Source organism: Delphinus delphis, chromosome 8, assembly GCF_949987515.2.
Source record: "Delphinus delphis chromosome 8, mDelDel1.2, whole genome shotgun sequence".
Taxonomy (NCBI): Eukaryota; Metazoa; Chordata; class Mammalia; order Artiodactyla; family Delphinidae; genus Delphinus; species Delphinus delphis.
In genome coordinates this window covers 98,888,206-98,960,294 of record NC_082690.1, presented here as the reverse complement: position 1 = coordinate 98,960,294, position 72,089 = coordinate 98,888,206, and the positions used below count along the sequence as shown (strand labels likewise).

Sequence of the window (72,089 nt, the reverse complement as noted above, 5' to 3'; positions counted from 1 at the left end):
TACCAAATGTAAAATAGATAGCTAGTGGGAAGCAGCCGCATAGAACAGGGAGATCAGCTCGGTGCTTTGTGACGACCCAGAGGGGTGGGATAGGGAGGGTGGGAGGGAGGCTCAAGAGGTAGGGGATATGGGGATATATGTATACATATAGCTGATTCACTTTGTTATACAGCAGAAATTAACAAAGCATTGTAAAGCAATTATACTCCAATAAAGATGTAAAAATAAATTAATTAATTAATTAAAAATAGGACACTAAGCAGAGAACATGTTCAAAAGAGAAACAAAGGCAGTGAACATGATTCCTTCCACCCCTTAAATGAGTTGGTTTAGGGCTTCCCTGGTGGCGCACTGGTTGAGAGTCCGCCTGCCGATGCAGGGGACACGGGATCGTGCCCCGGTCCGGGAAGATCCCACATGCCGCGGAGCGGCTGGGCCCGTGAGCCATGGTCACTGAGCCTGCGCGTCCGGAGCCTGTGCTCCGCAACACGAGAGGCCACAGCAGTGAGAGGCCCGCGTACCGCAAAAAAAAAAAAAAAAAAAAAAAAAAAAAAAAGACTCAGTTTATAAGTAACTCATAAGTTCCCATCAAAATGGGATTTAAAATTTTCCAACGCTACTAATAAAGTGAGCCACATAATGCAGAACTCTTGAAAAAAAGAGGGTTGGGGTTTTTTTTCAGTTAGAAGGAATAACCAAATATTTGTATGCTATTTGCATGTTTGTTTATCCTTAAATCTATAGTGAAAAACTCGATGTCCATTTCCAACCCTTGGTTCCCAGACCTTCTATTCCCTCAGAGAGGAAAAGAACATGATAAGCTCATGATGGCTTCAAAGAAGATACCACTCCACATGACTAAGCTGCAAGGATGCCGCTGTCTCCCAGCCCTCACTGTGAACACCACACCAAGAGACCAATAGATTACAGACGAGGTGGTATGCAGCACATCACCCCGTTAGCATACTGCTTTCAATTATTTTTTGTTATCAAAGGACTTCATTGTGCAGTTTAAAGCGTCAATCAGTACCATGACGCTTATAACAGAAAAAGCTTCCCTGCTCTAAATCCTCCCTATGACCAGTCTCCACACCCCAAAGCAATCGCTTTCAACTCCCTTTGTTTCTTATCCTGTTTACTGTCATATTTCTAGATCACATGCCTATGGGGTTTTTTTAATATTTTCATTTCAAGACTTAACTTTTGACTTCATAAGATGGAATACAAGGATTTCGTTCTTTTAAACCACACACCGCACCCATATCCCTATATCCCTTCTACATTATTCTCTCAATAAAGTTATGTCAAGATTTTTTGTTAAATTAATATTGAAGGCTTACATTGTTGATTATAAAAATGTAACTCTTAGCTGAGTCATTTGACATGTTATGATCACATACCCTTTCTTATATGACTTTTTGTTTTTCCTGAGTTCATATTGCCTTAATTTTTCATTTGTTTAGTTTTTTATATACCTACAGTTGACACAAACTATCCCCAAACTATTTCCAAACCAAACTAAAAATCTATCTCCATACAAATACATAAGGCAAACCATGAGTTCAGTGTATTTCTCAGAGACACATCGGTTGGGGCCCTGCACACTCCTGCTCCTCTCTGGACTGGTTGTCCTTTCGATCTGATGAATAGCTGTCATCCTAAGATTACCTTCGGAATGGCTGTTTCTCCCCCTCCTCTCTGGATGCTCTGTTTGCTATATCTGGGATCTTCTTCTCTCTTGGTTTATTTCTTAATTGTGCCACTTTCTCTGTAGCTTCCTGAGACAGGTTGCATGAGAGGTATATTTTTATGACCTGGCATATCTGAGCAATTCTTTACTTTACCACCACTTTAGTTTAATACTTGTCTAAGTGTAGAAGTGGAGGTTGGAGATCACCTTCTCTTAGTCTTCGAACGTGTTACCCCACTGTCTTCTGGTTTCCAGTTTTGCTGTTGAGAAGTCCAGTGCCATTCTGATACTCGTTTTTTATTTGTGGCTTCTTTTACTCTCTGGAAACTTTCTAAGATCTTATTATGATCCCTGCAATATGAAATTTCATGATTGTGTGCCTTGAGACTACCCTGCTGCATTTACTTTCCTGGACTCAGTGAACTTGAATTCTAAAAACATCTTCTGGTTCTGGCAAATTTTTCTATATCATTTTTGTGCCAACCTTTACCCTTCCAATCTTTCTGTTCTTTCTTTTTGGGATGTCTATCAGTCAGATGTTAAAACTCTTTGCCTCATCTTCCAATTTTACTCTGGTTTTTTAATTATTTTTCATTGGTTTATTCTATATTGGAGAATATGTTCTCCATTTTATTTTTCAAATCTCCTATTGAACTTTTAAATTTTCTTATCATGCTATTAATATTCCAGTATCTTTTTTGCTCTTCACTGCTCCTTTTCTTACAGTATCCTGTTCTTGTTTATGAATACAGTTTTTATCCATTCAGTCAACGGTATTGGTTGAGCACCAACCTTGTGCCGGTCATGAGCACTGATGATAGACAAATGAACAAGACAGAGTTCCTGCTCTCATAGAGCTTACTATTCAACTAGGAGTAACAGAGAGTAAATGACTAATAGATATATGATATCAGGAGGTACTGGAGCTATTTTTTAAAAAGATTTAAACAAGAAATGGAAATAGAAAGTGGTGGCGAGTAGCATCCTCTTGCATCTCTCATATGATATTAATTATAATGTTTTGAAACTGACGTCTAACCTCTGTATTCTGTTTCCCCCGGGTTCCTTTTCTGTTTGTTGACTTTTGTCTTTTACTCTAGTGTCTTTTTCCCAAAATCTTTGGCTGTCCACTCACATTGAACAGTGAGGCACAGCTCGGCATCCTTGGGCTTCCTGGCTTATAGGCAGTAGCAAAGGGCAGTTTAGAGGGGTGCTGGCCTTTGGGGTTGCCCTCTTCCCCTAGTTGGTGGTCTCCCCAGAGAGGACTTCCCTATGTCCCTGCTGAGCCTGGCCTCCAGCATTCTGGGAGCCAAATGGGTATGAGCAAGCTAGGAAACCCTCCTGTAGATTTTCATTAATCCCCGTTTGCAATCTGGTACTCGACTACTGCCCTCAATTCTACAGAGTATCCCCCAATCCAAAAGCTCTGGGGTTCAACATCTACAGAGAAAAAACTTGCTCCCAATCTTTTGGGGGCAAGGTAAGGAATCTGGGGTACAACCCCTCTTCTTTCAGACTTTCCATTGTCTTCCAGTTTTTAGTCCCAGCCTACCCCTGCCTCTAGAAATACCTAGGCCCCCAGCTCCTGGGTCTTTAAGGACTTCTGCAGTGAGACTCAACTAATGTCTTGTTAGCTTCTCCCTGACCCTTTGTAGGGGCTTAAGAATTAGCTTTTTTGGGCTTCCCTGGTGGCGCGGTGGTTGAGAGTCCGCCTGCCGATGCAGGGGACACGGGTTCCTGCCCCGGTCCAGGAAGATCCCACATGCCGCCGAGCAGCTGGGCCCGTGAGCCACGGCCGCTGAGCCTGCGCGTCCGGAGCCTGTGCTCCACAACGGGAGAGGCCACAACAGTGAGAGGCCCGCGTACCAGAAAAAAACAAACCAAAAAAAGAATTAGCTTTCTTTATCTCTCAACTGCTCTGCTCACCTCCCGTGCTCTCTTTATCCTTATGGATTCATACCGTTTATTTTTCTTTTGCTGACATTTTAGTGGAGTCATGGAAGGAAACATACATAAAATTGTATTCTCAATCCCCCATTTTTAATTAGAATAATTCCTTTGTGGCAACCACTCCAAAACTACTGCTGATAAAATAAAAAATAACAATTTCTGATTTATTGTGAGTGTGTGTGAGTCTGAGCTCACTGCCAGGCAAAGCAGGGAAAATCTGATCCAACCCAGAGGCATTCGACCCTGTGGGATGGAGTCTTCTGATTCACCGTCAAAAATAACTCAGAGACGACTGGCCTAAGCCTTGAGGGTTTCATCATATGTAAGTATCCAGCAAACCAGCTTCATGAGCACGTGCCACCACATTCTGCACTGATAAGACAGGACCCCGTGCTCAGAGCACCCCATGCTTGGTTTAAAATTCCACGGTCATCATCTTGAAACCCAAAAACAAGAGGCCCCGCATTTTCATCTTGCCTGGGCCCCACAAATCACGTAGAGAGTCCTGGATATGCTTGGGATATAGGAACCTCGTGAAGACAGTCTTGCCAACCAAAGGCAGCAGCAAGATGTGTAAAGGCAAAAGTCACAAAGTTCACAGGAAAGAAGATTGTCTGATTTAAGCAATTCACAGCCTTGTCAGTTCAGGACCGACCAGTAGTGGAGCTCAGCTCAGGCCAATTATTAAACCTTTAAGTCCATTTTTAGCATTTTAGGAACTGGGCTAACTCATCAGTTCATTAGGTTGGACATAAATCAGACATCTGGGTCCCACACAGACAGAAAACAATCACAAATTCACCATCAAGGCTGTTTCTCTGCTGATTCTGATCAGTTTTCTGAGAAGCAGTTGCTCTGATTTCTTTTTCTGTGGCCTGACCCCTTGTTATCTATCTGTCTAGTGATTTCTCACACTCTCTAGACTCCGGGTCTCACAAGGACACACCCATATGCACACGCCCAAGGCCCAGCAAAAATTTTCTCTATCGCTGCTCAATATTGATTCCCCTCTTCCTTACTTACAGAAAACTAATAGGTGTGCGTGTGTGTGTGTGTGTGTGTGTGTGTGTGTGTGTGTGGCAGCAATAAGCCCAACTCGAAACTTTGTGTCCCAGCCTCTCTATGGGTAGCCCTGAGCTCCAGCCAATGCATCTCAAGTAGATATATCTATGGATTTCAATCCCTTGGCTATGGAATTCCCAGGAATGTTTTATTTTCTTAGCATAAGGGTTATCCTTTCTTTTGCATCTTGTCCTCTTTTCTTCTGCCTGCAGCTCTTAAGTGATAGTTGGAGCCACAAAAAACCACTCCACACGGTATTTCTTTTTCTCTTTCTGACTTACTTCACTCTCTATGACAGTCTCTAGGTCCATCCACCTCACTACAAATAACTCAGTTTCGTTCCTTTTTATGGCTGAGTAATATTCCATTGTATATATGTGCCACATCTTCTTTATCCATTCATCTGTTGATGGACAGAAATACTGTATGCTAACACATGTATATGGAATCTAAGAAGAAAAAAAAAGGTCATGAAGAACGTAGGGGCAAGATGGGAATAAAGATGCAGACCTACTAGAGAATGGACTTGAGGATATGGGGAGGGGGAAGGGTAAGCTGTGACAAAGTGAGAGAGTGGCATGGACATATATACACTACCAAACGTGAAATAGATAGCTAGTGGGAAGCAGCCGCGTAGCACAGGGAGATCAGCTCGGTGCTTTGTGACCACCTAGAGGGGTGGGATAGGGAGGGTGGGAGGGAGGGAGACGCAAGAGGGAAGAGATATGGGAACATAAGTATATGTATAACTGATTCACTTTGTTATACAGCAGAAACTAACACACCATTGTAAAGCAATTATACTCCAATAAAGATGTTAAAAAAAAAAAAAAAAAACACTCCACAAACATTTAGTTACTGAGTACTTGCTATGTGCCAGGCGCTCTTCCGAGCTTCAGAGAACCAGCAATAACAAAACCAATATACCTGCCCTTGTGATGTATACACTCTAGTAGACCATCCTGCAACTCAGAGGAAAGCAAAGAGACTCATGGGGGCCTCAGCTCTGACAGTCTAAGCAGCTGAACTAAAGACAGGAACTTACTGGAGAAAAATGAATTTTATTCAACCCCTTAGAGCAAGCTAGTTGGTAAAGGAATATTAGAGATAGCTTTGACCGGAAAAATTAGAGTTGTGATGTATTTTGGATATGTAATGTGTGATTTATTTTAGAACCACATGCATATATGTTTATAATTTATACATGTATGTGTGCATATATATGTGTGTGTGTATATATGTGTGTGTGTGTGTGTGTGTGTGTGTGTGTCTGTGTGTCTGTGTGTGTTTTAGAAAGAAAGAAAGAAAAATAGACAAAGCAAATGTGGAAAAATGTTATCATAAATTGGAGTGAAAGGGAATTCCCTGGCAGTCCAGTGGTTAGGACTCCATGCTTTCATTGCCAAGGGCACAGGTTGGATTCCTGGTCAGGGAGCTAAGATCCCACATGCTGCGCAGTGCGGCCAAAAAAAAAAAAAAATTGAGTGAAGGATATGAGGGTGTTTCTTTTATTATTCTCTCAATTTTTCTACCTAAGAAGGGGAAGGGAGGTCTTCCCTGGTGGTGCGGTGGTTGAGAGTCCGCCTGCCGATGCAGGGGACACGGGTTCGTGCCCCGGTCCGGGAAGATCCCACATGCCGCGGAGCGGCTGGGCCCGTGAGCCATGGCCGCTGGGCCTGTGCGTCCGGAGCCTGTTCTCCGCAACGGGAGAGGCCACAACAGTGAGAGGCCCGCGTACCAGAAAAAATAATAATAAAATTTAAAAAATAAATAAATAAAAGAAAGAAGGGGAAGGGAATCTGTGATTTCCTTGGATCATGTAGGAAGCTTCCTGGCATTCCTATGAATAATGTTTGTTTGTTTTTTTTAATGAAGGCAAGCCCATCAGTCCACGTGGGAAGGGGCTGCTTGAACTCCCAGGCCCCTTGGGTCCATTTCTCTCCATTTTGTAGAGGAGTTTGCCAATCCTGTGGTGAGAAGTACCTGCCTCGGAGCAAGCCTTTCAAGCCAGTGTTGGCCAGTCTGCCTGACCAACAAGACAGAGCCCCCTTCCGAACTCCAGACCAGCTGTCTGCGCCTGCTCACAAGGAGAGGGCTGTACAACTGCTGGCATTTGGTCTGAGATGCTCGCAGCTCCATCCACCCAAAGGAATTGGACGCTCACGTCACGTTTGCTGGCAACAACAAGCCACCGACTGTGGAATGTGTGCCTCTCCAATCCAAAGAGGCGTACCACGATGTAATGTAGGGTGAAAGAAGCAAGTTGTCGGACAGTATTTCAGGACGATCCCCCATGCGCTAGAAAGCAAAGAAGGACGGACAGGGAGAGGGAAGGGGAGGGAAAGAGAGGAGAGGAAAGGACAGGAAAGGGAAGGGAAGGGAAGGAAAGAGAAAAGAAAAAAGCTAAAAGAAAAGCTTTTCTTTGGATGTATATCCTCATTATGTCTATACACATACATAGAAAAACCTGAAAATAAATACACTAACAGTGGTAACCCATAGACTGTATGTGTGGGTAAAGGTGAAAACTAACTTTTTTTCCTAGCTTTTCTTGTCTATTGTATAAATTTTCTGAATTAATCTATCTTTTTTTTTTTTGAATTAATCTATCTTAATTTGTATTTTTTTTCTAATGAGAAAAAATTAAGGAAAGGACTATTCAATGGGGAGGGGCTCTCCCCCCGAAGAAAAAGGGCTGCTGCTGCCCTTTTCATTTGCTTTGAAGTAAATAAAAACAAAGTGCAGTTGAGAGCAAAGGTCAGCAAATTATTGGCCAAGGGGTGCCGCGGGGGAGGGCAGGCAGCTAAGGCCTGACTCCTGTTTTTGTAAGTAAAGTATCAGAACACAGCCTCCTCCATACATTTACATATTGTCAGGGCCGCCTTTGTGCTACAAACACGAGAGCTGCATCCACAGAGATTCCACGGCCCACGAGGTCCAAAATATTTACTATCCGGAACTTTACAGAAGTTTACCAATCCCTGGTCTAGATTCATATTTCCTCTGAAATGGCAGAATACATTAGAACACTGACCCAAAAATTCAGACTCTGAAAGGGAAGGGTAAATTGAAAATTATTTTGTGAACTTGAAGGTTTAAATCAGCAAGTGTCACCTCATCGTAAAGGCCTTCCTCATTCACTCAATGTCGGTATCCCCTAACACAGCCCTGTCTGGCATTCATGTCCATTTTCTTCAAAGAATTTGTCACTGTCCGATATTTTTTTTGTTTGTGTTCTCCTTTCTCATCATAATATAAGAGCCACGAGACCAGCAATCTTCTCAGCTTTGTTTGTCGCTATATCCCCAGTGCCTAGAACCTAGAACACTGCCTGGCACATAGTAAGTGCTCAATAAACATGGAGTGAATGAATGAGTGGTGAATGAGTGAGTGAATCACAATTCAGTGGCAAAATTTTCATATCAGAATGAAGAGAGATAAAGCCACAGTCAGTGGCAACAAAAACTAGAGTCCAACAAATAAAAAGAAAGAGCAGTCAATCTTTGAACCATCCATGAATATACGTTAAAGATATGAACACTAATGCTTAGCAATGATGTCTGTGTGACTCTTCTCTCTTTCAGTTGAATTCAAGACTAATATTGAGAAGAACGTCTGCCTGAGAGGAAAAACTGCAATGAAAGGCAACAGCGTCAGGGTGGAGCAGGGTTGCATTATTATGGTTTCTGTGTCTGAGGCAAGGCCAAGGTGAAAAGGTAAGAAGATACGGGATAAACACCCAAGGATGTACCCTTTGGGGTTTGGGAGCAGTCAGCGACTCAGAAGACAAAGGAAGTAGCAGAGGGTCCGAAATGGAATTTCCACACTTTCTATTATTTGTTTTGAACCATAAAGCTATCATGTGGGACCCAGAAAATCCCCAAGCACAATCCTCTCCCCTAAATACACACAGTGCACAGAGGCGGGTGAACAAAACAGTGTCCAAGAGGGGCCATGGAACCCCCAGTCCTGGGGAGGTAGGTGGCTCTCTTTTGCTTTATTCCATTTATCCCTCTGAGCCAAGTACATACTCAGAGGCCTGGAGGTAGTTTACCAGTTAAACCCTTCCCCACACCTTATCTCCCTTCTAAGAGGAATGGACCCTAAAGAGTTTCCTCCGTTTGCCAGGCAGAGGAATAGATGGGAGGATGAGAGACTGGGGAGTTTGAAAGGGACTAGATTGTCTTGCTTAAGAACACGAAGAAAAGAGATGAAAGAAATGTGAAAACCTTTCCCCCTTGGAAGGAAAACATATATGACTAACGGGGATTGTTATTGAGTTTTGTCATAGATCATAACTACTTCCCCAGGATTCACAGAGCTTTTCAGTCTCCCCAAGGCATTTTCAGTAGAATTGACATTATTCATTAATCCTTTGTCACATTGGATCTGCTTTCTGGGAAACAATAGCAAAGTTCCCGAGTCAAGGTGGATGTAGGGTCAAGAGCAGAGGCTACGGCCGGTGCCCAGCATAGTTACAAGAATAGCCTATTGTATTCTGCCGCCCTGGGGTTCTTATCTCTGCCTAGACAAAATGCAGAAAAATGTGCAACCTTGAAAGACAGAGGCTCATTCACTCTCCCAGGTGAAACCAAAAAACTTTGTACTGTTTTAGAAACAAATTAATTCCCAGCTGGCTTGCAGACATGGAAGGAAGACAATAATCCTTTCAAAGGTAAATTACTCCTTTGTACAAATAACACAACTTGAATACCAAGACTAGTGTGGACCCACATAGCCATTTAAAGTTCCTCCAAACTTTGTACAACATGCCCCTATTCTCTCAGTTGCACAGTCTAATTATTTGTCTAAAACAACCTGCACCTCTAATCCCAGGATCCTGTATTTTTCATTAACCATTTCGGGACAGTTTCTTCCCCAGGCAGATACGCTTCACCTAATGAATTTCACCTTGAATCAGAAAACGGAAAAGTTATACACCCAAATTTACAGTTTACAATTTTAAGGGAATCTGATTCAGAAATTCTTATTTTTATCAACTCTACGTCTTTGGTTTTTCCTGCAGAATCGACATCTCTCATCTACAGCTTTTCCCGGTGGGTCATGTGATATTGTAGAACATCTCAGTTACTGATTTGAACCTCCTGGAAATTCACAAAATCAATGTACAGATGAACCTTTTCCCTCAGAGCTTCCACCCCCTAATCTTTCTATTCTGATTCGGCAGCCTCCATTTCAGAGATTCATCTTGATTCTGACCAGACTTTGCCAATATTTGCAGCAAGTGTTCAGCAGTCACCTCCTTCTCCCTCACTGAAGTCAGCTGGTCTTTCGCCTTCCTTCCTATTTGTTGTTGGAATTGAGAGGAGTGGAGTAGGAGGGGGCCAGTGTACATATACGAGAGCTGAAAAAAATTCAGACATACACAAGAGTAGGAAGCGAAAGCCCCACCCCATCCCCCTGCCCTGGGATAACCATTTTAACATGTGGGCATATATCTTTTCAGACCTTTAGGTATTTATAGTTTATGCATACACACACACACACACACACACACACACACACACAGAGAGAGGAACATATTGGACATCTGGTTATGCGAGTTGTTTTTTTCTTTTTTTACTTGCTCTATATATTCATTCATTCCTCACACATTTAATGAGCATCTATTCCATGCCATCTAGGCTGTGGGAACACATCAGTGAACAAAACAGACAACAGTTCCTGTCCTTGTGGAGAATGCAGACCAGAAAAAAAAAAGTAAGCATGTGCTATTGCAGATGGTAATAAATGCTATAAAAAGAGAAAGAGAGAGAGAAAGAGAGAGAGAGAGAGAGAGTGAGAGAGAGAGAGAGAGAGAGAGAAGGATAGGGAATTGGGTATTGCTATTTAAACAAGATCAGAAAGGGTCTCTCTAATAAGATGACATTTGAGCAATAACCTGGGATTCGAGTCAGACAAGGAAACTGGGGTGGCTGGAGAAGAATGGGCAAGAGGAAGATACAAGAAACCACATGGGGTGGGTGTCAGGAAGTTATCAAACAAGGCCTGCAGACCACAGCAGGGGCCTTGACCTTCATTCTGAATGAGATAGGGGCCCAAGTGTAGGTTCTAAGCAAAGGAATACTCCTTTTTTGTCAGCGGCCCTTCCTACCCACTTCCTTCCCCTACCACCCACATCCCACCTTAAAAATTAAGAAAAGTACTCACATGTTATCACTACACCATCCACCAGCCCTCCTATGACTGTCAGCCACAGCCCCAGGCCTCTCCCCTCATTCTGTAAAGACCGTTAGCTCTCGGCTCAAGTTTACTGTTTTGGTGACTCAGAGGGTCTCAATCCTGACTGCACATTTGAACCACCTAAGCTTTAAAATAATAAAAATTAAAAATACCTGTAATAGGGCTTCCCCAGTGGCTCAGTGGTTAAGAATCCGCCTGCCAATGCATGGCGCACAGGTTCGAGTCCTGGTCCAGGAAGATCCCACATGCCGCGGAGCAACTAAGCCCATGCGCCACAACTACTGAGCCTGCGCTCTAGAGCCCGCGAGCTGCAACTACTGAGCCCACGTGCCACAACTACTGAAGCCCGCGCACCTAGAGCCCGTGCTCTGCAACAAGAGAAGCCACCGCAATGAGAAACCCGTGCACCACAACGAAGAGTAGCCCCCACTCACCTCAATTAGAGACAGCCCACGCACAGCAACAAAGACCCAACACAACCAAAAAATAAATTAATTAATTTTTTTTAAAAATACCTGTAATAGGATCTAACCCACAGAGATACTGTTTAAGTTGGTCCAGGGAGACCAAGGCTTCAATTTTTTTTAATTCCCTAGATGATTATAATATGCAGCAAAGTTTGAGAACAACATCATAACTGATCCTTCTAGTACCCTGACCATCCAGCTCCTGACCTCCTTCTTCTATCCCATTATTCTTAGCTGTTCATTGCCATGATCATGCCATAGACTTTGACACTACCAATAAAAACCCCTCCATAATCTCAGCTTTAAGCCTTCCAACACTTCCCATCTTTTTAGCCTATACTTCCAGTACTCCAATTCTAATCACCCCCTAAGACCTAGAGTTCACCATCCTACCACATTTACAAGGTCTCTCGACCTCCATATGGCCTCACTTCCCTCCTCACCCAGGTTAGATTCTATGGTCAGTTATTACCATTACCCTTTGCATATACCCTTCACTACCTGCCCCATTGTCACTCCTTCTGTCCCTCCATAGAAATTATTAAAACTGATTAATCAGCCAGTCTCCCCTGATTATCCACCCATTTCCAAGGGGTGGGAATTCTTTATCCTGACCTTCATGGCTTCTTCAATCAGTTGTAGGAAATTCAAAAAATTATAAGATGACTTCCTTTGCTCTATATTCATAATATTTTTATGCAGACCTCCAGGTCACAGATTTTCTCTATTCAATGCCATATGGCCATTCAGCTAAACCTCCAGTGGGGCTTTACTTGCTGATTCAAGAAATTATCCTAATGGAGACCTAGACTTAATGACTTTCAAAAGAATCTCTAATTTTCTATATGGTCTAATTGATATGGGCTTATGCCATCACTGAAAAACAAGGGAATTTTTAAAGCATTGTTAAAAACATCAGGTTGTTTGTGTCCATCTCCCAGGCCCATTGTGGCTCCAAACATGTAGAATAAGGCTGCATCCTTAGGGTTATTGTTTCCTAACCTTATCAGAGACACGGAGCAATTTCAGATGCATAATTTAATCCTAATACACAGTTGTATACCCTTGCCCCTCTCCCACCCATTATAATTACCTGCAAAACGCCAACAAAACACTGATCTGAGACCTTTAGTCACAATTGGGATTCCTCACCCACATCTAGGGTTCCTTCCACCTATAGATGTAGGAATGAAGCCCATGTGAACTTTACATCGGCATCTCTGATGTCTACCAAACTTACGAAAACTGAACAGGAAGAGTAAGAACGTATAAAGTCCTATAACTTATCAAGAAACTGAAAAACCTTCCCACAAAGAAGACACCATACCCAGGATGGCTTCACAAGTGAAAGTTTCCAAACATTCAAGGAAACAATGAGAGAGATCGTCTCCCAACTCTTTTACAAGGCAGCAAAACCTGAATCCATCATGTCACAAAAACATAGAAGAAAGGAAAATTATAGATAATAGATGCACAAATCAAATTAAATCCAGTGATGTATAGAAGGGTTACACATCTCAATTTTGTGTTCCTGGATTAATTCCTGTAATTATTCTGGGAATATAAAAAGATTCCTTTAATATTAGAATATCAATCAAAGTAATTGACCCCTTTTTCAGAATATATAAAGGAAGATTATATGATCAACTCAGTAAATGTAGAACAATGTACTTGATAAAATGTAATGCTTATTTGTGAGTTTTTTCTTAAACTGTAACAAGCTAGTAATAAAAAGGCATTTCCTTAATCTGATAAAGCATATCTACCAGAACAAAAAACAAACCACAGCAAACATCATACTTAATGATAAAATATTAAAGGCATTCCTCCTGAGATGGGGAACAAGATAAGGATGCCCACCCACAGCATTGTATTCCACATTGGAGATCCAAGACACTGTAATAAATATTAAAATACACAGTCATTATTTGTGGATGTGGTGGCGTACATTGAAATCCCAAAGGAATCTACAGGTAAACTACTGTGAATTGAGCAAGGTCACTGTATACAAGAACAACATTCAAAGCTTAATTGAATTTCTATATGTTAGCAATAGAAACAATAAGAAGATGAAATTGTTAACTGTTGCAAATTAAAGACTTAAAATACCTAGAAATAAATATAACCAAAAAATGTGTATGGGGCTTCCCTGGTGGCGCAGTGGTTGGGAGTCCGCCTGCCAGTGCAGGGGACACGGGTTCGTGCCCCGGTCCGGGAAGATCCCACATGCCGCGGAGCGGCTGGGCCCGTGAGCCATGGCCGCTGTGCCTGCGCGTCCAGAGCCTGTGCTCCACAACGGGAGAGGCCACAGCAGTGAGAGGCCCGCATATCGCAAAAAAAAAAAAAAAAAAAATGTGTATGACCCCTAAGAGAAAACTACAACATATGACTTCGATATATTAAAGAAAACCTAAATACACTATGCTCATGGATACACTATGCTCATGTTCAATATATTCACTATTGGAAGGATATCAGTTTTCCCCAAATTGATCTACTGAGTCAATATAATTCCAATCCAAATCCCAGCAGAATTTTGTGGAAAGAGACAAGCACATTTTAAATTTTATATAGACTTCATTAAAAATGAAGAACATCTATTCTTCAAAAGACATCATTAAGAAAGTGAAAAAGTCAGAAGACCCAAATTGACATTTCTCCAAAGAAGACATACAGATGGTCAACAGGCACATGAGAAGACGCTCAACATTGCTAATTATTATTAGAGAAATGCAAGTCAAAACTACATTAAGGTATCACCTCACACCAGTCAGAATGGTCATCATCAAAAAGTCTACAAATAATAAATGCTGGAGAGGGTGTGGAGAAAAGGGAACCCTGCGGCACTGTTGGTGGGAATGTAAATTGGTGCAGCCACTATGGAGATCAGTATGGAGATTCCTTTAAAAAAACTAAAAATAGAGCTAGCTACCATATGATCCAGCAATCCCACTCCTGGACATATATCCAGACAAAACTATAATTCGAAAAAATACATGCACCCCAATGTTCAGAGTAGCACTATTTACAATAGCCAAGACATGGAAGCAACCTAAGTGTCCATCAACAGATGAATGGATAAAGAAGATGTGATATGTATAATGGAATATTACTCAGCCATAAAAAAGAATGAAATAATGCCATCTGTGGTAACACGGATGGACCTAGAGATTATCATACTAAATGAAGTTAGACAGAGGAAAACAAATATCATATGATATCACTTATATGTGGAATCTAAAAAAAAATGATACAAATGAACTTATTTACACAACAGAAATAGACTCACAGACATAGAAAACAAACTTGTAGTTACCAATGGGGAAAGGGTGCAGGGGGAGGGGGAGGGATAAATTAGGAATTTGAGATTAACAGACAACACACTACTATATATAAAATAGATAAACAGGGCTTCCCTGGTGGCACAGTGGTTGAGAGTCCGCCTGCCGATGCAGGGGACGCGGGTTCATGCCCTGGTCTGGGAGGACCCCACATGCCGCGGAGCGGCTGCTCCCCTGAGCCATGGCCGCTGAGCCTGCGCGTCCGGAGCCTGTGCTCCGCAACAGGAGAGGCCACAACAGTGAGAGGCCCGCGTACCGCAAAAAAAAAAAAAGATAAACAACAAGGACCTACGGTATAGCACAGGGAATTATATTCAATATCTTGTAATAATCTGTAATGGAAAGAATAGATAGATAATAAATATGCAGATAGATAGATAGATAATAAATATGTATAACTGAATCACTTTGCTGAAACTAACATAATATTGTAAATCAACTATATTTAAAAAAAAAATCTCCAATAAAATTTCTGGGCATCAAAACCACGTGAGCTTCTCTGTTTGGCAACACTCTTGTCACCCATCAATGTCCGGAGAGTAACGTGTCCTGAGGACTACAGATGCTTTGCACTTGGAGCCCTCTCAGACTCTGCCCTCTGTGTCCCTTCCCTTGGCCAAGTTTAATCTGCATCCTTTCACTGTAATACACCATAACCCTGAGTATAAGTTTTCAGTGTGTTCTGTGAGTTCTGTAAAGAATGATCTAATCTGAGGGTAGGTTTGGGAACCCCTCGAATTTGCAGTTGGTACAGAAGTGAGGGTGGTTCATACGGACTCTTCTCTCTAACTTTGTAGCTGGACCCTAAGCCCTTGAGGTTGGTGTCAGAACTCTTGGACAGTCTTGTGTGAAAACTGTGTCCTCTTCCTGTGTAGTTGACTAAACTCCTGCAGTTGTCCTAAATTTCTCAGAGAAAGGAGCATGGACACAGAAAGAGGTGAGGAATTGGGGTGAATAATTAGGCTACTTTGAGCCTTTGCTTTTATACTTGAAAATGATTATACGTGGCCAAGATATCATCTAGGGGTAGGAAGAAAATTCTATCAGAGTAGGTTGAAGGTCATGATTAGAAGAAAAATAAAACCATTCTGTTTTTCAGCCTGTTCAGGTTAGTCAGTAAAACTTCAGAGGGCCATTGTATGTCCCTGTGCAGTATCATGCAACAATGAATGAGATGTTTGAGAAGGATGGGGATGATATCTGATAGTAGGCCAGAGAGTCAGGACCCACAGGACACACGAGACTCCAGCCCTGCAGATGGGATTTGCTGGATTTCTCCAGAGTGCCTCCCATGCCTTCTCTCTCTTGTTTTTTTTTTCCTTTTTTTTTTTTGGAGGTGCCTTGCGGCTTGCGGGGTCTTACTTCCCCAACCAGGGATCGAACCTGGGCCCGTAGCAGTGAAAACATGGAGTCCTAACCACTGGACCACCAGGGTATTCCCTCCCATGCCTTCTCCACACCCTCCACAAAGTTCTCTATTCCAGGGCTCCATCCCAGCTTCAGGAGTCCAGAGACTGGATTTCCTTTACACAAACAAGCTATCTGCCAAAAAACTCTGTTTTGCATAATAATTTCCCGGTGGAGCAGGAGACTAAGGGTCTCCAATTGCTTAGCAGAGGGGCCAACCCCTTATATCTTCACCTTGGAGTAGCATCCCCACGTAACCCATTCTTATTGGCTCTTCCAAGTCCTCAGTCTCTTCCTCAGGAAACCCAAATGTAGAGAAAGAAGCAGGCTTCTCAGACTCAGAACAAAGAATTCAGTAGAATGAGAAGAAGCTAAGATTCTGAGCACCAGGCTAGAGTTGGATGGAAAAATTGAGAGCCAACAGAGATAGACTTGCCAGCCACAGCAAAACTGTCCCCCAAACAACCTTGGGGCAGAGAGCCCAGGGTTCACTTCCGATCTCTCTCTCTCTCTCAACTCCGTGCCATTTTCTTCATGTGCAAAGCTGCCTCATCCCCCCCCTTACATAAAATTACTGATGAGACACAACCTGCTATGGCTTATAGGATGGAATTAAAGTGGACCTGCTCTGTGGGAAGTTACCTGATGCAACGGCAGCCTCCTAGGGCACAACCAGGGAGGTCACAGAGCAGAAAGGCTCATGGACCAAATTAAGATGCTCAAATCAAATGGTTTATTAAATCAGTAACAGAAATACAGGGAGAATCAAGAGGAAAGAGACAAATTTAGGAAATGATTCAAGCAGGGTGAAAGAACTACACTACCTGAATCCCGTGTTCCACAGTGTGTGCGCGTGTTTCTCCATCTCTCGCCCTGTCTCTGTCTCTCTCTCTGCCACATCAGTTTTCCTGCTGATATATGGTCATGAGAACATTGAGTTGAGGGTAAACAAAGGGTGTCAGAGGACAGAAGGTGCCTGGAGCCAACAGGTGTCCCATCAGAAAAACACAGGGGCAAGTAAGCCTTGCCCGTAGCTCTAGCTCCCCAGTGACCTGCTAAGCAATGGTGCCTTTTATCTCCATGCCCTGGGCAGAAAACAAGTGGGACCAAAAATGGGCATCACCCAACGGTGCCAATTTAAAAGCTCATGCATATTGAGTGTTTTGTGAAACTGCCTCATTGCTTCATAAATATGTACCGCTTCTTGGTCCCTTCACGCCTTCCTATAAATATTCATCACACACGTTCTCTACTTCCTTTCTTGCAAGCTCCTTTGCTTCATCCTTACTTTCTCTTACTCCCTGTGGTAGAATTATTCTTAAATAATACAGACATGCATTGCAAGTCCCTCTGTCAGAAGGATGTTCAACCTAAGCCTCAAGATGGAGAAAGTCAAGAGCTGTCGCATCTCAGGGCCACTCAGGCATGACTCAGATACCTAGGGCTAAATAGAAAGAAACAGGAACTGAAGCCACAGAAATTCACAGGGAGAAACAGGTGGGATAGCTCAGGTGACAGGAGACAGATTCAGGGGCAGCAGCTGCAAGAACAGAAGGCTGGCCACCCAGGAAAGCCCCAGGCCTGCGACAATGACACGGCTAAGTTGGAACAAGCAGTCAGTATCACTGGAGCGCCCCAGGAGGTGACAGTCACAAAGAAGGACGTGTGACCGAGGTGTCCCGAAGCTGTGAGATGTGGTACTGAGCCAGAGGTGGAAGAAAAATGCAGGGAAGTGCAGGCAGAGAGAACCCAGGACTACAAGCGACACTGGGGGGTCCAGGGTGCAGACACCCGTTTGGGATTCAGCAACAGGCTGCAGGTTCTATGACAAAGAGAATCCCAGTCCTGCGGGACACAATTCTGGAGGGAAAAGAGTAGGGATCCTGTTTTCAGAATCTGCTGCCAGGTCATATACTAAGTTAACCTTAAAAATGCATTCCAATATACATTAGGTGTGGACAAATACTGTTTGATTCCACTTATACGGGGTACCTAGAATAGTCAAATTCGTAGAGTCAGAAAGTACATTGGTAGATGCCAGGGGCCAGGGAGTGGGGATGGGAGTGGGGAGGGGGAATGGGGAGTTAATGTTTAATGGGGACAGAGTCTCAGGTTAGGAAGGGGAAAAATTCAGGAGACGGAAGATGGTGAGACTGTACATGACTGTACTTAGCGCCACTGAACTGTACAGTTAAACATGTTAAAACAGTATGGTTTATATTATGTGACTTTTATTACCACAACAAAAAAGTTTTTAATAAAAATTAAAAAATAAAGCAGAGTCCTTTCCATACCTTGGCCTATGGTCCGTTGAATGACAGGTGGGTGACAGGTGCATCCTCCAGGTACCAGGGCCGCCTGAAGTTGCAGAATAACCTCGTGGGTTAGAGGCCTGAGGAAAGAGGGAAATAAGTATTCACTGAGTGTTGACTCTGTGCTAAGCTGTCGTGAGCCTTTTATCTAACAGAGCTCATTTACATGTCGCAGAAATTCTACCAGGGAAATGCTGCTGCTCTCGCCCCTTGTGGCTGGGGAAACTGAGGCACTGAGAAGCTGAGTGATTCTTGAGCCAATAGGAAAGGATGATTCCAAACGCGAAAGGTCAGAGGCAGGAGTAAAGGATGAGAGGATGGGTCTTGTCACTGATGATTCCATCCTGAAGGTCTTTCTAACCCTCCATGGATTGCATGCCGAGGCCTCTGGACTTTTGACAGATAGATTGTTGCTATGGTTAACAGCAGCGGCTGGCAAACTTTTTCTGTAAAGGTCCAGATAGTAAATATTTTAGGCTTTGTGGGCTGTGTGATGTCTGTTGCAACTCTGCAACTCTGTCCTTGTAACAGGAAAGCAGCCATAGACAATATGTAAATGAATAGGTTTAGCTGTGTTGGCTGTGTTCCAATAAAACTTTATTTACAAAAAAAAAGAATCTGCTGCTAACTAGCTGGACAGGAACGTTATCAAGGACAGTGGGGCTGTGGCACAGAGTATGACGTTGAATTTGTTTATGCCTCTCCTGAAAAACATTTTGGATTATTTCTCTAAACTAGACCAGTAATATCAAGTCATTCCAAGATGACTGAACTCCTAGAGGCTGGGAGCTGTGAAGGAAGCAGAGATCAAATTCTAGAAGAGCCTGGCTTTGGTCCTGACCATGCCACTTACCGGCTATCACCTTGGGCTAGTCATATCACTTCCCTGAGCCTCTGTTTTTCCCTTCCATAATATGTGGACAATAATGTTTGCTTTTCAGGCCTCTGAGGATTTGTATGGAGACAAAATGAAGTGACATACATGCAAGCTAAATGATACCAATGGTAGTTATTAATATTACCAGTGATTTGCTGTGGGGTCAGAAAAAAAATTAGTGAGCCTTATTGGGTCTCAGATTTCTCTTATGAGAAAGAGGAAAAGATCACTAACAACCTCTCTGCTGTTTGTGAGAGAAAAAAACAATTGCCTCAAACCCCTAGGGAGGTGGTGTTGTTTGAGCATTCTCTGATGAATTTCTGGGCACTGCTCATGGGCTAGGTGTCTCTCTGGAGCCTCACACTCATTAAACTTAAGGTAGAGGCCCTCAGGGAATAGACTTCGTAAATGAAGAGGGCCAACCCTGTGCCAGGAGGCCCACCAGACCTCATGCACCGAAAGAATCTCCATCTCCAGGTACCATTCTCTGTGCGCCCTCGACGACCCATCACTGGTTTCCTGTTCAGCCCCTGGGACAATCTAAAATGAGGCGATTCTCGTAAACTGATACAGCCAGTATGGAGAACATGTGGAGGTTCCTCAAAAAAACAAAAATAGAGAACTACCATGTGACCCAGCAGTCCCACTGCTGGGCATATACCCTGAGAAAAACATAATTCAAAAAGAGTCATGTACCACAATGTTTCATTGCTGCTCTATTTACAATAGCCAGGACATGGAAGCAACCTAAGTGTCCATCGACAGATGAATGGGTAAAGAAGATGTGGCATATATACAATGGAATATTACTCAGTCATAAAAAGAAACGAAATTGAGTTATTTGTAGTGAGGTAGATGGACCTAGAGACTGTATATAGAGTGAAGTAAGTCAGAAAGAGAAAAACAAATACCGTACGCTAATACATATATATGGAATCTAAAAAAAAAAAAAAAAGGTTCTGAAGAACCTAGGGGTGGGACAGGAATAAAGACGCAGACGTAGAGAATGGACCTGAGGACAAGGGGAGGGGAAGGGTAAGCTGGGACGAAGTGAGAGAGTGGCATGGACTTATATACACTACCAAACGTAAAATAGCTAGTGGGAAGCAGTCGCATAGCACAGGGAGATCAGCTCGGTGCTTTGTGTCCACCTAGAGGGGTGGGATAGGGAGGGTGGGAGGGAGATGCAAGAGGGAGGAGATACGGGGATATATGTATACGTATAGCTGATTCACTCTGTTATACAGCAGAAACTAACACACCATTATAAAGCAATTATACTCCAATAAAGATATTTTAAAAAAATAAAATAAGGCAATTCTCACAGGCCCAGGTGGAAAGACCAGGTAAGAGCTCATCCAGAAGGTTTCAGAGGAAGGAGAGATCCAAAGGTCCAACAGGATGGTCTGAGAACACCCACCCCTGGAGCTGGCTGGATGCAGCCAACAGCACAGGGAAGGAAAGTCACTCCCGGGGGTCTCTGGAAGCTGGATTCAGGGGGAGATTGTCCCTGCTTCTCCACAGGTCAGTGTGCTCACAGATGACCCTCACCTCTTCTCCTGTGCTTCCCTTCTCCCCAGTTACCCTCCAGCCCCCGTTTAGAATTAATAACAAGCACTGAATGCAGGTGTTCCTCGATTAACAATAAGGTTAGGCCCAATGAACCCAGCGTAAGTTGAAAATATCATTAGTTGAAAATGCATTTAATACACCCATCCTAGGGCTTCCCTGGTGGCACGGTGGTTGAGAGTCCGCCTGCCGATGCAGGGGACGCGGGTTCGTGCCCCGGTCCGGGAAGATCCCACATGCCGCGGAGCGGCTGGGCCCGTGAGCCATGGCCGCTGAGCCTGCGCGTCCGGAGCCTGTGCTCCGCAACGGGAGAGGCCACAACACTGAGAGGCCCGCGCACCGCAAAAAAAAAAAAAAAAAAAAATACACCCATCCTACTGAACATCATAGCTTAGCCCCGCCTTCCTTAAACGTGCTCAGAACATTAGCCTACCTTTGGGCAAAATCATCTAACACAAAGCCTATTTTATAATAAAGTGTTGAATAGCTCATGTAATGTATTGAACACTGTACTGCAAGCGAAAAACCGAATGGTTGTCTGGGTACAGAATTGTTTTAAGTGTATCGGTTGTTTTGTGATTGCTGCCACGGCCCAGAATCAGGAGAAAGTATCTTACAGCACGTTACTAGCCTGGGAAAAGATCAACATTCAGAACTCAAAGTATGGTTTCCGTTGAATGTGTATTGCTCTTGCACCATCATAAAGTTCAAAAATCTTAAGTCAAATCAAATCATCGTAAGTCAGGGACCGTCAAGTCAAATCATCGTAAGTCAGGGACCGTCAGTATTACTCTCTGCCAAACACGCTGACAAGGGCTTCAAATGCATCATCTTATTTAATCCTCACAGCAACCCTAAGGGTAGGTACTATTATCTCCACTTTGCAGAAGACAAAACTGAATGAGGTTGAATCACTTGCCCAGGGCCACAAAACGAGTAAGGGCTGGCGCTGGGATTCAAATCCAGATCTGGCCAATCCCAGGGCCCATGTTCTTAACTGCTAGGCAATAGTGCTTCCCAGAAACAAGCCACCAGCCCCAGGCTCCAGCAGTGGACTAAAGAAACCCTTCTGAAAGGCAATGAAAGGTTTGCCCTTTGGTAGTGCATTTGCAATAGTTGGGGGTGGGCGGGGGAAGAATGGTGTAGAATCTCTCTGTCCCCCAGCTCTTGTAGGCCACTTAGATGTCCGCCATTACTCCGTGGAGCTTGACTCTTGAGGCCCGACATTCAAAGTCTGCATGTCCTCCTGGGCTCTAGGCCTCTGCACCCATATGTTGTCCTCTGACATCCCATCAGTGAGGCAACCCCTAGGCTTGGTTTTTAAGTTCAATACTTCTCTTCCACTCACTTATATAAAAATGTATTTTTTTTAAAAAAAAAAAAAAGCTAGTTCAATCAACTGCTAATTGCTTTTCTTTGGACACATATACAAACCAGGAAAATCCCATAAGGAAGACAGTGAATTTTCCTCCTGTGCAAGGTAGGAGACCCTCCCATGGCCAGGGTTCTCTCTGACATCTTTTCATCCAGGCTAGAAGGAGGATGTCTAGTTCTCAGGGGCTTTCCCCTTCAGCAACTCCTCTACCTTCATGACAATCGCCCCATCAGCCCTCCCAAGTCACTTTCAGATGTTCCCACCAAATGTGTGGTCACTTTCTGAATCAGCCTCAACACAAAATCTTACAAATGGGGACCAGGACCCCCCTCACCTCTGTCGTTCTCCACCAGCATCCAATTCACGCAAGCGCTGGATCCGTTCGGGTTGCTAGTCAGAGTGTCTCAAACTCTAACCAGAATAGGAATCAACTGTGAATCTTGTTAAAATGCAGATCTGATTCAAGAGGAGGGCTGGGAGGAACCAGACTCTGCGTTTCTAAGGAGCACCCTGTGATGCTACAGGTGCGCATCTCTCTTTGGTAACCAGGTGCTAAAGATCAGTGACCACAGCTTGTGAATATCAGTGCCATCTGGCCAGGAGGGAAAAAAAATGAAGCAAGAGAAAACCAGGCAGCGTCCCTTTGAGAACCACAAATTTTCTTCTCCCCCAAAAAGGAAATGTAGGAAAGTCCAGCAAGGCTGCGAGTTCTCTGCATGAAAACCAAGTCAGAGGTTTGCACACTAATATTTTTATTGGAGGTTTCATGGCTCTGGATTCCAAATTGTTTTAACCCAAAGTTGCTTTAAGATAGGCGCTGTTGGTAACTGTAAAGGAGAAGCAATAACTTATATATCCCTCATTAGGGGACTTCTTAAAAGAGACGTTCATGAAACATCTTTTGGGGGAAAAAAATGGGCAGCATTTAATCACTGACATTGAAAGATCTCCAAAATAGGTTGTTTAAAAAGAAAAACAAGATGCAGAACAATGTTTATAGTTTGCTACCATTTGTATCTTTTAAAAGAGAAAGGAGGGTATATACGTACACGTATTGCTCATGTAAGCAATGACTAACAACAGAAAAATACACAGGAAACTGGTAGCTTCTGAGGAAGAGAGGTGAGTGACTGGGGAATCAGAAGGGGCAGGATGGGAGGACTTATTTTCAGTGTAGTCCCTTCTGAATTTTGTGCCATAGAAACACAGTTCCACTCAAAAACAAAAACTAAAATTGAAAGACAATCCCCTTGTTCTTATTTCTGTACCTCCACCCACCCAAAAATTCAATGAAATTGATTCACTCAACATTTTCACGTACCCGCTTGGTGAGTCCCCAGCTGAGTTAGTTCTCAGAACAAGGATCAGAGTAGCATTGCCTTGTGTCATTGCTGGGGAGACCGTGAAAGGTGTGCGCTCAGTCTGGATGCTCTGGGGGTCCTGATTTCCCTTCTGGAAACCAAGAGACCTGCCACTGAGGTCAAGAATTGACAGTCTGAGTCCTCTGCAGGTGGCAGAAATTCTGCACACCTGGATCACCCTCGGAGGCTGGGTGAACGGTGAGAGTTTAGGATCCTCCTATAATTGGATGGCTGCGCTAGAATCTGTGACTGGAAACCAGGTGGGAGAACAATTACTTCCTTTAAAAAGTCCTCTTGTACGGACCTCATACTATACTTAGGACATGTTCTGTTCTCCCGAGTTATTTCTGGTTTAGACATCTGATTCAGGCTGCCTGAACTATTGGGTCTCACTGTTCTTCTCTGGTTACCCTATATGATCTCTTGATTCTCATTAAGTAATTTCCCTAGCTCGTGTTACTTACCTTCTTTCCTGAGGCTATGATTCCCTCCGATGAAGAGGGGGTTATGCCAGTTGCTCTCCCTAGAGCCATCCAGCTTCAAATATCAGTTCATCCATTTGGGACCTCAGGCAGGTTACTCACCTCTCAGATGAGGTGGGGATGGAGGGGAACACCTAGCCTGGAGAAGAGCACAGAGCAGAGGCTCAACAAATATGTGTTTCCTCCATCCTAATATGTCTTCCTCCCTCCACCATCACCCAGGATTATTATAAGCACCTCATTCTTTTCAAAGCACCTCTGTTTTTACCATCTCTGAATCCCAAAAGCCCAGCCAAGACTTGTCCTTTGCACTTTGCAGATGAGTACGTAGGACCCAGCTTTCTCCAAGTGACTTGCCAGTGTCACATCACCAAGTGTGGAACTGGAACCATACCCCCATCGAGGAGCTCCCGGGAGAACTCCCTGAGCGCCACTCCTCAGGGAATTAGGTTCTCCAGGTTCTCAGTCCTGTGGCTCCTTCCTGTTTCTCCCCGTCAGTACATTCAATCCACAAGTATTTCAGCTCCCGCAATGTGCTGGGTTACAGGCAACTTTTTTAATGTCCAGATCTTTTGTACATGGAAAGGATTATCTAAAACCGTTTATTAATTGATTATATCTTAATCTGTAAATTTATTTTTTGTGGATTTGTGATCTTTACTGGTTGATAAGTCTAAAAAGTTGACCACCAACTGGAGTGACACAGTCTCCAAACACTGTGTGACTAAAGTGAGCTGATACCTGAAACTCTTTGGTGGATTAACATCATAATAATAATAAAATTGAACGAGCATCTACATTGTCCTATGGTGAGAAATTGGCCTCACGGAATTGGGACCCTGAGATTCTCACTTTTTTTCCACTCTTTATTTTTCAAGTATTTTTCTACTGAGTTGTAAATTTGGAACTTAGTTTTTCCTAGGCCATTAAATGCAATTTCTAGTTTTTCTTAGGCCGTTAAATGCAATTTCTAAATATAATAAATTTAATTATATATCTAGTAATGTTTGTTAAAATTTAAAACAATCGGGGCTTCCCTGGTGGCGCAGTGGTTAAGAATTCTCCTGCCAATGCAGGGGACACGGGTTCGAGCCCTGGTCCGGGAAGATCCCACATGCCGCGGAGCAACTAAACCCGTGTGCCACAACTACTGAGCCCGTGAGCCACAACTACTGAGCCCACACACCACAACTACCGAAGCCCGTGTGCCTAGAGCCTGTGCTCCACAACAAGAGAAGCCACCACAATGAGAAGAAACTGCACCACAACAAATAGACCCACTTGCCGCAACTAGAGAAAACCTGTGCTCAGCAACAAAGTCCCAACACTGCCAATGGTAAATAAATTAATTAATTTGAAAAAAACTTCTAAACAATCACACTTGATCTTTGGTTAATGCTTCCTTTGCCCAAAAATCTAACAGATTAAATTCCCCCAAATAACTTAAGTGCTGTTTAAAATCAAATTCTCTTAAATAATTCAAAGTAAAGTCACAAAAAGAAACCCTATAGGAGCAAATTCTCCTAAACATTTAAACACTATTTATAAAACATGATTGATTAAACGCTCTTAAACTTTTTAAACTACAATCACAAATTTAATGTACCTGATTTCCAAGCCCTTCAAGTACCTTCATAAACATTTAAACAACTCCTGAAAATTACTAAATCAAAATGTTTATTTTTGGTAAATCAAATGTTCTGCATTTTAGCAGAGTCTAATCGAACATAGATTTAGTTAATTCAGTTTAGCTAATCATTCTCCATATTTCAAGTCTAATTAACTAGACACTCTTAATTGTTTTAAGCACCTTAAATAGTATGCAGATGCAATATGTATATATTCAAATAGGTATTCAAGTTCATATTAAATAGTATAATTGTCACATAAACTTGTCATCTTACAAATAGATCCTACACACAATTATCAATGCAGGGTGCAAAGCATACACCCATCTGAAAAGACATCCTGAGGCTCCCACAGCAACTGGAGTTACAAATGATTGTCCAAGATTCGAGATGAGCGTTGTGGAGTCAGTGATTTGGGCTACGACTTCAAGACTGGAAGAGGGGAACATGGGTCTTCCTCCCTCGAGTGTTCAGCGCATCCTTCATGTTAACCAGCTCCTGTAGTCAGGTTCTGCTGCTATAACAAGGTACCGCAGGCCCCAGCTTCCAGTGGTATTGAGTTTCACAACCCAGTGCATCATCTTTCAATTCTACTCTTACCTAATTCTTTTTTTTTTTTTGAACATTTTAGTTTAAAAGAATTTAGACTTACAGAGGAGATATAAACATAGTACAGAGAGTTCCTGTCTACCCTTCATCCATCTTTCTCTACATGACCACAGTACAACTGTTGAAAATCAGAAATTAAAATTGGTGCAATAGGGTTGACTAAACTATAGGTTTTATTTAGATGTCATCAGTTTTTCCACTAATGTCCCTTTTTGTTGTTGTTCCAGTCTCTAAATCCAGGATACCACATTGTATTGAGTTGCTAAATTTTCTTAGTCTCCTCCAATCTGTGACAGTTTCCCGGTCATTCTTGTCATTTTTGCTGTTGGCAGTTTTGAGGCATACTGGTCAAGCATTGTGTGGAATGCTTCCCGACTTGGGTTTGTCTGATGTTTTCTCATGATTAGGTTGAAGCTATGGACTTCTTACCCAATTCTTATTCTCCAATGTTTGTCACCTGATTTGGGCAAGTGGAATTCCAAACTCACCCATCTGGGTAGTAACTAACCTCTTTGCAGCCTGATTTGCCTTGATAAGACTCTGTATGTTTTTTCTTTGGCCATGCCACATGGCATGCGGGATCTTAGTTCCCTAACGAGGGATCAAACCCATGCCCCCAGCAGTGGAAGTGCAGAGTCTTAACCACTGGACCGCCAGGGAAGTCTATTGAGGGCCAACATTGTGCCAGTCCCTGGAGATACAGCAATGAACAGAATTGACAAAAATGCCTGGCTTCACGGTTCGTGCATCCTAATGTCAGGGTAGAGATCATAAACTAATCAGTCATGCATATATAGCATGTTAGGAGGGAATCAGTCCTACGAGGAAAAAAAGATCAAACCGAGAAGGGGAATAGTGAGTGCTGGAGTAGGAGAGAGTTTCCTTTAAATAGGGTGCTTAGGAAGGGCTGCACAAGCAGGTGACATTTGACCCACAGCTTAAAGGAGTAGAGAGAAGGAGCCATGTGGCAGCTAACTGAAGCAAAGTGAGGGTAGGGGCCAGTGAGCACAGAGGTCCTGACTCATGCCTGGCGTGTCCTAAGAGGAGTAAGGAGAGACGTGTAGCTAGAGCAGGGTTAGGGAGAGTGGGGAGAGGAGGAGAAGAGGCCAGAGAGGTGAAGAGGGTGTCAGAGTAGTGGTCAGCCTAGCAGAGTGGGCTTTGAGGGCCACCGCGAGGGTTCTGACTTTCAGGTGTTAACAGAATCACCCTGGCTGCTCCTCATGAGAAAGAAACAAGACACCAGCTAAGACCAGTTGCAATAACCCAAGCAAGATAGGATGGCGCCTCTCAAAAGAGGGTGAGAAACCAGTATACCTTTTGAAGGTAGAGCCAAAATGATTTGCTGAGGGATTCGATGAGGGGTCGTGGGGGAAAAAGGTCAAAAATGGCTAGAAGGTTTTGGCCAAAACAACCGAAAGGATTGAGTTGACATTACCTGAGTGGGAAGACTTTCTTATCTAATTATAGTTAATTTATATTCATTCATTGACATGAGGCACTGTGATAGATATCAGGGCACAAATTATTGAGATATTAAGTAACTCTCCTCCTACTAGGAGTAAAAAAATGCAATAGGAAAGATGGATGGGCATTTTTTTTAATTTTTATTGGAGTATAGTTGATTTACAATATTGTGTTAGTTTCTGATGTACAACAAAGTGAATCAGTTATATATATGTGTGTATATATATATATATATATATATATATATATATATATCCCCACTCTTTTTTAGGTTCTTTTCCCATATAGGTCATTGCAGAGTATTGAGTAGAGTTCCCTGTGCTATACAGTAGGTCCTTATTAGTTATCTATTTTATATATAGTAGTGTGTATATGTCAATCCCAATTTTGCAATTTATCCCTCCCTTTCCCTTTCCCCCCCGTAACCGTAAGTTTGTTTTCTACATCTATGACTCTATTTCTGTTTTGTAAGTAAGTTCATTTGTATCATTTTCTTTTAGATTCCACATATAAGCGATATCATATAGTATTTGTCCTTCTCTGACTTCCTTCACTTGGTATGATAATCTCTAGGTCCATCCATGTTGCTACAAAAGGCATTATTTCATTCTTTTTTATGGCTGAGTAATATTGGATGGGCTTTATGTTAAAATATGGTGCTATTAATTCAACTAAAGGAGTATTTGTGAAATCCAGGGGAGAGAGGAAGGGAACAGACCTCTAAGCTGGGTTTGGAGAGACCCAAGGACATTCCAAGAAGAAAATGTTGAATTTGTGAAGACACCGACATCTGCAATAACATTGTATGTTTGTAGAAGTAAGTTTTTCAGAATTGCTAGAGGGTAAACTGAGAGCAGGGGAGCATGGAGGTGTTTCAAAGAGAACATCTAGCAGATTAAAGAATTTAGACATTATCCTAAGAGAGACAGGGAACACTTAGCACGCAAGCATGATTGTGACATCATGGGATTGCTGTGGGATTTCGAGAACAATCTACCACTCAGAGATACACGTGACTTTTCACTTGTAGTAGATGTTAAAGGCTACCTCTTTGATGAGAATGTTATTGTTTCTCCATTCTTGTTTCTCCTCCTCTTCTTCATTGTCATGCGAGAAACACACCAGTTCAATGGCCTGGGGTCAGAAGCACACCACAGTGAAGGGATTCATCCTGCTGGGCCTCACAAACAGCGCAGACCAAAAGCAACTCAACTCCTCTTTGCCATCTTCCTGCTGATCTACTCTGTGATTCTGGTGGGCAACCTGGGCCTGATAGATATGATCCACGCCAGTGCCACCCTCCACACCCCCATGTACTTCCTCCTGGGTGTGCTTTCCTTCCTTGACATCTGCAGTGCCTCCGTGTTCACTCCCAGGCTGCTGATCAACTTCGTCACCACTGACCAGTCCATCTCCTTCGTGGGCTGTGTGGTCCAGATGGCCCTCATGATCCTCCATGGCACAGGGGAGTGTCTGCTTCTGGCCATGATGGCCTATGACCAATTCGTGGCCATCTGCCCCCCTCTCCTCTACCACACCCTCATGTCCAAGTGTTTGTGTGTCTGGCTGGTGGTGGTCACCTATGCTGCTGGGGTGTTCATTTCAGCTGTTCAGACAGGGAATGCCTTCATCTTGCCCTACTGTGGTCCCAACATCATTGATCACTACTTCTGTGATATCCACCCCGCCATGCTCCAACTGGCCTGCTCAGAGACAACCATGGCCAATGTCATCTTGCTCGTCTTTTCTGCCTTGGTCACTGTCCCCACAATCTCAGTCATCTTGGTCTCGAATGCCTACATCCTGGTCACAATCTGTAGGATGAAGTCCTTGGAGGCCCAGCGCAAGGCCCTCTCCACCTGTGCCTCCCACCTCACTGCCCTCTCCTTTTTCTATGGGTCTGTGCTCCTTGTATATGTCCAATCCAACCCTGAAACTGCCTCGGCCTGTAACAAGATCCTCTTTGTGTTCTACACCATTATGTTCCCCATGCTGAACCCAATGGTCTACAGCCTAAAGAATAAATATGTCAAGGCCTCTGCACAAGTTAGGGTCCTTAAGCTAAGCAGAAAAGTAATTTGTTAGAAAAGTATCTGGTAGCCCATAAGATAGAAGAGAAGCCTAGAGAACCCAGCCGGGACAAGAACCAAGAGAGGCAAGGCACAGCTAAGAGCCTGCCACAAGAGTAGTCTGTGCAGGATAGCACCATAGGAAGCACCACCTCTGGGCACTCTCCATGGCTGCAGCTAGCACTGCTGCCCCAAGCTTTCAACACAACTCAGCTGCTGGACACAGCCACCTGCACTAGCCACCACACCCCCCCTCTATAGCATCCAGCTGTGTATCATCTCTAACTGATCCCAGACCTTCCCATCATTCCCTGAAGCTCAAGTCCTAAGCAGGAGCATTCACCTGTCTGGCAACGTAGCTATTCTACATCTCTTGATATATTAACTACATCCAGCATGGATATCTTACATCCACTGAGCTCCTACATCCACATTTCTGTTGTACAAAGCCCTGGGAGGTGGAAATAGGACCTTCCTTCACTTCAGAAGTGGGAGCTAGATTCTATATTCTTCCCGTCTTGAGAGTTCCCACATATGGAAAGGACCATTGAATGCCAAACAGTGAAAATGACATATTTCAACAGGAGAAACTTTCCCTACAAGGCTCTACAGGGAATGTTGCCTTTCTGAATACATGATGTTGGAGAAATAATGCATGTGGTGTTTGAGTATAGGGAGGAGACAGTAGTCACTCGACTTTGTGGGAGAGAGCGGAGGCTCCAATTGGCCAGGGCCCAAAATGTGCTCTAAAGCAGTCATGAGCTATTATTTCTATGTAAATGGCCAATTAAACAAAATTAAAGGCTGAAAGACCATACAGCTTTCTTCAATCAAAATCAAATTACCTTTATGTTTTTAGACAAAACCCTACTTGTATCGTAACAGAAATCAGTCTTACTAATTTAAGAGTGGGGAAAAGGAGGTGGAATGTATTGTGAAACCCAGATGTCAACTGAGGTTCAGTATCTTTTGGGGATTCAAATAAAATTGGCTTGAACCCTGTTCCATGTATGCTAGTGTCCCCACATCCCTGCCAACCTGGGAATCCTAGGTAACAGGAGATGGGTTGCAAATGTGTTTTATGCTTTGCCTGGTTACCTCTAACTCTGAGTTCCCTAATCCACTGAATTACTTCAGTTTATGAATCAGCCAGGGAGGGCGAAAAAGCATGGGATTAAGAATGTGGATGCGGCTTCCCTGGTGGCGCAGTGGTTGAGAGTCCGCCTGCCGATGCAGGGGACACGGGTTCGTGCCCCGGTCCGGGAGGGTCCCACATGCCGCGGAGCCGCTGAGCCTGCGCGCACGGAGCCTGTGCTCCACAACGGGAGAGGCTACAACAATGAGAGGCCCACGTACCACAAAAAAAAAAGAATGTGGATGATATAAATGGGGAAGAGGGAAAAACAAAACCTGACCATCTTAGATCCTGATGGGGAAGAAAAAAGGGGAGTATAGGCAGGTTGGGTTAAGGGCAGTACAGCTGGGCTTGAGGCCTGTGAAGAAGACAAAGAAGCAGTTACATCGCCAGCAGATAAGTCATTCACCTGTAACTTCACAGATGCCAAGGTGAAACTTCTTCCTAGAAAACTAATTAATCCATGGGTGAACCCGTTGATCAATGCTTAGTGACGATATTGGAATCACCTCCCGGCTTTATGTACAGGTTTGAGGTCATTTTTCTTAACATACTGTACTAGGCTTCTCCAGAGAAGCAGAACCAACGGGATATATATGGATAGATAGATATAAGAGGAGATTTATTATAGGAATTGGCTGGCGCAGTTATGGAGGCTGAGATCCGCAATCTGCTGTCTGCAAGCTGGAGGACTAGGAAAGACAGTGCTGGAATTCAGTCTGAACAAAAGCCTAAAAACCAGGGGGCTATCGACGTAAGTTGTGGTGAGATTCTGAAGCCTCGGGAACCAAGATCAGCAATATCTGAGGGCAGGAGAAGATGGAGGTCCCACAGTTCAAATAAAAACAGCAAAGTCACCCTTCCTCGGCCTTCTTGTTTTATTCAGGCGCTCTACCGACTGGAGGATGCCCACCCGCATTGGTGAGGACCATCTTCTTTACTCAGCCTTCCAATTCAAATGCTAATCTCTTCTGGAAACCCCTCACAGACACACTGAGAAGTGTTCTCCAACTATCTGTGCATCCTTTTGTCCGGCCAAGTTGGCACATAAAATTAACCGTCACACATGCTAAGGCTAGAGCAGGCTCCAGCCGGTCCCCTACCACCTCCGCAATACTCCATCTCAGACTCAGGAAGTTAGGAACTGCAGTCTTTTCATGAAAATAAGCCATTTGCTTAATTAGAAAGTTTTCTTTAAATAATAATTTCCCTTAGGGCCAGGGAGATGCAGAGGACCAGGAAACGGAGAAGGGGAGGAGCCAACCCCTCCTTCACTGCCCTGGTAAGCTCAGACTCTGCTTCCTAACTTCACCAGTTCCTGAGCACATGTTGCCAACAGCCCTAGGCAACCTAGTCACAGACTAAGAAGTGAACAGGTTCCCCCAAAATTGATAGGTGAGTAGCCTAAGAGGAATGGAGGGAAGACAAGGCAGAGGTGTGAGCGCAGGAGCAGCTGGTGACATGGCAAAGTTTCCCCAGAGAGACAAGGCATCCAATTCCTTCAGCCCCCCACATACTGCCCTCTCCAAATGGAACCCAGCCCTCTCCTCCCCTCTCCCTTCACCTAAAACCATCTGGCATAGAACCCAATAGGAGTCATTGGAATGTTGGTTCGAAATTAAGTCAAAGTGTTACCTCTCTCAAGAGCATTTGAATTAAATTTTTATTTACACATCTTTAGAGCACCCAGAGCCCAGCCAGTACCTGAACATCTAGAACTTTCCATTGGGTGGAAGTGAAGCCAAAGGTAGGGGCAGATCAAGCCACAGGTGCTAAAAGGAAGACCGGTCTGTGGTCCCAGAGAGGCAGCCAAAGCACTGGGCTACAATGGATCACAGTCCAAGCAAACAGTCAGTGTTGAATGAGTGTTTACTGTTACCAATGACTGGCTCCAGCACCTGAGAAAAATTGGTCAGCCTTGCTGGGCCTCAGGTCTGTCCTATGTAGAATAGAGATGATCCCTAAAATCTCCTGTTTACAGATGGAAAGGGGGGATAAATCACTTTGAATCTCCTGGATGTTCATCTTGTTCTCAAGGGTCTCAAACTCATTTAAACTAACCCTAAAAGTCTTTGGGGGAGGGACATTGTAATGAAGTGGGGAGTCGGCCCTGGCACTGGGATCTTCGGTGGAAAACTCAAGCTCTCCAGCGGCTGATAACTTCACTCACCAAGCGTAATGTCTCTCCAGACATCACTTCCAGGGACAACTTGGGGCAGGATGGAAGGAGCCAAAATTAGATAAGACAGGGGCCTTCCCTTGGAGGAAGAATCCAAGACAGTCTAAGGGCACCTCCAACTGGAGCTGGCCAGAGGAAACTAGTATCTCAAGGAGAGGGAGATGGACAGATATCCTTCAGAAGATTCATGGATCCCGCTAGGGTGTGGCCACCCTGCCTTCTCCACAGGATCCTGAATGCTGTCCACACCCCCCACCAGTGTCACAGACCCCGTTTCATCCTTACCCTCTCCGAGACCTCAGAGAAACTGGCCAGTCCCAAGAAGCTGAGCTAGATGGGAAGCAAGCCTGGCTCATAGGCAGTGTGTGGATAAGCTCTGTAAAGATGAATTTGTTCCATGGAGGGGTACCAGTCAATCTCAGACCCCATTCTTCTACTCTAAGATGCTCATAAAGTAGGATGTTTGATAACTTGAGAGACTGAAGTTTCAAGGCCAGCCCTCCAGAGTCATTATCACCCAGAAAACTCTATGCCCAGGAAACACCGTGTCTGTATCTGAAGCAGGACCTCAGGGTCTGAACAGTGAAGCTTCCCTTGGGTGTTACTGTTGCATCCAACAGACAGTTTGCTGTTCTACTCACATGCTCTTTGAAGCTCAAAACTGCAATTCTTTATAAAAATGACCCAATCACTCAATTTACAAAGTTGTCAGTAAACAAGTGATGTGAGCAAAACAGGCAGGCTCTCAAACTGTGCCCTAGAAGACCAAAGCAAGAAGGAAGACCAGAGACAGACGTGAGGACTTACGGGCAGGATGGGATGTTTAAAATTTCTTAGCGGTTCCTATCTGACATCGCTGCCTTCATGCCTCTCCCCCTTCTGACTTCCACAGTCACAAGACTTGGGCTCAGACATTCAGCCCAAATGTGGGTCGCTGCCCTGGCAGCCCCAGCACTGAGTCTCCACAGTGGAGCTGCTGGGGGAAGCCAGAGTTTTCCCTCAGTGTGATCACCATAACCCATGGTTAACGCCAACTCACTTGCCGTGCTCGCCCCTCATGTCCTCTTCCCCAGGCTTAGCCGTCACTGAGAAATCACATGTTCCTAAATACAACCCAGACCTACTGGGTAATGAATCTACCTCCTTAGCCACCCAATCACTCTCCCAAATTTCCTTCTTTCTCTTTCCCTATGAACCAGAAATCCTGAGACAGAAGATTGTAGATTCATGAGAGCATAAGGTGAAACAGAAGCTACGTGGGTCATGGAATCAGACAGGACTGGTGTCTGAGTCTGGTTTTGCCATGTACAATCTAGCTTAATTTGTAAACAAGAACGTTGTGTAAAGATTAAATACTTATATGGCAAAAGGCTTAGCATATAGCATGGTTTAGAGTAGATGATCACCTGATACCAGCTTCCCCACTTCTTCTAGGATTATTTATTCTGGGCATTAAAAGGGCATTGGCTGCTGGTATCAGTGATGTGGTCATGCAAAATAGCATCTTCATCTTGCTCTCCCGTGGCTCCAGCACCGTTCATCAGTACTTCTGCGACCTCTGCCTCTCTGCCTAACCTCCAACTTACCTGTGCTGACCTTGCCAAGGCTGAGGCCATCCCCTTCCATTGTTCTGCTTACCCTCTCCATTGTCACTGTCATCCTAGTCATGACCAGAAGGATGCATCCCCTGAAAGCCCAAAGCAAAGCTCCCTCCATCCGTGACTTTCATCTTACTGTCATCTCCCTCTTCAATGGCACCATCGTGTTCATATAGGCTCAGCCAGCTCTCGGAGTCTCAAGACAATGGGCTAAACCCTGAGGTCCTGTAGCAGGACAGAGCCAGGACAAGTACTCAGATCCTGCAGAGCGCGGTAACTCTACACCAAGGATGAGTCAAAGGCCAAATACCAGGAGAAGAACGATAAGAGTTCAAAACCCAGGTCAAGATAAGAAAGGCAGCATCATGAGTGAAATCAGGGTCAGACACAAAGTTAGACCAATAGGTGGTACCCTTGGGGGCAAGGCAAATATCAGATTCCTTGTCCTTAAGGCCATTGGAAGTCAAACCTAACTTGTGAGGAGCCAGACTCAGAAAGGGGTATTTCAGATCCCTCCAGACTCCTGCTTACGTACAAAATATGTTTGGAGTTAAGCTTCTTTTAAAGACCCATCCTCTCCTATTCTGGCACCTGACCTTGACCTCTCCTCCACAGCTCTATTGCCCCTGATAAGAGACAGTGGCCAAAGACAGCACTTCAGAGGCTGCAGTGAAGCGTACGCTGTCCCAGCACCTGTTTCCTCACCAACCTCCTTTATTCTTGAGTTCTCCACTCCCAGGACAGCGTACAAACACAAGCACATTTGTCACTGGGACGGTGCTGAATTATTCCCACAGAGTTACATTCCTACAAACTCTGCTCACCGTTGCTATCTGGCTGTGTATCTCGCTTCCCCAGCTGAACTGCAGGCTCTCTGAAGCAGGAACCAAAGCTCGTATTTCATTTCATCCCCCACTGAGCCTAGCACAGTGCTGGGTAGTTAATCAGGGCATATTAATTAAGGCATATGTATTTATATATATTTCACCTCTTCCTCTTTGGATTTTCGGCTTTTAGACAGCAGAAGATAAAAAGAATACCAGTTGTCGTTATTCTATAAGGCTCGGGACTTTATGAAACAGTCTGCTCCCTGAAGGAGGCATTTGCCCAATAACGATCATTCATAGCTAATATTTATTGAACATATATTATGTGCCAAGAATTCTGGGAGGCACCACATACACACTATTTCATTTAACCCTCATAACAATTCTATGAGTAGATTATGCCTATTTCACAGATGAGAAAACTGAGAGTCCAAGAAACCTAGGGTCAAATATAGTTCAATGGCAGATCCAGGTCCAGCTGATTCCAAAGCCTACGCTCTACTCGAATGTCTAAAACCCCTTGGGTTTTTGCAGAAAATTATACAAGCTTACATTTCTACTGCTTCCAAAAAATCCAGAGAACTTCTCCCTATTTCCCACCAAGGCCCAGCTTTTCTATTAATCCCATAGAGTCTTGACTCCTACCAGGAGTTTTCAGTTCCTACAGAGCACCTGAAGAGCCACTTGGAAGAGGAAAAAAGAAATGAGACAGAAGGGGCAGGAAAAATTAGGAAATGAAAGGGCCCTTGGTGCCACTGCTCTGGCCCCACTCCTTTTGCCACAAAAGAAAGCCCCAATTTCCTAAGCCAGTTACCTCTCCGTCATCCCCTTCCTGAGTTCCATCTTAATGCTAGTGTAGAGTTTCTTCGTGAGTCACAACAAATAATGAAGCCACTTTTTCTTCCAAGGCAAGTCCACGCTGGTTTCAAGAGTGGACAAGCAGTGATTCACTGATTGAATCATAAATGGGGAGCTTGGAGAAGGAGTGACGTTGCTTAAAGTAGCATCTCTCCCCCAAATCAGAGAAGGGTCTACTGAACCAGGACCTCAATTTTTCCTTGTGCAAAAGGAAGTATTTAGAAAATATGATCTAAGGAAGGTCACTTCCAGTCCTGATATCCACATGAAATCTGAACCCACTTGGCAGTACCAACGAACCTTCGTATTGATAAAACATATACTGATGGGGTAACCTGCCTTACAGGTAATGTAACTCTGCTTTTCTTCTCAATTATCAGGTGGCCAAAACAGAAAACAAAATGGCTCCCCCAAAAACAGGAAGCAAAATGTTCCCAAGTCACCCTGGGTAAAGAATGGATTGTCAATTGGTAACTCTTTGAAACACCACCAGAAAACCTGTTTCTCGACCAAAGCTAAGTTTATTAGACTTACTATAATAAGAGAGAATACAGAATCTTAGTAGTTCTCAATAGGAGGAAATCAATGGAAAATATTTATAGATTTGGGGGGTCTGGATTCAAGGGGTTTGAGGTGGATCTTCCACCTCAAGGAGCAGATCAGGACGCTGGACAAAGTCTGTGACGTTATAGTTTAGGATTGACAGAAGGGGGAAGGGCCTGAAAGCAAATCTTGGTAAGTAAACTGTTTGTTGAGAAAATTCTTTACCCAAGTGAGTGATCTATTGTCTTAATAGGAGAGATGTTTGCCTAGAGAAGCAAACTATTTGTTCAGATAAATTGGCCTGCAGGAACTTCATGAAGCAAACAGTGAAGTTATTTATTGGTTTACAATCACATCTTCCTAGGCCTGAATTTCTGGGAACAATCAGGTAAGTCATGTTGCCAAATAGGAAGTCTCAGCTCTCAGTCCCAATAGATAAACTATGTGGATAGAGATGATCTCCAAGCTCAAATTTATTTTTTTTTAAGCTACCATGAGACTCTATTCTGTTCCCATGGAAACTGAACTTCATCACCTCACTTCCTCCCACCAGTGACATTAAGCCTAGGCTCTAATGCTGTGTGTTTCTCCCACCTCACCCCACAAAGTGAGCAGAGATAGTTAATAGAGAAATAGTTTCAGCTGAAGAAGTGCTCATATCACTTGTCAATCAGGCTTGAAAGAATGGGGTTGTATAGAACCTGCTACTAACAACTAGAACCTCCTCATGTTAAAAAAATGAATTGTCATACATGAGTCATGGGGACGTAATGCACAGCATGGTGACTACAGTTAAGGATACTGTCTTGCATATTTGAAAGTTGCTAAGAGAGTAGATCTTAAACATTCTCATCACAAGAAAAAAATTGTAACTACGTATGGTGACAGATGTTAACTAGACTTCTTGTGACCATTTCTCAGTATATACAAATATTAAATCATTATGTTGTACCCCTAAATCTAATAGAATGTTGTACGTCAATTATATCTCAATAAAAAATGTTTTTAACTAAAAGTCAAAACAGTTTTAGAAAATTGCCTTAGGTCAGTTAGCTAGATGCTAGCTCAGTAAGTGTGAAGAAAGGACTTCTCAGAGGAAACAGGAAGGAGCCTGGACCGAGAAGCATGGACCATCTGAATTAGGAGAGATGAGATAGAACTGGGGTTACAACCAAGAGAAGAAGTTTGCCCTGGAAGAAGCTATCAGGCAGCTCAGGCTGCTGCATTAACAGACAATACCCACATCTCATTGGCTCACAGCAGCAGAAAGTGTATTTCTCACTCGTGTTCACGTCTATCACGAGTCCGTCGTGCGTCTGCTCCTTTTCATTCCAAGATTCAGGCTCATGTAAGAGAAGCCCCTATATCCTGGACATGGCTGGTGTCATAGCAGAGGGAAGAGAGGGGATATGGGAGACCATGGGGTGGCTCCGGAGGCATGTATGCTCAGAGAGGGCACAAATCACGTCCATTCACACGCACGGGGCCACACCTAGTGATGCGGCCAAGCTTAATTTAAGTGAGGAAAGAGAATGGGTAAGAATTCTTATCCGAGAGCTCCAGGGAGGAGCACTGACTCTTAGGCATCAGAATAAAATGTAGCACATGAAGGAACACTGCATTCATGAGTAGAGGGCTGGCAGCATGAAGGGGGCATTTGCGGGGCAGATGCATCAGACACCTCGTGCAGGTTGGGATGCAGCGCAAAGGTCAGAGGACTCAGCACTGTTTCACTGCGAGATTCAGCAGGTCTTCCCAAGTGAATAAACCCCCTCTTATCTGCAGGAAACTTGGGCAATCCAGTCGCTCACCTGCTGTGACTCTCTCCCAGATCTGTAGTCTAGGGACTGAATTTCTTTTACCCAAACAAGTCATTTGCTTAACAAGGCCTCTTGCTTTATGAGGTGATTTCCCCTGGGATTGTGGAAACCCGAGGTGCCAGAGTCCCCAAGGAGTGAGCCAGTGTCTTCCTTCCTGGCCTGGGAAAAGCAGTCTTTCTATACCGTTCTCAGTGGACTTGGCCCTCCAGCGCCCATACCTGAGGGTGTCTGTCAAAGTTATTTATAACAGTGAAAAGTTGGAAATACCTTATTGTCAACCCAGGGGGACAAGCAAATGATGCCACACATACACAATAAAAAACATGCAGTGATTAAGTACAATTATGTAGACTATTACTTATTGACTGATATAGGGAAATGCCCATGGCATGAGTGAGAAAGTAAATGACAGACTATCTTACGTAGTATAACTCTGTTTGATTCTGTTTATGGAAAATCATGGTCATGATCGCATTGAGAAATTTATAACACGAACACTCACCAATGTCCATTTTCTGTGGTGGCAGGATTTTAGATGATGTTCTGCTCTCTTCTTGGTTCTTTTCTGTGTTGTTTAAATTTTTTACAACTAGCATGTGTTCTTTTTACAAAGACAATAGAGCTATTTTGCAGGTGGGAAGAATTATGTTGTTTTTTTTTAGGTGGAGAGATGTAGTTTCAATACTGTTAAGTGAATAAAGCAAATATGATATAATCCCATTATTGTATATTTACAGCAAATATACATGCTTGTTTCCCAGGGACATTCTGAGGATCAAAGGAAATAACAATTGGGGAAGCCACGTCTAGACCATCCAAGAGGGCACATATGTTGATGTCATTATCACTTTCACTCACTTCTTGTGAGACCTGGGGATTATGTGGACTTGTGCCCTGTGCACATCTCGGCCTTTTGAGTCTCAGTAACCTGAAGACAGGCCCACCAGAGATGGATACTGTAAATGAAGAGCATCTGTCCTGGCATTTGACGGAGAATCCCTGCTCCTCAGGGGTTCCCAGACAACCCTCCCCAAGACCTCTCCAGCATACCTTGGAGACAACCTGCAGTTCTAGGACTGCTCCTGGGAGGACCAGTCACGAATTCCCACTGGCACAATTCTTAACTCTAGGGGTCATGATGAAAAAAACTAGACGAAACTTAAGACGGGAGTCTTCCCAGCTTTGTTACAACTGGTTGAGAAGTTCTCTTGAGAAAGCTGGTCAGGGGCAATTAATGAAAAGGGGAGAGGAACACCCCAAGAGGTCTGCAAAAACAAGGCTCATCGATGGATGGTCTCTGCTCAACCACAGGTAAGCGGGCTGAGAGGTGGAATCCTAATACCAGTAAGGGCTTAGATTCCTTTATCCTCCCTTTCTCATGAACCATGCTCACACCATTCAAATCTGATCAGTCCCTTCACCGAGGTGACTGGGAAAAAATTGGAGCTCAGAAGCAGTGCACAGGAAGGTTGAAATTAATTTCCTTAGGGTTGTACCCAGGGACCTCTTGGCTTTTTATTTTATTTTTTTTTAATATTTGGCTGCATCATGTCTTAATTGCGGCACGCAGGATCTACGTTAAGGCATGCGGGAATCTTTCCTTGTGGCGGGCAGGCTTCTCTCTAGTTGTGGCGCAAGGGTTCCAGAGCACGTGGGCTCTGTAGTTTGCAGCACGCAGGCTCTCTAGTTGAGGCACGCAGGCTCAGTAGGTGTGGTGCGCCGGCTTAGTTGCCCTGCGGCATGTGGGATCTTAGTTCCCTGACCAGAGATGGAACCAGCGTCCCCTGCATTGGAAAGCAGATTCTTTACCACCGGACCACCAGGGAAGTCCCAGGGGCCTCTTGGCTTTTACTGCTCACATTCTATCCTCTCTTTTTTTTTTTTTGCGGTACGCGGACCTCTCTCTGTTGTGGCCTCTCCCGTTGCGAAGCACAGGCTCCAGACGTGCAGGCTCAGCGGCCACGGGTCACGGGTCCAGCCGCTCCGTGAAATGTGGACCGGGGCACGAACCCGTGTCCCCCACATCGGCAGGTGGACTCTCAACCACTGCACCACCAGGAAAGCCCAAATGTTTATTTTTAAAAGCAAGGAATAAATAGTACCTGGACTAACCCTGGGGGTCTGAAAACTCCAGTTTCTTCACCCATTCACTAAAGCTCTTTCTATCAAAAGAAATGTATTTATTGGGAATTCCCTGGTGGTCCAGTGGTTAGGACTCCTCGCTTTCACTGCTGAGGGCACGGGTTCAATCCCTGGTCAGGGAACTAAGATCCCACAAGCTGTGCAGCATGGCCAAAATTTAAAAAAAAAAAAATTTATGAAATTAGTTGAGACTCCAAACTACTGATCACTGTACTTTACACACAAATATCAAGGAATTAAAGTTATAGCCAAAAGTGGCAAGTTCCTGTGCCCAAGGCAAGAGCAGAGGTGTCAGAGAGAGAAGCAGAACCCATCCTTGGCTCTGTAAGGTATCCATGGGAACAGGAGATCTTCAGAAACTCTCAGGGACTTTCTCATCTTGAGATGACCTCCACCTTCATGAGCCGCCCCTCTTCTAACCTTGATAAGTCTTCTCTTTTCTTTCTTGTCAGGACACTTCATTCTCATTCATGTACTCTCATTGCCATGGCAGCCCCTCATCAACATCTTAGCAGAGGAACTGGAGGGGGCTGTCCTTCTGCTTTCTCATCTAGGAATTTATTACTGTGAATCCAGCTCCTCCAGGGTTCAATCACACCCATTGTTTCAGCCAACTCACCCCTTAACTCTATCAGTGTGCTAGAGATGAGTGAGCCCAGGTCATGGAATTATTGAAGAGACAGGCCAAGCAAAGCACCCCTGCCAGCTTCCTTCCAGTTTTCTCTGTGCTGAGGTCTTTAAGGACCACAATAACTAACATCTCTCCTCTCTATGCTAATTCTGAACCAATTAAGAGAGATGAGGTAGAAGAAACGCAGACAGAGAGCAAAATACCACCTGCATCACTGATGCAACTTGGTACTGCAGAACATGACTCATCCTTGTAAGTGGTCTTCTTAAAAATTAGACAGACAATGACCTAGTTTTAAGGTCTACATTACGGAGAAATAGAGCAGAGCAGAACCTGTGCTTCCAATGAGCAAAGCAGAGCTACCTGGGATAGCTCCAGAGTGCCTTATCCCAAACCCATTGATCACAAAAGGCATCCCTCCTCCAGGAGAAGAGGGGGCCAGGTGTATTACACAATGGATATCCCTCTTTAAGAAAGGAAACACCATGAGCAGAGAGGAAGCAACCCCACTGGTGCTCTCCATAGGTAAAATCTGTACATACTTTTTTATATTTCAAGAGGCCGAGTTGCCAATAGATACTGATAGCACAAAGCCCTATTACCAGCTTTGATCAGATGCCACTTATTTCTAGCTATCCTGAGATACTCTGAAGAGGCCCTACCTTATTCCTCCTTTGTTCCCAGCCTCATCCAGATGATACAGAATTCCAAACATTTAACAACCAGAACGCCATGGGCACCAATCAGAACAGATGCTCCAACAATCAGAACCTACACTCAACCAATCAGAACTGATGTCCAACCAATGATGTCCAACCAACGACAGAAGGCCCTGGCCAGTATCCCATACAAGGGCTTCCCCTCCGAACAGCAGCCTTGGTTATCTGAAAACCTAAAAAGCGAGGATGTTTAGAGGCAAATTCTTGGGAGCATGACAACAGCTGAGAAAACTTACATAAACATGTGGGCTCCTCTGGGGAGGTTAGGTGTGTGAACACTCTGACCTGTGCTCTCTGGTGAAAGAGTTCACCTCCAGTTCAGAACCATGCCCTGCACTGGACCCCAATACCACAAATCTGGCATGTCCTACTGCCTTGTTATTTATAGCTAAAACACAAGACTTTGGTTCTTTGGTCATGGTTTTGTTGAACTGGAGTTTTCATATTTAATGTAGCTGCCTATTCTCCCATACAAATATTTTTCTTAGTTAGTGGTAACTAATAAATGACTTTGTTTTAATTTATTGCGTTTAATTTTCTCCCCTTGGATTATTAGCTCTGTCAATAGAGAGAGATCTGAAAGCCCAGCCTCAGGGATTTCCCTGGCAGTCCAGTGGTTAAGACTCTGCACTTCCACTGCTCCCTGGTCAGGGAAATAAGATCTCACATGCCATGTGGCATGGCCAAAAAAAAAAAAAGAAAGCCCAGTCTCCTGACAACTGCTCAGGAGGCCTGTACCAATAGCCAGGAGTGTCCCCAGCTGGGTGTATTAGTGTCCTAGGGCTGCTGTAACAAAGTACCACAAATTATGTGACTTAATACAAGAAAAATACACTCCCTCATAGTTCTGGAGGCTGCAAGTTCAAAATGAAGGTGTTGGCAGAGATGTGCTCCCTCAGAAGCTTCAAGGGCTGGATGTTTCCTTGTCTCTCTGGCTCCCAGAAGCCCCAGACATCCTTGGCTTGCAGCATCACTCCAACTTCTGCTTCTGTCTTCACATGGCCATCTTGCCTCTGTATCCGTGTCTTCACATGGCATTCTCCCGTATCATCTCCTGTATCTCCATTTTCTTTTCTTATAAGAACACCAGTCATAGTGGATTGAGGGCTCACCCTAATCGAATATGATTCAACTTGATTACTTCTGCAAAGACCCTATTTACAAATAAGGTAACATTCACAGGTACCAGGGGTTAGGACTTCAACAAATCTTCCTGAAAGATACAATTCAACCTACAACACTGGGAGAAATCACTGCTCTACTGAGTCACCTTATATTAATGATGACATTAGGCTTGATTTCAATGTCCCTGGCCTTGGGGACTAGTACTGTTGGAGCCTTTGCCCCCAAATAAATAACAAATTAACACTTCCATGTATTCCCTCTCTGGACCAACATACCGGCCTCCAACACTCACTAGTGATGCCAGTTCTCCATGGAACAGGAAATTTGGGGAAGAGAAAATTATTATAACTATATAATAGACATATGATTGTTACTTGGACTGAGTTCTAATCCCACGTTCTTTATGTACTAGCTCTTTTACCTTGGACAAATTGATACTCTCACTAAATATAAATGGACATAATTTTTTATGTTCTATACATTTTTACAATTTATTTTATTGAAGTATAGTTGATTTACAATGTTGCATTAATTTCTGCTATATAGCAAACTGATTCAGTTATATGTATATATACATTCTTTTTCATACTCTTTTCCATTATAGTTTATCACGGGATATTGAATATAGTTCCCTGTGCTATACAGTAGGAACTTGTTGATTATTCATAGTTTGCATCTGCTAATCCCAAACTCCCAATCCATCCCTCCCCTTGCCCTGTCCCTCTTGGCAACCATAAGTTTGTTCTGTTTCATAGATAAGTTGATTTGTCATATTTTAGATTCCACATATAAGTGATATCATATATTATCTGTCTGTCTCTGTCTGATTTACTTCACTTAGTGTGATAATCTCTAAGTCCATCCATGTTGCTGCAAATGGCATTATTTCGTTCATTTTCATGTCTGAGTGGTATTCCATTGGATATATGTACCACATCTTCTTTATCCATTCCTCTGTCGATGGACATTTAGGTTGTTTCCATGTCTTGGCTATTGTGAATACTTAAATGGGCATAATATTTAAGTGAGAAAGTATTATGAAGTTTCAATAGCTGTTTAGGAAATGAGGTAGCACATGACTCAGAGTAGGTGATCAGTTCATGCCAGTGTCCCCTCCCCAGTTCCTCTAGCACTGCCCATTCTGGGGAATTAAAAGAGCTTCAGACACTGAATCCAGGGTCTGCCTCTAGGGTACAAGCATGTCTTACTTGGTGTCTCTGCAGTGACAGGGGCACTACAGCAAAGAACTGCACCTGCGTCACCTGGTTCCTCCTGCTGCGGCTCACAGAGCAGGCAGGGCTCAAGGGCATCCTCTGCACTCTTCCTGTTCATCTACTCAGTTACCCTCACAGACAACCTGGCCATGATCACCCTGATCCACGCAGACCCGCAGCTCCACACGCCCATGTACTTCTTGCTGAGTATCCTCTCCTTCATAGACTCCTCCTTCTCCACGTTAAACACCCCCAGGTTGCTGCAGAGCTTCCTCACCTCAAGCCAGTCCACCTCCTTTGCAGGCTGCCTGGTCCAGATGACCCTCATGACTCTCCACGGTACTGCTGGGTGTCTGCTCCTGGCCATTATGGCATATGACCGATTTGCTGCCATCTACCACCCTCTCCTCTACAAAATCAGCATGTCCCAACATCTGTGTGTCCAACTGGTGGCAGTCACCTATATGGCTTCTGTTGCCAATTCAGCTTTACTGACTGGGTACATCTTCAAGCCGCTCTACTGTGGCCCCCATATCATTAACCACTATGTCTGTGACATCCCCCTTGTGCTCCAACTTGCCTGTGCAGACGTTGCCAAGGCTGAGGCCATTGTCTTCTCATCTTCTGCCTTGATTATCCTCTTTACCATCATCATTATCCTGGTCTCTTATGCCTACAGCCTGGTGACTATCTGCAGGATGCGTTCCCTCAAGGCTTAGAGCAAAGCACTCTCCACCTGTGCCTCTCACCTCGCAGTCATCTGCGTCTTCTACGGCACCATCACCTTCATGTATGCTCAGGCAAGCTCTCACAGTTCCATGGAACAGAACGAGGTCGTGTCTGTCTTCTACACAGTGATCATCCCCATGCTGAACCCTCTGAGCTACAGCCTGAGGAATAAAGATGTGAAGCCTGCTCTAAAGAGGGGATGCCTTGACATGCTGCCTTCCTAACAGAGAGTGGAACATTCTATCCTAAGCCATACCATGGTAGAGACAACATAAAACCTGAATAATATTAACACTTGGATAGAAGGAATTATGTGCCAGCACTATTTTAAATACCTTTCACTTATCAATCCATTTAATCTTCACAACAAGAGGTTGAAATAAATACTATTATTGTCCCTTAGGAATCTGAGGCACAGAGAGGCTGAGTAACTGGCTCAAGGTCACACAGCTAATAAGAAGCATAGTCAGAATTTGAATCCAGGCAGTCTGGCTCCAGAGACCATGTTTTCAACCCATACATTATATTGTCTTTTTCTGATAAGTGCATCTTACAAGCAGACAATGGGCACAGTTATTCCTAAATTCCATATGTCATAAGGAGGGGCTAGATCATGGAAGTCCTAGCCACTGCAGTCAGAGAAGAAAAAGAAATAAAGGGAATACAAATTGGAAAAGAAGAAGTAAAACTGTCTCTTCAATAATCCCAGCATCTTTCATGCCTAATTTCTGTTATGGGACGAATTATCTCCCCACCCAAAAATTGATATGTTGAAACCTTAACCCCTGGTACCTCAGAACATAACTGTATTTGGAGACCGGGCCCTTAATACAATCGGACTGATGTCTTTATAAGAAGAGGAAATTTGGACACACAAATAGATACCTGGGATGTGCACACACAGAGAAAAGACCATGTGAGGACACAGCAAGAAGGTGGTCACCTTCAAAACAAGGGGAGAGGCCTCTGAAGAAACCAAATCTTCCAACCCCTTGATCTTGGACTTCTGGCCTCCATAACTCTGGAAAAAATTAGTATCTGTTGTCTAAGTTACACAGTCTTTTGTATTTTGTCAAGCACTAATATGGCTTCTATATTCAAGGCTGCCCCTTAGCCTAATATGACTGCTGAAGCTCTAGCCATCACTTTACTCTTTGAAGAAGAAAGCTGGAGGAATGGGGGACATTACCAGCTGTCTATCCCCTTTTTGTAGCCTTTTCAGTAACAGCCAAGCACAACCATTGGCCTCTTATTTGCCAGAACTTAGTCACAGGGGAGTCATATGACTCGACTAAGCAAGGGAGGCTGGGAAATATGGTTATTAGCTGGGCACACGGCCACCTTGACAATCTTGGGATCCTGTTTTTTTTTTTTTTTTTTTTTTTTTTTTTTTTGGGGATCCTGTTTTTAAAAAAGAAGTACTCTTGATGCCTATCCAGTATTCATTCCCTCACTGCCTGCTGCCTAGAGCAGAGGATGGCGGAGGACTGATGGTTCACCCATGACCCCAACATGCCCTGCCAGCCGTTTGTGTGTGGGCAGCATATAGTAAGTTTAAAGTTTTTAGCCAACATAAAAAATTTTGATACAATCACATTTTTTCAATCCCTATTGCCACTTTCTCTGGGAAGAAAAATTGAATTGGCGCATTCTACCAGTCTTATTCTCAGCACAGTTATAATCATCTTGTGCTGAGCCAGAGATGCCCTTTTAAACAGGACACGGATTCTCCAGTTCTCCCCACCCCATTCTTCCCCATCACTCTTCTTGGGGTGTCTGTTGCCTTTTTATCATGCCCTGAGTTTTTTCATAATAGTAGAGAAAATGTATTATATTCACATCTCTAGCAAAAGTAAGAAAAGAAAAGAAAGGCTTAGAGATGTACATGTTTCAAGACAAGTAGCCAGTGCCTAGGACGATGCCTGGTGCCTGGAAGAAGCTCAGCCAATACTCCTTGAATGAAGGAAGATAATATCTATTTTTTGGATGTGAAGAATGTCCCCACAGGTGTAAGATTAACACCCTCCCCCCCAAAAAAATTGTGTGCATGTAGAAGAATACCTTTTTCATTCATTTAAGGTGTCTGAGTGGTCCTTGTAGGTATTTGAGTTTGCAACCCTTGGCCACAGGGAAAATTCTCAACTCTTTAGTATTATCTTACAAGCTTGTGCCACCCTAACTTTCCAGGGAGCACCTCACAGTTCCCACCAAACACCTACCCTGCAGCCCCAACAAGTGACCTGGCCTGGCCTGAATAGGTCATACATTTGCACACCTCTTCCTTTGCTCGTGTCCTCCCAGCACCTGGAATGTGCTTCCTCATCGCTTTGTCAGCCTGACGGATCTTTTCATTATCATTCCAGTCCCAGCCTAAATGCAACCTCTTCTCCAAACTTTTCTGACTCCTACACACAGAATTTATCATTCCTTCCTCTGTGCTCTGGTTTGCCTTTGTTAAAGAAAAATGTTTAAACTACCAGAAACCAAAGATTGAGCGCTGAATGGAAAAAGAAAAAAGGAAGATTTACTTTCAAGCAGGAAGCCCAATCTAGCATAGACTAGGAAAACTTCAGATCTGACAATGTGGGAGGAGAAAAGAGGTCATTTTCCAAAGCCAGGAGACTATGAACTGTCCCTTTCCCAGGTTAGGAAAGCAAAGTCCCTGGGTGTTCCTGAATGGTTGCTGACACCTGGGTTTTTATTTTTTATTTATTTACTTGTTTGTTTGTTTTATTTTTGGTTGCGCGCGAGCTTTCTCTAGTTGTGGCAAGCAGGGGCTGCCCTTCATTGCGATGCGCGGGCTTCTCATTGCAGTGGCTTCTCTTGTTGCAGAGGATGGGCTCTAGGTGCGTGGGCTTCAGTAGTTGTAGCTCGCGGGCTCTAGAGCGCAGGCTCAGTAGTTGTGGCGCACGGGCTTAGTTGCTCCGCAGCATGTGGGATCTTCCCGGACCAGGGCTCAAACCCATGTCCCCTGCATTGGCAGGTGGATTCTTAACCACTGCTCCACCAGGGAAGCCCCTACACCTGGGTTTCTAATTAGATAAGATCTGGCTTAGTTGGAGGTGATCTTCTGGGTACACATGTGGTGCCTGGTTCGGGTTGGGGTTGTGACATCCAGCTGCCTCTGCGTGTACGTGAGGTGCCTGAGTCAGGAGGGAATCACCCAGTTAGCAGCTTACCTCATCAGCAGCCAGGAGACCAAGTGAAGGCTCATGACCTACCTCCACACCAGCACAGTCACACACAGCACTGAAAATGTCATGTTTTTCTCCCCTATTAGAATTTTGTCTTTTTTTTTTTTTTCGCCACACCTTGTGGCTTGTGGGATCTTAGTTCCCCGACCAGGGATTGAACACGGGCCCTTGGCAGTGAAAGTGTGGAGTCCTAACCACTGGACTGCCAGGGAATTCCCTATTTTGTCTTTTTTTTTTTTTAACCTTATGTCTGAGTCACCCAGCCCCTGCCCCAGTGTTCAATACAGAGAGGATATTCAATTATTGCTTATTGCTTGACTTAAATAAGAGAATGCAGCAAAGTACCTACCTAGTATCTGACACATAATAGATGCTCAGTAAATTATAGCTCCTGTGGGAAGGACACATGAGGCCAAATAACTGGCAGGAATCTTTCTCCCAAGAACAACGAGGAAAGGATGCCTCTACCTTAAGCCCAATACAGCTGCTACAAATTACAAGGCTGCATCTTTCTGTAAGGAGCTGATACTCCAAATCAGCAAGCCATGTTCCACAGAGAGAGCAATCTAGAAACCCCCAGCACTGCTCCTTGGGACAGGCTCTACCCAGCTGTGTGTGGGGAATGGGGACAGAAAGCAGAATCCCATTTATACCTAGATTTTATTGGTGCCTTCATTTCGTGAAGAAGGTCACGTAGCTGGGAAATTTTAGCATCAGGATATAGCTGAAGCCAGTGGGGTCCAGAGCACAGGTTCTTTCCATAGTTCTGGGCAACCCTGTCATCACTCTGTACCCTGACTCTCTGCTCCTTTAAAGCTTCTGTTACCACTGAGTCCCCTTTAATGCCATTTAAATCATCTTAAGTATGCAGGCTTTGTATCCCCGGCTAGACTGTAAATTCCCTGAGGGCAGGGAGTGTGCCTTTCAGAGCTGGGGTTTGGAACTAAGGCTCCGTGAAAGCTGGTGGGAGAGTTACAGAATGGACCTATCCCAACACCAGCAGGCCTGCTCCCAGCTGCAGACCCTGGAGACCTGGGCTTCTGCAAGAAATCCGGAGGCAAATTCACAGTTTTTATTCTCTCTGAGAAAACCCTATCTGCTTCCATCAGCTTCCTTCTCAGCCCAACAACTCTGATAGCTATCTGCCCAACAATTCTGTAGAGTCAGATCTGACCAGGAGCTTCTTGTAAGCTCAGGGCAGTTGCAGAGGGAGTTGGAAACAGGAAACAAACAAAAAAAAGACCGGCAAGGTAAGGGAACAAGAGTGGCAACTAACCACGTACCCTCTGCACCAATCGCTTCTCTAGCCCTCTCCCCCAGAGGGCTTATCTCCTGCAGGGAGAGGTCTCCACCTGAGACTTGGGGCATGTGAGTCACACTTGAGGAGAGCTTCTTCCCTCTCCACCAGGATGAGTTCAGGCAGATTCAGTGCAGGGCAAGGGCCATGAGTCACCGGTGATGAAGAAAGAGTCAGGGAATGGGAGAGGGTGGGGCAGGCCCCTCTACTGTGTCAGCGTCCACAGCCTCCCTTCCTGTCTTTGGCCACGGATATCAAAGGCATTTCCTAGGCAGGTCAGGGTCTCTCAGCCTTGACACTATGAACACCTGGGGCTGGATCATTCTTTGTCGTGGCAGTTGTCCTACCCTAAGATGCTAGTAGCATCCCCACCTCACCCAATGTGACAACGAAAGATGTCTCCAGATGTTTCCAAATGTCCCCACTGGGTAGGAAGAAATGAGCCTGGTTTAGACCACTAGCCTTAGAGGGCTTCCTGCCTCTCCTTCCCTTCCTTCTACAGAAGGTTGGGCTGGGGTCTCAGTCTGCCGTATCTCCTCTCCCGTGGCTGCCTCTTCCTAGCAATTCCTGAATATTATTCCCTTATCTCGTCAAAGGGCTTACGGCTGCTTCTTTCAGGATTGTGGATGAAAAGGAGTAAGTAATGGTCATGGAGAAGTAATCAAGTTCCCTGAGCTTAAAGAGGGAAGGAAGAACCAGGACAGGACCCAGGAGTCCCCATCCTATGGTAACCAAAAGTCCTGATGGACTGAGGCAGCGTGGTCCAACAGACGCCTAATGTAAGCTACAGATATGGGCCACATATGTAATTTAAATTTTCTAGTAGTTAGTTACATTTTTTTAATTAAAAGAAACAGGTGAAATTACTTTCAAAAATATGTTTTACTCGGGGCTTCCCTGGTGGCGCAGTGGTTGGGAGTCCGCCTGCCAATGCATTGGACACGGGTTCATGCCCCAGTCCGGGAAGATCCCACATGCCACGGAGCGGCTGGACCCGTGAGCCATGGCCACTGAGCCTGAGCGTCTGGAGCCTGTGCTCTGCAACGGGACAGGCCACAACAGTGAGAGGCCCGCGTACCGCAAGAAAAAAAAAAAAGTTTTACTTAGCCCAATATGTTAAAAACATAGTCACTTCAGCATGTAGTCAATATTTCAAAATTAGTAATGAGCTATATTCCATTCTTTTTTTCATAGTAAGTCTTCAACATCTGAAGTGTATCTTTCTCTTACGACACATCTCAGTTGGGACCAGCCACCTTTCAAGAGCTCAGTAACCACATTGGCTAGAGGCTACCATCCTGGCTATGGCAGGACTGAGTCTTCTTACAGAGGGTGAGGTTCACCCCTGCCCTTCTCCCAGCACCAGGGGGCTTCCAGAGGCCAAGATCTTGGGAACACAGTGAGGCAATCTAATCTCCAAGTAGATATTTGTAACTTAGGGAAAAAGATACCCATTTCAAGGGGCACCTACCCCACCCAAAACAATGCCCACTCCTGGACCCATAAACAAAGCAGCCTGCTGGTTGTCTGTTAGGCCCTTTCCAGAGACTTGGACCTCAAACATTCCACACCACACCCCATGTCAGAAGAAAGTTATAAATCCTCAGGGTGTATATTAACCTAACCCCACCCCACACAGAGACGTTCTCCCAGCAGTCAGGTACTTCCACCCAGGCTTTACACACCCTGCTTCTCCCCCTGGTACTCAGTGTGCCTAATGCAAGACTGTAGACCCATGGGGCCCTCAGACCCTGCCCTGTGTGTCATGATCAGTTCACCAACCCTTCACCCACATCTGCTTCCTGGTAGACAGAGATCATGTTCCGTTGAGCCTAGAGCCTCTGTTCGATTGATAAATTCCCAAGCCTGATGGACTCATTTCTAGTTAAGGTACAAGACCTAGGATTGGGGCCCCTGATGGAGACTTATAACCTCTCATTATGGGTGGGATCCTCCCCTGTCCTTGTTCTGCCAGGATGTACATCCTGAAATCCACTCGTCCCAGCTCAAACAAAGATGGTGCAGGGGCTTGGATAGGAAAAGATGGAAAAATGCTGAGGCTAAGGGGAAGAAATTCCAAAATTTTCCAAACATTTTTTCACTGGATATGTTCCCAGATAATCATTCAGCAGCTTTAAAGTTTGTTTGTTTAATCTTTATATTCCTAGTACATGAGACCTGGCATATAGTAGGATCTCAATTAATACATGTATGAATTTGCTGTAGGTGGCAAACACAGCCCACACTCTGGGAGGGAAGGGGGGGGGGGGTCTCTGAGAGGTCTCCATGTTTGAAGCTTAGGAAGGAATGAGCCCTTATCTGCAGTTTTCCAGTGTCCTGACCCTTTATCCACAGAGGATTGGGTGGACAGCTAGATTTATGACTCATGAGGTCAGTTCCAGCATCCTACCTGTGCCAAGCCTGTGCTCCAGGCTCACCTCCCTGCGTGGTCATTCAAGCCCCATCCCCAACTGTAAAGACTCTTATCCAGTCCCCTTACCCTTGGGGCCACTGTTCAAGTTCCACTCACTTTTCTGGTTTTCAGGAGCCTCTTCAGTTCTGGCTCTTGGGGATTTCCTCTCCTTAGATTTGAGCGCAATCATATCTTTCAAATTATTTTGTTAGTCGGGTTTTTTTTCCTGTATTTCTGTGTTTGAGATAGAAAGGGCTTCCAGTTTTCTCTGTTAAAGTAACTGCGTTAGACCCAAGATGGGAGTCGTGCTAAGCCCCACGTCAGCAAACAAAAACTGAACTAAATTTCTTTGCTCTGACAGAAAAGGAAGCCCTAGGTCAACTCATCACTGCTTACCTGCTCAGCCCAAGTTACCTGACCAGAATCCAAGACTTCCCTTTTCTCCATATGAGGAAAGCAACCCTGCTTTACCCAATCAGCCAATGCCCAGTTTCACTTCCTTGTTCCTGCTCGTGTGGGTCTGTAAAAATTTCTCACCTTGTACATCTCTTCAGAGCTCCTTTCTATCGGCTAGACTGGATGCTGTCTGACTCATGAATCACTGAATTAAAGCCTACTAGATCACTAAATTGCCTGTGGAAATTTTTCTTTTAACACAGGTAAGTCTCCCATACTGACTGAAAATGCCAGGCTGACATACTAATGCAAATCTGATCATCTAAATTTGGGGCTGAAAACCCTTCATTGATTCCCATTTCCTTCAGTGTGGAGTCCAAAGAGCATACGTAGCAAGGCCTCTCATAATCTGACCTGGGTTGATTTCCTGGGCTGCTTCTCAGGCAACCCCATCCTCACACCCTTCATGCCAACATCCCTGACATATCTGCTGTGCCCCCCAGTCAGCCATGGTCTCTTGCACCTCCTCCCTTTACATATGCTACGTATCCGCCTGGGACATTCTACCCCCCTCACTCCCACTCACCCAAATGTCATTTTCCACAGGAAGCATTCCCTCGCATCGACTCTGCAAGCCTGAGTCAATCCCCCACTTTCACGTTTGCGCTCTCTTAGTCCGCCCAATTTCTTCTCACAGTGTATTATAATTATCTATCCTCATGGAATTATTTTCATTTCCTCAGGAAACACCAGGTTAAGCCTCCAGCAACCATTTTGTTCTATAAGACTCTACCCAGAGGCAAATTATCCAGGAGGCTGACAAACCAAGGCTTCAGGGCTCCTTACCTGCCAGGACTCTTCCAAGGCCCTGGGAAGGCCATAGCTATGTGTTGACGTCATCAGGTGTTTTTTGTAAAGTTTTAGAAAGAAGGTATTTTAGCCACAATTGGTTAAAACCACTGTATCTGGGCTTTCCTGGTGGTGCAGTGGTTTAGAATCCACCTGCCAATGCAGGAGACACGGCTTCGAGCCCTGGTGCGGGAAGATCCCACACGCCGCGGAGCAACTAAGCCCGTGCACCACAACTACTGAGCCTGCGCTCTAGGACCCACAACTACTGGGCCCGCATGCTACAATTACTGAGGCCTGCGCACCTTGAGCCCGTGCTTCGCAACAGGAGAGGCCACTGCAGTGAGAGGCTCGCGCACCGCAACGAAGAGTAGCCCCCGCTCGCTGCAACTAGAGAAAGCCCGCAAGCAGTAACGAAGACACAACGCAGCCAAAAATAAATAAACAAACGAACAAAAAACACTGTATCTTTCCACCTTGATTTCCCCTCCATCCTCCTACCCTCCTGCAGCTTTCGAGTGACTGCAGGTGTTATGAAGTCCAGCTAAGGGGTAGTTGAGGTGAGAATATACTATGCTTGGGTTTATTGAATATATTTATATGATTTGTAAATGGTTTGGAATTTAGTTCAGTTATCGGTAGTCATCCCAGGGGAGAATGGCTTCTAGCAACACTGATATCACCCGCTGTACCAACTCTCCCAGAATCATGCATGAAAGTGCAGAGCCAGAGCTCAGATCAGTACACTCATGTGACCTACAGCACTCAGATGCATGTGGGTTTGAAATGGGCAGAGAAGATAGTCTCTGGAAACCTCTTTCAACCATGAGACTTAACTAATACAAATACCATGCAATTGTTTTATATTGTAATATTTTGGTATGTGTCAGCTACAGAACATTTTTAATTTGTTGTGATTTATTTTCTCATCCATTCCAAGGAATCATTTTTTGTATGTAATTTTGTATTCTTTTTCTTAATGACGCCCCTGCAAAGATAAAATCTCCAAGCCCCATGAAACTTGGACTTGTCCCTACAGCTAACCCTCTGCCTCAGCTGACCCACTTTCTCTCACTCAGAAATTTGGAATCTGGGGACTTCCAGCAGTTAGGACTCGGCGCTTTCACTGCAGTGGGCCTGGGTTCGATCCCTGGTCAGGGAACTAGAATCCTGCAAGCTGCATGGCCAAAAAAAACAAGAAGAAATTTGGAATTGGGATTTCTGTATCCCTGGAACTGTAACATGTAAACACAAAAGCCGTGGGGTTATCACGTTTCTCTCTATGGATGAAGTACTGGAGAAAGCTAGTAGGCAGAGTAGCCTGAGGCAAAGAGTTGTGTCTACTTTGCTGCCTACTGGTTCCTGTCTTTTCCCTTCCTGTAGGGTCTGTTTTAGTTTTCTACTGCAGAAATGAAAATTACCCCAAAAGTTAGTAGCTTAAAATAACAAACATTCCTTATCTCACGGTTTCTGCAAGTCAAATATTCCAGAGCCACTGAGCCAAGTGTTTCTGCTCAAGGTTTCTCATGAGACTGCAGTCAAGATGTCAGCCAGAAACCTTGTACAACCCTAGTGGGAATGGAAATTGGTTCAGCCATTCTGAAAGCAGTGTGCCAGTTCCTCAAAAAATTAAAAATAGAAATGCCTTCTGATCCAGCAATCCCACTTCTGGATATATATCCAAAGGAAATAATGTCAGGATCTAAAGAGATATCCATGATTATTGCAGCATTATTCACAATAGCCAAGATATGGAAACTCCCTAAACGTCAACAAATGAATGCATAAAGAAAATGGTATGGGCTTCCCTGGTGGCGCAGTGGTTGAGAGTCCGCCTGCCGATGTGGGGGACACGGGTTCATGCCCCGGTCCGGGAGGATGCCACATGCCGCGGAGCGGCTGGGCCCGTGAGCCATGGCTGCTGAGCCTGTGCGTCGGAGCCTGTGCTCCGCAACGGGAGAGGCCACAACAGTGAGAGGCCCGCGTACCGCAAAAAAAAAAAAAAAAAAGTTGTGATTTTGTGTAGGTGAGAGTTATTCAGTAGATAAGTAACTGACACCTGGCTTTTTTACCCTTACGTAAGTGTATAAAACATTTTATATAACTTCATGCATTCAACAAATATACAGTCTACTCTGATGGTGGACTGAGTCCTGGAGATAACGTGATGAATAAGAAAGTCCCTGTCCTCAAGGAATATATAGTCTTGCATTAAAATCCTTGTCAGACTGTGTGTCCCAACTACCCCTGGGTGCCTCTGCCTGTAACCATCAGCCTCTGCAACCTGCTCTCACTTACTGAGCATCCCCCATTTCTGGGTACTGGATGGAATATTGAGGCCAAGAGCCCCTGTCTTTGAGAAGTGGCTGTTTTAGAAGGGACCAGATGGTCAGAGAAACACAGTTGTCTGAAGTTTAATTTTAATGTTCTGTGAATACTTTTTCCCCTTGAACGCTGCAGGGGATCTGGACCAAAGACTGTGAGTGGGTGAAAGGAATAGAGAAATGAAAAACTAAAAATGACAAAAAAGGGAAGCAATGATACATTCTCACTTGAGAAATAACTGAGAAGAGATTGCAGGGGGTTGACGTGGGTGTATGCAAGTGATATGTAAATGTGACATCCACGACAGCTCAAATTGTTACAGTCCTTTTGTTTTACATAGTTGAATGTTGGTCATTGGGAATATTCTCCTGGGACCTATCGTGCAAATTTACTGACCACTAATCTCACTCACCCTCACTACCTATTTAATCAAGTGATTAAGGTGAGACATTTTTCCAATCTGACCCTTAGCATCTTTTTTTGCATGGCAGAGTTAGATACATAATCTTCAAATTTCTTCCATGTGATACATGTTCTTAGAACAGAGAGTGATCGATTTCTTTGTCCTCAGTGTTTCCAAAGAAACTACCCCAGGATTTTAACATTTCTTGAAAGGCTAAATCATGGTGAATAGGTAGGAGGAAGAAAAGGAGAGGATAGGAAAAGAAAGTTGTGGGAAAGAATTAAATATAAAAGGAAGCATAAGAGAAGATAGAAAAATAGAGATGAACTTGACAAAAGCTTGTAAAAAACTTCCCCACAACTCCCTAGGATCCACATAAACGCAGAGTCATAGGTCATCTGTTCCTTCCCAGCAGGAGCATCGGCCACAGTGCTGGGTATATATTAAGTTCTCAAATATTTTAAGTTGTTGAACTGAGCCAGATTGAATTCCATTTCATTGAATTTATTGTCTCTATGGCTAGCAAAGTCCCCAGTACTAGAGGGGTCAGAGCAGAGGTATAACGCCCACCTGGTGGGGATGTCGACAAGGTGAATCACACAACAGCCAACGCCTTTTGGAGGGACCCCTGATGTCCCTTCCAGCTCTGCGAGTCTACGTCTCTATGACAATTTAGTCAGATTCGATTGAATTGAATTCCCTGAAACTCAAATTTTAAGCTCAGAAACACCTGAGTCTGTATTTGCAAATCCTGTTGTAGCCTGCTCTGCCCCAGATCTAATCAATTATTCCCATGTCCAATACCCAATGATCCTTTTGGGCTTAATTGTTGGGGAAAGTAACAACCTATCAGATTCTCTGGTCCTGCTGCCCTTCCTGAGATGCCATTAGTCAATTTTCAGTTCACTTTTCTGTTCCTTTCATTTCCCCCAAGTCAATTTCTTCTATTATTCAACCAATAAGCGTTTATTGAGGACCACTGCATATCCTGCCTACGTGCTTGGAACTATATAGAATACAGAACATGCAAACATCTTTGTCCCTGCCCTCCAAGGTGCCTAGAGTTTGGCTGGAGAGGCAAAACTGCCACATGTTTAGTAATTTTCAAAATGAGCTTAAGGCAGTTTGTAACCAAGGACCAAGTGCACGTCCATGGTGAAAATGCTGTAGGAGTTCAGAAAAAAGGAATATAGCTTTCAATTTGGGTGGTCTGGGGGGGGATTTTTTTTTAATATTTTTTATTTGTTATACAAATTTTAAAAGTTACTTTCCATTTACAGTTATTACAAAGTATTGGCTATATTCACCATGGAGTAGGAGAATTTTAAATTGGACATTTAAATATGGGATAGATGCATCTTAACTGGAGAAGAAAGAAGGCTATCTTAAGCTGGAAGAACAAGAAGAAGACAGTAATTAGAGCAGGGCATTACATGTAAAGGCCTGAGTGGATGGAGGACAGGGGCAGCCCACGCTGAGACACATGGGAATTGAAGCTGAAGGGTTCAGCACAGAATAACAGGCAGCTATAGCAATGTTTCTAAAAGCTGTCATCCTCAACATCTTCAGTCCTTGAGGCTGAAATCCAGCCACATTAACACTGGGGGCTATTTATGACTGAGGGAGAAAGTGTTTTGTAGTCATCAGCTCTCCAAGGCTCATTCCAGCTACTTCCCACACTCAGCACCATCTCAGGAATGAAGCATGTGCTGGCAGCAGTGAGCATTATTTGCAACAAGGTTGGCAATCCGCTGGCTAGAAGAGAAGGTGGGGTGAGATGTGGAGGTTTGAGTGAGAAAGGTAGATGGAGGAGGAAGGTTGAAGTGACAGACTGTAAGAAAGGTGAAGAAGAGGAGGCGTGCCTGAGAGATGATCATTAGTAAGCAGAGACATGTTCAGACAAAATTCCTCGCCACTTGCTGTGTGCGGCCCTGGGTCATTTCAGCGCCCTTGTGGCTGGACAGCACTCCCTCCAGGTTTGCTCTTCCTATTGGCCACTCAGAGTCTGTATGTGGTATCATTCCACTTCTATCTCAGATTCACCTTTTTCTTCTTCATTCTAATCACAATTTACCAATCACAGCCATTTAACAACCTTCAGCTGGCTGCTTCATGGATTTCTGACACCTCCTTGGAGATGCCGGCATTTACTACCCCAAGGAAAATCTAGTCCACCACGATGGAATCAAATAGGTTACCCTTTTTGTCTTTGTTTCCAGGCAGACAAAACTATATTCGGAAATTAGTGAATCTAAATTGCAATCCATAGTCAATTAAGTTATCATTAACCAGAAGCACACTTAGTGCCAGCACTACACCGATCTACACACTTTATGTGCTGCATTTCACTTGGTTCTCCCAGCATTCCTTGTGAGCAGGGATTTTCAACCTCTCTACAGATGAGGAACCTGGAAGTCATAGAGACTATGTAATTTATACAAGGCTATACAACTAATAAATGTCAGAACCAGGATTTAAGTCTGATTTAAGTGATTCCCAAGGCCACATTAGTGTGGACCACAGAATTTTAGGTGAAACACAAGTTAACAAATTTATCTTAGTTTTTATTTTAGTTTGCATATGTTAATTTGGTGAGTTCCTAGAGTCCTTTGTATTCAGCTCCTACCAGGTACCTATTCCTGCTTCCCTTAGATATTGAAGACAAGGACTTACCTAAGACAGTTTGCAGTTTCTTGTAAATGGTAGGTATTCGACTCATAGCTATTAAATGAATTAATAAATGAATTCCTACACACATGCATGAGTGAGTTAACAGTAGGCATTTATAAATAAGGATTTGAATGTGTAATAAAGAGAGAAGATAGTCAAAGTGGGATAAGAGGAAGTTTCCATTTTTCCTTCATAGAGCAAACAGTTCAAATATAGACACCAAATCCATCCAGGTCACACTTTTTGACCCTCCATTAATACAGTGGATTAAGTAGTCATTCCTGGCTCTCCTGCCAACCTAAGCCCAGTGTCACAGACCCAATAACCACTCCTACTCCTTCACCCTTGCCTGCCTCAAAGTATAGAGGTTTCATAAGCCAGACACTCTCTTTCCCTCACCTTTGTGGTTAGAGATGAACATGTGACCTACTTCTGGCCAATGAGCTTCCAGGAGAAATTAGCTAGCTGGCTTCTGAGGAAGAAATTTGTTCATTGATTAAAAGAAGTCTACCACCAAATTTATTATTAAATAAAGAATAAATATCCTTATCACTTAAGGTACCTTGCTTGAGTTTTCTGTTACTTATAACTGGGCAGATGTAATACAGTTGACCCTTGAACAACATGGCTTTGAATTGTGCAGATCCACTTATACCAGGATTCTTTTTCAATAAATACATATTACTGTACTACATGATCTGCAGTTGGTTGAATGCATGGATGAAGAACCACAGATATGGAAGACTGACTATAAAGCTATACTGGAATTTTCAGGTGTGTAGAGGGCAGCCACCCCTAACCCCTGCATTGTTCAAAAGTAAACTATATATTCATCTAATAATTCCATTTAATTCAGTAGATTATGTTTTTAAGCCCCTACTAAGAACTAAGCCCTGGGCTTCCCTGGTGGCGCAGTGGTTGAGAGTACGCCTGCCGATGCAGGGGACACGGGTTCATGCCCCGGTCCGGGAAGATCCCACATGCCGCGGAGCGGCTGGGCCCGTGAGCCATGGCCGCTGAGCCTGCGCGTCCGGAGCCTGTGCTCTGCAACGGGAGAGGCCACAGCAGTGAGAGCCTTGCATACCGCGAAAAAAAAAAAAAAAAAAGAACTAAGCCCTGTTCTCTTCAAACTTTCCACTAAATCTGCCATCCTCTGACATGTCCTTACTCTTCCTTCTGTCTTTACCTCCTGGGAAATAGTTGGTCTTTCCTCTCCTCTATTTTACATTCTATAGGTCTATAAGAAAACATCTGCTTGATTGATTCTATTTCAAAATAGAGAAGGAAGGAGATTAGCGTTTATCCATGTTTTGTGAGCATTGTCTCATGTGAATCTTTACCATCACACTTTGGGGTAAGTATTTTACCCCTGTTTTGCAAAGGGAAAAACTCAGGGTAACTGACTCAAGGTTATACAATTTGTAAAAGTGATGAAGCCAGGTTGTCTTAACCTGTTTAATTGCAAAAGCCATACTCTTTATACCTCATTCTTTCCCACCTACTCTCACTTCCGCATAAATTGGTTCCTTCGGGCTTATGCTGTTTGAACAATCTAAACTACCCACACATGCACTTCCATTTCTCTATCTGTATTTGTACAATTTACAGTCAACACTTGGTTATCAACATCTGTGGGGAGAGAGCAGTTACACAGATATTCCAAACATAACTCATGTTTGTCTCAGAAACCCACAAGGTAATTTGTTTTTATAGCAGATTTTCCTTCTAATCATGTTTTCTTCAAGCTAACGCTAAGATAAATTTGAACTTTCTAAATACACAGTGATGGCAGAGTAAAACCGCTCAAGCTGAGGAAGGCAACCACCTGGTAGGATTACAATACCTGTAGTATTGTTACAGCAGCCCTAGCAAATAAACACACCCTACTTTCAAATCTTTTAGGTAAATAGCTAGACGTGGAATTACCACATGATCTGATTAATCATACGGTAATTCTATGTTTAACTTTTTGAGGAACCTGCTGCACCATTGTACATCCCCACCAGCAATGCACCAGGGTTCCAAGTTCTCTACATCCTCACCAACACTTGTTATTTTCTGGGGTCTTTCTGTTTGTTTGTTTGTTTTTAGTATTTATTGATGCATTTGGCTGCACCTGGTCTTAGCTGCAGCACGCGGGATCTTCCTTGCAGCATGCAAACTCTTTGTTGCAGGGTGTGGGATCTAGTTCCCTGACCAGGGATCGAACCCGAGCCCCCTGAATTGGGAGCGTGGAGTCTTAGCCACTGGACCACCAGAGAAGTCTTCTGGGGTCCTTTTTTTTTTTTTTTAATTTATTTTTGGCTGCATTGGGTCTTCATTGCTGTGCGCAGCCTTCTCATTGTGGTGGCTTCTCTTGTTGTGGAGCACGGGCTCTAGGCGCAGGGGCTTTAGTAGTTGCAGCACACGGGCTCAGTAGTTGTGGGTGCAGGCTCTAGAGCGCAGGCTCCGTAGTTGTGGCGCACGGGCTTAGTTGCTCCGCGGTATGTGGGATCTTCTCAGACCAGGGATCGAACCCATGTCCCCTGCACTGGCAGGCGGATTCTTAACCACTGCACCACCAGGGAAGTCCCTAGATAAACTTTGATGTGTGTTTCTTTTATATATATATATGGGTCACAGTTTGTTTTGTTGTGGTTTTTGTTTGTTTTTGTTTTGTTTTTTGTTTGTTTTGACCGCTCTGAGCAGCTTGCAGGATCTTAGTTCCCTGACCAGGGATTGAACCTGGGCCACAGGGGTGAAAGGACCAAGTCCTAATCATGGGACCACCAGGGAATTTCCCACAGTTTTTTGTTTTTTTTAATTATGCTTTCATAGACTAAAAGATACAAGCCAAATTTATGATAATGGTTGTCTCTAAGAAGGGAAAGGCTTGGGACTGGGGTAGAACACATGGGGATTTCAATGACCATTAATAATGTTGTTTCTCTGATTAAAAAAAGATCTGAAGTATATATAGCAAAAACATTTACAGTTATTAACTCAAAGTGGTGGACATATGGTATTACATTTGTCTCTATTTTCAACTGAAAAACTTTTTTCCCAAAAAGTAGAGCAGTAAAGTACCAAACCATCTTTTTGGGGCAAGATAGAAAGTTCTATGCACTCATTAATCCCAAATTATTGACCATACACCATTTAAGAGGATGAAAGCCTTGTCTAAAGATTTGTACACTGGGACCCAGGAGACATGAGTTGAAGTTTTGAGTCCAACACTAATTAGGTGCATGACCCTGGGTAGGAAATTTCCTTTCTTTGAATATCACTTTGGTTTCCTCCAAGATAAATACTGAAAAATGATGGTGCATACCACTCTACTTATGAATTTTGAACTATAAACGAAGTGAAAAGAATTGCAAGAAAGGTTGATCTTTCTGTGATGCTGCAGTGCTTTTTAAAACACTCTCATGCTTATTGCAGCATCATTCACAATAGCCAAGGTATAGAAACAACCTCAGTGCCCATCACCAGATGAATGCATAAAGCAGATATGGTGCGTGTGTGTGTGTAGTATATACCATATATACATGGTATATGGTAAATATAATGGAATGTTCTTCAGCCATGAGAAAGAAGGACATCCTTCCATTTGCAACAATATGGATGGACCTTGAAGACATTATGAAAATGAGATAAGTCAGACAGAGAGAGACATACCATGTGACATCACTTATATGTGGAACCTAAAAAAGTCAAATTCATAAACACAGAGTAAAATGGTGGTTATGGGGGGCTGGAGAACGGGAGGATAGGAGAGCTGTCAAGGGTACAAACTTGCATGAAATAGTAACTAAGTCCTAGAGATCTACTAATGCACAGTGTAGTGAACACAGACAACAATACTGTATTGTAACCATCAACCTTGCTAAGAGACTAGATCTTAATTATTCCAACCACTAAAAAGAAATGATAGGGCTTCCCTGGTGGCGCAGTGGTTGAGAGTCCGCCTGCTGATGCAGGGGACGTGGGTTCGGGCCCCGGTCCGGGAAGATGCCACGGAGCGGCTAGGCCTGTGAGCCATGGCCGCTGGGCCTGCGTGTCCGGAGCCTGTGCTCCACAACGAGAGAGGCCACAACAGTAAGAGGCCCACATACCGTGGAAAAAAAAAAAAAAGAAAGGATAATTACATGACATGATAGAGTGCTAATTATCACTACAATGGCAATATATTACAATATATAAATGTATCAAACTGACGTTGTACACCTTAAATTTACCAAATGCTATATGTCAAATATATTTCAATTTAAAAAATAAAAATATTCTTGAAAGGTTCAAACATGTACAAAGCAGAGAGTATGATAAATTAACACCCGTTTACCTACCATTCACCTTCAACAATTAACAGTTCATAGCATCTCTAACATCACTACTCCTCCCACCCAGATTTTCTTACCTTTTAATATAATTTATTTTATATTTATAATGTATTTTAATATAATTTTTAAAGTTGCAAGAATAATACAGGAACTCTATGTGGCTTTTATAGTCACCAATTATTTATATTTTGCCCAATTATATGTATATGTACATAATAAATATATAAAATATTCATGTAACAATATATATAAATTTTTTCCAAACCATTTATCACTAAATAGTGAACAGTTCCTAAGAATAAGTCACTCTCCTACGTAGCCAGTAAAGCTATCAGAACGGGGACATTTCACAGTTATATAGTACTATTAGTTAATGAACCTTCATGTTCATATCTTGTCAATACTCCAAAGTATCCTTTATATTTTTCCCCATGAACCCACCCAGATGATTTTTTTTTTTAATGCCAATGTCCTATTATTTCCTGGTACTCTTTTTAAATGTCCAGATATGTCCCCTTTTTTCTTTCTTTCTTTCTTTGTTTATTTTTGGCTGTGTTGGGTCTTCGTTGCTGCACATGGGCTTTCTCTAGTTGTGGCGAGCGGGGGCTACTCTTCATTGCGGTGCATGGGCTTCTCATTGCGGTGGCTTCTCTTGTTGTGGAGCACAGGCTCTAGGCACACGGACTTCAGTAGCTGTGGCACTTGGGCTCAGTAGTTGTGGCTCACAGGCTCTAGAGCACAGGTTCAGTAGTTGTGGTGCATGGGTTTAGTTGCTCCGCAGCATGTGGGATCTTCCCGGACCAGGGATCAAACCCGTGTCCCCTGCATTGGCAGGCAGATTCTTAACCACTGCACCACCAGGGAAGTCCCTATGTCCCTTTTTTTTAATGTTAATGCCTAGACTTTGCTGGTGCCCTAAGCATGTTCTTGCTCTTTCCATTGGGTAATCTCATCCTGACTCAGAGCATCACACCTCAGCTGGGAGCGCACTGGGCTAGACGCTCTGTAATTCTCTTCCTGATTCCAGAACCACAACCAACCCCATTCCAGTAGCCTCAGCTGAGCCCAGAAAGGGACAGTCTCAGGGGAGCAGTGTCAGGAGACCAATGGTTAGGGGAGGAAGCCGTGTCCCCAGCCCCAAAGCACAGTCAGAGAGACAAAAAGGAGGGAAAAAGCCACAACTGGGAGATGACCAGTGGGTGTTTTTGTTCCTGGTTAACGATTCCCTTTGCTCTTCCTTTTGCCCATTGGCATTTCCTATGCTTAGAAGTTAGCTTCATTTCTGAAAATATAATTTTTTTACTTGCTAATATAAATAAACTACTCATTCCATTAACAAGGCCAGCAGCACCTCCTCAGATGATTCCCTGGTGGCTGAAGCCAGGAGAGCTTCCTAGAGAGGGTCAGGTCCCAGAATGTCTGCCCCTGTGCCCCCAACTCCCCTCTGTGCTCCACCACGGCTGGGACCCAGAAACAACAAGAAAAGGAACCTAGCTCCAGCCTGCTCTAGCCCTAGACTCACACTCCATGGAGCTCATGTCACCAACTCTTTCAACCAGTATAAGAGCCCAGACTAGGTCCTCAGCATCCAGCAGAGGCTCCCCTGGGTCCTTTAGTCAGAACAGCTGGGTAGACTGTCCTCCAGGTTCCTGCAAGCTCCCAATGGGGCAAGACGACTTCTTTTTATCCAGAATCCAGGGAGGAGACAGAAGGGCTCTTACTTGCTCCTGCTGAGTCTTCCTGCTGGCAAGATGGAACCATAAGCTCCTCAAGGAGACCCTAATCTCCCTCTGCCTCAAGACCAAAGCAAGTGACCAAAATCTGCAGGGCATGATCTCTTCTTCCCTGAGGCCTGAAGCTTCCAGGAACCCAGGAGGGGATATGGACCTGGGTGTGTCCATGAGGGCATGGGGCTATAGCCTTATAAACTCTGGCAGGACCGGGATGCAGCCACAGCTTCAGTCCTGAGTGCCATTGTCTCCTTTGCCTGAGCTGTGTGCCTTGTCATTGGACCTGGATGTGTGGCCACCTCAGAAACAGCTCTAGGAGGAGAACCTGAAAGACACAGGCTGGAATGAAAGGGACTCTCAGCATCACGCCACGGGCCTGGCGGGAATCTTGAGTCCCCAATGGGGGTTCACCATTAAGGTTGATAGTTGCCTATCAGAAATCCTACTGAGTTGCATCCGTCAGAGCTGGTTCAGAGAGCTGAGTTTGCCTGTTCTCTTCTCCTTCCTGTCCCCCCAAATCTGCACCCACCCCATCCCCTACTCTGTCAGCCTTTCAGCACTTCCTGAGACCCCACTGCATTCAGGGGTCCCAGGTAATCTCTTCCAGCTCCCCACCCACTATGTGTTCATAATCTAACTTGTGGTGGGATGAAAGTTAATGGGCATCAATGTCTACCCTGTTTCCAGAAGTGTGCTAGGTACACTGACACACCTTGTCTTCCAGTCCTCACAGAAACTGAGGAAACTGAAGCTCAAAGGGGTTGAGTAACTCTACCAGGTCTCCTGACTCTTTCCAATGCAATTTTGCCCAGTAAACGTTTACCGAGGAGATTAATTCCCACTTCCAGGCTGTTGCGCGCCCCCGTCTCCTCCATCGAGCCCCACCTTCCTCATTTTTCAATGTCCAGCCCCGTCCCTCCTCTTTCTGAAGCCCTCACAGGTCAGTCGAATGGTTCCCACTGCAGAGTGGGCACCACGCAACTTCACTCCTGTGTCACGGGAGCGAGTTTGTCTCAACAACATTTCAAGATCCTAAATGGCCAAGGCTATGCTTTATGCTGTTTTGAACAGATGTCGTTTAAATACTGTTGAACAACCTCAACTGTCAAATACTTTTGGGTAACAGTAATTGTTCAAATATTTGCTCTTCACTTGATACAAAACTTAGAACAGGGACTTACCTAGTGGTCCAGTGGTTAAGACTCCAGGCTCCCAATGCAGAGGGCACGGGTTTGATTTCTGGTCGGGGAACTAAGATCCCGCATGCCACATGGTGTGGCCAAAAAAAAAAAAAAAACTTAGAACAGCCTCTGCTTCCAGAAGTTACAGTGTGAAAGGGAAACAAAACAATCCAGTCAGGGAAAGAAAGACTTGGAAACATGGACAAAGCCCTGCTAAAGAATTCTAAATCTATCCGTGGGGGTCAAACTCAACTGCCCGATTACAGCAGTGCACAGAAGGAGAATTCAGCTGGGCGAGGGAAGGCTGGCTAGCAGTGCTGAGGGATGGCTTTGCAGGTTTATGCAGGAAATCTGGAGGTACGTCACTAGCTGAGAACCTCAGGCTACATCTGCAAGGCTGTTGGTCAAGGTCACCACAGTTGAGAATTTTTTATTTTATTTTATTTTTTTTAAGATGTTGGGGGTAGGAGTTTATTAATTAATTAATTTATTTTTGCTGTTTTGGGTCTCCGTTTCTGTGCGAGGGCTTTCTCTAGTTGCGGCAAGCGGGGGCCACTCTTCATCGCGGTGCACGGGCCTCTCAGTATCGCGGCCTCTCTTGTTGAGGAGCACAGGCTCCGGACGCACAGGCTCAGTAGTTGTGGCTCACGGGCCTAGTTGCTCCGCGGCATGTGGGATCTTCCCGGACCAGGGCTCGAACCCGTGTCCTCTGCATTGGCAGGCAGATTCTCAACCACTGAGCCACCAGGGAAGCCCCACAGTTGGGAATTATTGATAGATGTCCCTCTGAAGGAATAAAATGGCCCTCTGGGAGTTGGGATGAGAGTTATAGGTTAGGAAGGAACACAGTCTGTCTGGACCAAGGCAAGAAGGGAGAAAGGGAAAGTTGGGGAGGAGGGCAAGAAACCTTATTTACTGGGAAGCAGGATCAAGGAGCTCAGCCTAAACCCAATGCTGAATACGACCTTGTGTGTGTGTGTGTGTGTGTGTGTGTCTAGGGAAAGGGGCTGTCATCCTTCTGATGTAAATGTAAAACCTCTGAATGTCTGGAACACAGTAGAGAATCAATAGATGTGAGGTTACTTCCTCATTCTCTTGTGCCTGTATCTATAAATATAGGCCAAGGTATGCAATACTGAAAGTCAGGGTCCTGGTGGTGTGGCAGAATCCTATCACATGATTCAGCCTTGAAGTTTAACCTGCAAGGTCAACTTTCTGCCCTGCATTCCAGTTTCTCCACCCAGGTGACCCATGTATTTTTCATATTCACTCTTCCTTTTCTAACTTTCTTGGTTTAGGGGTTTAATTTTGCCCAAATGCAAATGTCCATGAGTCTCTGGTCCACAATGAATATTAATGTTTTCCTTTTTCTATCATAGGATGACAGTTTCCTTATACAACTGTTTCCTAGCCAGAAGTCATGTACATGACTCATAGTTCTCAAGAGGGGTGTGTGTGTGTGAGTGTGTGTGTGTGTGTGTGTGTGTGTGTGTTATTTAGGCAGCTACAGCATTATATAAGACACTGTGCTTTAAGAGACACATTCAAAAAAAATTATATTTGGCTTGGACATCTTTAAATATACATGTAATATGATGAGTATATGTGCTTTAGAGAATCACACAAAGCTGGACATGACCTAATTCAAGGTTGAATGCTGGGCTTGGAAGGCATGCTCTTAAACTAAGGCTAAGTCTTAACCTGGCCTGCATCAGCCTCACTCAGATTTTTGGATTATTAAAAAGGCTTTTCTCAGATCTATATTAAGGATATTATTGTAAATGTAGAAAATCTTACTATGCAAACAGGCTTATCACTGCATCAGTTTTGAAAACAAAAAGTTAGAAGAACCCTAAATGTTCAAAGAAAGAAAAGGATTAAAAAATCCACCCCCTAAATACATTATGATGTAACCACTAAATGTAATGCTTATGAAGACCACATCATAACACGGAAAACAGCAGGTCAGAACATCTAGAGTGTGACTGTAGCAATGTGATAAAAACGAATGGCAAAAAACCTGGGAAGAACACACAAAAATGTAAATGATGGTTATATTACAGTGGTAGCACGGAGGAAAAATGTTTTTCTATTTTTCTCAAAAATTTTACTAAACTGTTGTAATGAGCATGTTCAATTTGATACCTTATTCTAAAAATGAATAATTTAAAAATTGCTGTCCAGCAAGCTAAGTGTGAAAATTTCTTACTTTTGTCTCCTTTCAGAAAGTATATACTTACTAAATTCCTCCGATTCTCCACATTCCTTTAACTAATAAACCAAGCTTTTAGTGCATGCCTGGAATTGACGTCAGGACTGGAAAATTATGGTGAAGAGACTTGGTAGAAATTAATCTAATTCACTCACCTGTAAAAATATATATGAGGCAATTAGGTACAGCACAGTGTGGTAGGCCCTACCTAGATTAATAGTCAGAACATGTATTGGTCAGATAGCTTACGCTACAAATAAACCCCACAATGTCAGTAAGTTAACACCACAAAAGCTTTTACCTTTGCTAAACTTGAGACAGATCAGGTGACTCTCCAGGGCAACTTTATCCAGCCATCAGTATTTGAACCCCTTTCATCTGACAATGCCACCATCTCAACCTTGGAGTGCCCTCCAAGACTTTAATGCTGGGGGAAGGTCATGTAGAGTGCTTTTTTAAAAAAATTTTGTAAACACTTATTTACCCATTTACTTATTTATTTTTGGCTGCATTTTGTCTTCGTTGCGGTGCGCAGACTTCTCACTGTGATGGCTTCTCTTGTTGTGGAGTACGGGATCTAGGAGCATGGCTTTCAGTAGTTGTGGCACGTGGGCTCAGTAGTTGTGGTTAGGGGGCTTTAGAGCGCAGGCTCAGTAGTTGTGGTGCACGGGCTTAGTTGCTCCACGGCATGTGGGATCTTCCCGGATCAGGGCTTGAACCTGTGTCTCCTGCATTGGCAGGTGGACTCTTAACCACTGCACCACAAGGGAAGCCCCATATAGAGTGCTTTTAATTACCTGGCCTGAGGTTGCCTCACATGCCTTCAACCCCCACAGCATTAGCCTGAAGCTACTCATCTGGCTTCAACATAACTGCAAAGGAGACTGGGAAAAGTAGCCTCCTTTTTAATCCAGACATAGGAAAACTAAATGAGATTTCATAAACACATAGTTTTGCCTCTGTCACTGGCCAATTGGGCAGGTAATTACACCATCATCTGTATGGAGTTCTAAAACATCACCAGATTAAACCTGAAATAAGATGCTGCTTAACTCACGTTTCTGCATAATTGAGGCGGAGTGTTTCTTTGGGTGGAAATTTTTAAACATCCTTTGCCTGTGCTAAACTACCTCTGTTGAGTATTTTTTGAATCTCAGACTAAGTTCATGGTGCCACTACAAGCAGTAAAACTAACTCTGAGAGCTGTTAGTTGACAGTTGCCTGAAGCTGCAGGTCATAGTTCCCTTGAATTGTAAAACTAAATAATGCACAACACAGTAGTATTTACTAAGAGTGATCTCATCTAAGCTTAAACCCTGTAATGTATCACCCAAGAGCTGGTACACACAAACATCTACCTTCCTGAAGAGACAATAAGTAGCTACAAAAAGGAATGCATTTTCTAAACATGAAAGTCAGAAAACAAAATAATACAAGTTAAATGTGCATATGATATGGCTCTACTGTACAATTTTAAATTGACTATCAGTTGCTATCCACCTCGACTATATAAATGTTGAACAAATATTTATACTTTCAATCTGAGGAGTGGCAAATCAGCGTCCTGTCTCATTCACTCTTGTATCCTCAATGTCTAGAACAATGCCTGACATATTACAGGCACTTGATAAATACGCTCAGTAAATGAATGGATGGGCATTTGCATTCTTGTTGTCCTTGGACCAGTGGCACTGTCATCACCTGAGAGCTTTTGAGAATTGTAGAATCTCGGACGCACCCCAGACCTACAAAATCAGGATCTGTGATGGCTCTGTGTAAACTGGACTGACCACTTTTGAGAACAATTTGGCATCAAATTAAAAAGTTGAACATGTGTAGACAGTATGATTCAGCAATTCTATGAGTAGGCATATAATCAAGAGAAATTCTTGTACATTTTCATTATAAAACATGTACCAGAAGTGCTTATATCAGGACTGTTTCTCATAGCAAAAAAAGTGGAAGCAAGACAAGCATCTGTCATCAGTAGGAAGGGATGAATAAAATAGAGCATATTATACAATTCAGAAACTAAACAGTAGCAAAAATAAATGAACTACAGGTCTATGCATCCCGATGAACATAACTCTAAAACATAAGGTTGAGTGAAATAAGGAAGCAACAGAAGAATGTACACAGTATTATTCCATTTGTATAAAGTTCAAAAAGAGGTAAGGTAATGATCAAGCAGTTCTACTCTCGGGTGTATATCCGAAAGAAACAAAAACACTAATTCAGAAAGATACATGCATCCAGTATTCATAGCAGCATTATTTACAATTGCCTAGGTATGGAAACAATTGTACCATCACAGAGGAATGGATAAAGAAGGGGTGGTATGTATATACAATGGAATACTACTCAGCCATAAAAAAGAAGGAAATTTTGCCCCTTGTAGCAGCATGGATGGACTTGAAGGACTTTATGCTAGGTGAAATAAGTCAGGCAGAGAAAAACAAATACTGTATGATATCACTTATATGTGGAATCTAAAAACTACTACAAAATAGTGAATATAAAAAAAAGTAGCAGACTCACAGATATAGAGAAAAAACTGATGGTTCCCAGTTGGGGTAGGAGAGCAAGGGGTACTGTAAGGTGGGGGAGTCAGAGGTACAAACTATTGGGTGTAAAATAGGCTCAAGGATGTATTGTACAACACAAGGAATATAGCCAATATTTTGTAAAAACCGTAAATGGAAAGTAAACTTTAAAACTGTATGAAAAATTTTTTTTTAATTTTAAACAGCCCCTCTCAGGGGGTGAGCAAGGGCACCTGCTACTTGGTTTCACTCCCTCATGATACAGTAGGAGTCCCAGTAAAGCCTTGCCTGAATTTCTCATCTGGCCTGTCATCAATTTCTATCAATTACAGAGTCCAAGGACCCTGGTTGGTAACAAAAGCGGGCTGACGCTAGGATGTGTGAGGATCCTGGGTTAGAGGGAGCCTGCCAGGAGCTTCCTGTTTCTGGAGCCACTGAACCCCAGTTGCAGGAGCCAGCTCACACTGAGGTGCTATAATACCTTACTTGGAATCCTTGGCTCTTATGAAGGTATTTTTGGGCTCAGATAGTTGTTCAAATTGATGTTTCTGGGGGAGGACAAGCGCTAGAAATTGCTATACTTGTCATGTTGCTGACATCACCTCAACAATATATCTTGAAGTCGTGTGGCTGACAGGGTCTTGGTGCTCCGGCCTAGTGTCAGGCCTGTGCCTCTGAGGTGGGAGAGACGAGTTCAGGACATTGGTCCACCAGAGACCACCTGGCTCCACAATATATCAAACAGCGAAATCTCTCCCAGAGATCTACATCGCAACGTTAAGACCCAGCTCCACTCAACAACCAGCAAGCTACAGTGCTGGACACCCTATGCCAAACAACTAAGAAGACAGGGACACAGCCCCACCCATTAGCAGAAAGGCTGCCTAAAATCATAATGAGATCATAGACACTCCAAAACACACCACTGGACACAGTCCTGCACACCAGAAAGACAAAGACCAGCCTCATCCACCAGAACACAGCACCAGTCCCCTCCACCAGGAAGCCTACACAACCCACTGAACCAACCTTAGCCACTGCGGACAGACACCAAAAACAACGGGAACTACGAACCCGCAGCCTGCGAAAAGGAGACCCCAAACACAGTAAGTCAAGCAAAATGAGAAGACAGAGAAACACACAGCAGATGAAGGAGCAAGGTAAAAACCC

At 43.9% G+C, this 72,089-nt stretch overlaps 2 protein-coding genes across 2 annotated transcripts; both read left to right on the top strand.

The window, feature by feature from the left end:
* Positions 1-28,927: 28,927 nt before the first annotated feature.
* Positions 28,928-29,883, top strand: LOC132429212 (olfactory receptor 5P55-like). The gene is given in 2 exon segments (XM_060017427.1): positions 28,928-29,005; positions 29,008-29,883. Coding segments are annotated over 2 exon segments (954 nt in total).
* Positions 29,884-31,651: 1,768 nt separating this feature from the next.
* Positions 31,652-45,611, top strand: LOC132430309 (olfactory receptor 5P55-like). The gene is given in 4 exon segments (XM_069540986.1): positions 31,652-31,756; positions 31,889-31,923; positions 44,668-44,757; positions 44,759-45,611. Coding segments are annotated over 4 exon segments (1,083 nt in total).
* Positions 45,612-72,089: the final 26,478 nt, after the last annotated feature.